Below are 60,570 nucleotides of genomic sequence, written 5' to 3'. Positions count from 1 at the left end.
TTGCATGCAAACTTTTGGCAATGAACACCTACCAAGTTGCTGTGCCAGGCAAGATAATAAAACAAAAAAGCCAAAAATGTTCAAATTTAAGTAAAAGAAAATGTTCAACTTGTTGTCATGGTGACAACACTGCAAAGGGAGGTTGTCCAGTGCGATACAGCCAACCAGCTAACCTATAGCATTGAAATCCCATTGAAACCCATCTTCCCCTCCGTTTGGTCTGCAAACTGGGGTATAGGAGCTGAAAATGATGTTTTGTGGAAAGAGAAAGGCTGTAAAAGGCACTCCAATTTCAAGGAATGGCCTTCCAGGAGCCCCATGTTCAAAAGGACCCGAAATGCTACAACCCTGACGACTTTTGATAAGTGAAACCTATGTTGCAACTTCGGAAGCTGATAAGTGAAACCTATGTTGCAACTTCGGAAGCCGTTTAAAAGTTTTTTTTTTGCCACCTGTGTCGCTTGTTCCAGGGATTTCTTCGTGACCGCTGAGTCTATTTTGATACCGTTTCTTGCATTACATTCTTTGATGAACAGTTCAAGTTAGTGACACTCTTGGTTTTAGATTTGTTTTTTGTGATTTTTTTATTCAAATAATCGTTCACAGTCGACATGCCTGTTGCACATTAACCTCTAAAAAAATGGGAACTAAAAAACATTGTGTAGTAAAAAAAAATTGTAAAACTGTCACGACCTTGTCCATTCATTTGGGAATGCAAAGCACTTCGAACATGTTTTCTATCGTGTTTCATAAGCCGCTCAGGCTCGGTACAAGCGGAACAGAAAGAAAATTTAAGAAATAAAAAGTTATCAAAATATTACCTTGAAATTTTTATGGTGTTATCACAGAAGCATTTCCAATTGCTGTGCCAATTTTCATCAAAATCCACAAAGAAATAAAGTTGATTTTGAAAGCCACGTCCCCCCTTAATTAGGGCCCCCCTAAAGCAAATGGCGGAAGTATATTGGGACACCCTAAAAGACATTTTTATACACCTTAAGCTTGCATTAGAATGAGCTAAATAAGTACAACCCATCATTAAAACGTGACCATAAAACCGGGGCTATTTTTTGTCCAACTTAAACAGGCGTTGAAACATTTTAACTAAGCAGATCGAACATCTTACAATTTTGCAGTGTCTCAAACGCTTCTAGAACATGCTAAGTAAGCATACCAAGTTGTTCAAATGTTGAGTTATAAACACAGGCCGTTTTTTGCCGGAATAGCTTCCGGGAAGTCGACAATAAACATTCTTCTGAGCACTCGAAAATAAAATTTCCCCGAGGGGAAGAATGTGAAAGTGCGAATGCAGGAGTTGAATTTGCGCGGTTCGGTAATGTTCGCGAAAGAGAGATCACACACACACACAACTACAAAGAAAGAAAGATGCATTTATTCACAGACACCTATTTGTGTTGTCGTTGTACTTGATTGCTAGAGCGGATCTCAGCTTTGAAATTTCGTGTCAGTACTCCTTTAAGCGGGTGCATTAGCCCTTCTCACGCCCGATTCCTGGCCAATCGCCCACGTGGGTATGTGCCATGCACATACACCTATTTGTGTTGTCGTTGTACTTGATTGCTAGAGCGGATCTCAGCTTTGAAATTTCGTGTCAGTACTCCTTTAAGCGGGTGCATTAGCCCTTCTCACGCCCGATTCTTGGCCAATCGCCCTAAGTGGGTATGTGCTAAAGAAATTAGGAACTCTTCTTGGCCAATCGCCCTAAGTGGGTATGTGGTGCGGACGGACGGACGGCGGTGGACGCGTGATAAACGTTGCGCGTGATTCAGATTACTTGTCCAATCGCCCTAAGTGGGTATGTGCTAAAGAAATTAGGAACTCTTCTTGGCCAATCGCCCTAAGTGGGTATGTGGTGCGGACGGACGGACGGCGGTGGACGCGTGATTCAGGGTCGCTTAAGAAGTGCATTCGCACTTAAAATCAAAGATCCTAACTAGAGAGAGATAACTTTATTAAAAGAAGGTGCTCCTAGTCCGGGGCTCCGGGTATAGAGCTGAGGGCCAACTCTGCCCATTCTGTCAGCTGTCGCTGGCCTTGAGCGGTTGAGTCGGCCAGCCACTCCTCCCACTTGGAGAAGGTGACGGGAGGTGTGGGCAAGAGAGCGGTATTCAGGGTGCATGTGCAAAGTGTGTGATACATCTCCGGGTATTCCCTGCAATGTGGACATTTTGGGGTACCCTCCATTTTTCGGCATTTGTGAATTGTGGGAAGCGTCCGGGTCTGTATTTGTCGAAGTATAGCTGAGTGCCGTCGGGTTTGTTAGGTGCCGGAAACAGCTGTCTGGAAAGGCGTGCCTCCCTAAGAGCTTCTCTTGTGTCAATGTAGCGCAGAAGTACATAGGGTATAGGGTATAGCAGGAGGTTTATAGTGCAGAAGTACGCAGCCTTGCTGTAAAATGAAGAAGCGGAGGTGTTAGGCTGCGCGGCCAACGTGATTTCTGTAAAATATAACTTTTTACTTGTAGGGGAAAGCTGCTGATACTTTTATAGTGTAAAGTTTGTTGCCGCTTTCCCAACCTTTCGTACACCGCCATTTAAACGCATTTGTGTCACCGATTCTCTCATGCACGTCAGGAAGCAGAAATAGTTATGTTTGACGGCTTTGTTTGCATTCTGGAGACGAGAAACATTGTCTGCTCAGGATCGGCGAGTCGATGCGGTAGCTTTCATTAATTAACGCTTCGTGTAGCGCGCTTAAACGTTGTGGTGTTCATTTACATTGATTTTTTACCACGCTTCTTGATAAGGCACGCTTACGCTGCCGACACGACGGCGGCATGAGGCCGAGGTTTTCATGCGAATCGGAAGACCGCATTGTCTCACGACACCGACGGTAACACAAACATGTCGGCTCATCAAAAGTCCGCGTAGTGTGACTGGCCCGCCCATTGAAAAAGATGACGAAAACGGTCGGCCGGCGGGATGTCCGGAATTGTTCAAAAAGCGAAAAGTCGCCCCGACATTTGTACCACATGTGTAATCAATTCGGCTCTATATTTCATATGGTGTAATCAACATAATAAGGTTAAAGCCCATACAACTTGGCGCTACCGCTATGCAATTCGTATTATGTCTCGCGACGCTTCGGCAAAGCGCGTTAACCACTTCTATGATTATTCGTTTCCCGAGAACTCGAAACAAAATATGCGTGTAGAAAATATAAGGGTAGGTAAGCGCAGAAAAAGAATTACGGACCTTACCTTAAAGGGGCCCTAAATAGGTTCCTGAAGGTCGCCATTTTAATCGCGCAATCGCTAGAGTACCCCTTCACGACAATGCATACCAAATATTACACCTCTGCGTAAAGCAGGGGCCGCACAAACACGCAACAAAGGTGCCTTCTGTCTTCCTTGCTCACCTACCGCTTCCTTGCCGCCACACTGCACCGCTCTGACGTGCGACAGAGCGTTTGTGACGCACCCGTGTGACGCACGAAGCTCTCAACAGTACGGCTGCGCTATTGGTGGGCCCCGTTAAATGCTGTAGCCAATCAGCGTCCCCGTTGATTGGGTACGGGAACGCTGCGTTTCAGCGTTATCCATAACGCTGAAAAACACGGAGCATCTCTGCGGGCACAAACGCCCGCTACACGCGCGACCGCGGCAAGCATCTGCCTGCACGGTAGACAAGCAGCCCACTGTGCGGTGTATGCACGATAGGCATACACCGCGGCAGCAAAAACTTGTCACTGCCCGCCAGAGCGGGACTATTGCTGAAAATCAGTTTGCAAATACGTGAAAGGGGGTGATAGTGCAGTGAAAGATTGCGCGGGGGATAGTCGTCGTCGCGGCCTCGCAAAGCAGTGTCTGGATAACTGCGGCGATGCTAAGCCTTTTCCCCGACCTCGGTGGGACGAGATCACCGCGACAGCGCCGCATGCCGAAACGCTAGCGAGCCGCTATAGTCGTCGGTGGCAATCTTCAATTATTATCGTAAACGAGCATGTTGAGTTTGGAAGCCCCCCATCTTGCCTTTGAACGCTCGTTTCCGCCGACGCGAGCACGGCCAGCGCGAGGAGCCGCGGGCCGGCCACCGACCGACCCCGCTGAGCGGTAGCGGATGTAGTAGGCGGAGCTTGGCCGTCGTCTGCTACAAGAAGCGTGACGTACCGCCGAGCGGAGCCAATGGCTGCGCCCTTCTCGACGCAACCCTGTTTCTCTCACCTACCAGGTCTTGCGCCTAAGGTCCCTGAAAGAACTAAGGTAGCGCCAACTGCTCCCTCCTTCTCCGCTGCCCTCCTCTTTTTTCTCTCCCCTCACCCGCGGCGCCGCCGTCCCTTTAACTCCGCGGCGGGGCCGCCATATTTGTTGGCCACTTGAGAGCAGACGCCCTCGCTACGCTTCAGGGCGCTCGCTGCAGTTTGCTCTTGTTTTCGCGCCGAAATCGCTCTTTGGTAGCATTTATAGGATTTCTAGAGCCCCGTTTTACCAACAGGCACTGAGTGATAGTGTTTTGTTTTATATTTTTGTCTACAAGGGGATATTTTCGGGGCGGATGCCGCTGGCGCATACGCACAGCGCGGTTTTTGTTTACGTGTGCGGCATTCTGTAACACCTCAGCATAGCTCGTGAATGCGAAAGGATCAAGCGTGGACATTTCAAACTGCTCTGTTACGGTAGTTCCGTTCTTGCATTCGCGTGACTGTGGTCGTGCAATCACTGCACAGAGGTCTTGCGCACGGTTCGCGGCAGTATACAGTGCGCTTCATTCGCAAATGCCGTAGTTCGAGCGCTGCGCTGGCGTCCTTGCACTCGCCTTTCTTGCGATAATTGTGTATCCTCAGCGGCGTTCACTCTGCGCCCGCTTTTACTAACGACCTACAGCCTACCTTAATTACGCGCAGTTTAGATTGCTTTGCCGTTTTTGTAGAAATGTTTCCTTCACCTTCATGTCGTTATAGGCTGCTGTGAGTAGACTAAAAACATACACATGCTGTTGTGCGTGTGTGCACGTACAGCGACGTGAAAAGCCCCTGCTTCCCCGACTTCGCAGCCGGATACACTAAACTACACTCGCGGCCGTACGTTCATGTGCGAACCTAGTGAAAAACGCAGACTTGTAATTCTGGGAATACGCGCCAGAGAAGACTGCGATCAATCGATCGGGTAAACTGAAATTACAGTCCCTCTAGGTACAAATTATGTAACTAGTTACTGCAGTTAATTAATCATGCAATACGTTTTTTCACCGGGCGCGGTCGTTCACAGCCGTTATTAATGGAGGCGCCTGGACAGAATTGTTTTGTGCTGGGATATATTCTGGCAGATTTGTACATTGCACTAACACAGGGATACACCCGAAAGAAATTCGAAAGAGGACCAATGTCACGATGATTATCAAGAGAAAACAATAAATCACAAAAATGAATTGGTGCCAGCAAATAGATATTTTATTGGAACAAACGTCCGTAATGACGTCGTGCAGGTGGCTTGTGCTGCTGACGTGGCTTCCCGTGAGAAAAAATGTTGGGAGTGGCATTTGGGTTTAGTTTTTTTAACGCCAAGCTTCTCCAATATCCGCTGCTCAAATTGATCCGTGAAATAATCCTATTGAGAAGGGAAAAGAAATGTCGCCACCGAGTTTGAGATGCGCCACAAACACTCCGCAAATATAGGCAATAATGCATTGCAGAAGGGAGTTAGTGACTGTTCTACCGTAGCATGGTCAAATTCGTGTTCGCGCATCTGCTCAGTGCCGCGTCCGCTCAACTCGCTACACTAAACCCGTTTAGCAAGCGCTTTGCTGGACAAAAATACGTCTGCTGAAAATAATATAGTCGGCCAGTGTGTTTTGGTTCAAATCGCAATGACTGGATACGCTGCGCCATTGACTACTAAGATGAAGTAAGCGCGCACACTGCAAATGTACGGCATCACGTGTAATGCAAACGTAAGTCGTAATTAACGTTCCTCTGTGTATACACGGAAGAAAGGGCGTACAGCCGTTACGGTGCGAATATGCATTTGAAGTGCTCATTCAAACGTGCGCGAATTTAATAAAGCGATAACAGAAATTGCGCATCAAACGTACGTCAACGGCGCGGTCACTATATTAGCTGACCTTAAATTGTTTTACCTAGCCGCAATTTTTTTTTCTCGCAACAGCCTCAATTTGCGCCGCACCGACCAAGCCCACATTACGCAGCAAATCACTCCGATGTCATAACAACGGGATTATAATACCACCCGGGTAGCTAACACACAAAACATGACTTCACGCCAAAAAGAGCGTACACGCACTCGGAACGCACACGATACATGGTCAGACGCAAGCTGCCGTCGGCCAAAACAAGCATGAATTCAGGTGAACAATTCTTGCGTCACGAAACCCTTACGACAACTGACTGAACATGCTACGCCGCTGATATTGATGCTGGAAGTTAAGCGCGCACATGACAAATACACGGCCTCTTATCCAAACCAAAGCTTACGACGGGGCGAACTCGGCGCTGCGCGCAATGCCTACTCAGAACAAAGCGTGGACGACGGTCGCGAAGGGAATACGCATTTCTTCGTAAGTGACCGCTCAAGCTCGCGCAGAATTTAACAGAGCAAGAACAAGCATTCAGAAACTTACCTCGCAAAAGAGTGATGGTAGCGTCGGCCTGAAGTATGCCCGTTCAAATCTATGCAACCAAACTTTTCTCCTTTCTGCGTCGCGTTTCCCGGACGGAATAACGAAGTCTTGTGCCCTGCCTGACGATATTCGCGCTGCCTAAGGCACAACACATCGACACCGAGAAGCAACCTAAAACGACACCGGTGCGACATTTTTTCGAAGCGAGCAGCTAATTCCGGTACTGAAGCACGGTGGCGACGGTGGCTCGGAAGCCAGCAATGGCGTCGCAGCGGCGGCGTTGCGCAATGTCCCAGCCGGCGAGGCATCGGCGACGCGACCCGGCGGCGGAGCAAAAAAAAACAAAACCACGTGACTCTTCCCTTGGCCAATGGCGCGCGGCGTTCGCCGGCGAAAAAGAAAATGGCAAAAAACGAAGTAAGAGAGGAGCGCGGGCGAGGGAGAAAGGCGGCGAGATCTAAAGATGGCGCTACCTTAGTAATTTTAGGGACCTTACTTGCGCCTGGCCGGTGGCGTCTCCGCTTCCACAGTGCTTTGAAAGAGGCAATGCGCCAGGCCTTGTTGCGGGCCCTTTTTAATGAATGATAACTCGGCTAATACTGAACGCTTTCAAACCATTTTTGCGGCAGGACGTTCTTTGTATAGTACTCCAACGATAGCACACATAAAATTTCAACCTTTGGAACCCTGTTTAGGGCCCCTTTAAGTAATGAGGAAGCAGTAGCGGCCAAAATTTTTAGCGTAAAGCGTAAAATGAAAGTACCGCAAGCACTACTATTCCCGCAATATGAAATCGAAGTTGCAGCCGGGCACACATTTGTAATCGCTTGTTCTGCATTGTTCTGCTGGATATAAGATTTGCTGGTGTGTTGAAGGTACATGATTGCGCAACCGGTATTCAAGAACTGCAATGTTCAGTTTACCAGCCAGAAATTGTGATAACCAAATAAAAATATTTGAAGTGACACGAAGGATGGGTCTCTGTCTAGTGTACAGGTTATATCCCCTCACCCACACGGTGTGTCGTGGAGCAGTGTAATAAACCCTCGCGCGCGTTCTCGCGTAATTTGCGAACCCTTAGCGAACATCCCGTTTTTAAACAAGGCGCCTATTTTATGCCCCCCTACCCTCCACGGCGTCCAAGTTAGCCCACCAGCCCCTCGCCTCGCACCCGCGATATAAAGGCCGACGTGGTCGAGCAAATTGAGAGGGGAGAAGGTGAGTGGAAAACTGCCAAGGCCAAGCGATGGAAAGGAAACGGCAAAGAAAGGAGTGGTGTGGCGACGCCGCTTTCAAAGACACTGATAAGAAGAGAGAAGTGAGAGAAGTTGGCGCTTTCCATTGGGCGAACAGGAGCACTTGTAACTGCACCCAAAGTGCTCTCGCGAGTTCTGGCGTCTTCCAGTGGTCGGGCAGGAGCAGGGGCGTTGTGTTTCATTGGTCGATGAGGAGCACTTTTTTGGCGCCGAGAGCAGTTCTCGGTGGTTCTCGGTGCTCCGTCGCCAGCGGCGGGGTAACAGGGAACGCCAAGGAAGTCACATGACCTCTTTTGCGTCACTTCTGGTTTTATGCCCGGGTTGCCCGGGTGGCGGAGGAAAAATGGCGGAATCCAGCAGCCGCGGTAGTCGCTCAGTGCGTACGGCAGCAGCTAAGCGCGGCCGTCTGGACAAGGAATTGCTGCTACTTTTAGATGATGAAAGCACCACAGATTCAAACGCAAGGCTCGATCATCCTCGGACAGCAGCAGCAGCGACGACGACGACGATTTGACATTGCATGAGTTTATGTTCGAGCACCTGTTCACCCCGCCGGAGGAGCGACCGAAGGTAGAGTCGTATCTGGGAAAGACGGTGGACGCTGTTATCGTTCGCAGCAAATTTTTGGGAGACACGATGGTGACCCCTTTATCATGAACATGAACGTCCGCTCGGCTTCTTCATTCGTCGCCATGCGGAAGGCAGACACAAAACCACCGGCACGTATCTGGCAAAACTGGCGAGGAATAACTGCGTGCGGACATCACTGGCGCGCGAAATGCTCCGGGAAGCGAGCGCGGGAAACGTTTGGTCACATGACTCTTGACATCTCGCCCTCCCCCTCTTTTCGCTGCTCCCGGAGCAGCGCGAATGTTTCATTCGCGGAACGAAAGCACACGTACAGCAGCCCGAGCAACCGTAACCCCAATTTGGACTATCTAATCAAATCCTTCCTTACTTCGGCCGGCCGTGGTGCCCGTGTGATGGTGGCGGGGGACTTCAATGCTCACAATGTGGCGTGGGGTTACAAGCGAACGGACGCAAAAGGCAGGAAGCTGGAAGAACTGGCAGCCCGGGAGCATTTCACGTTACTCACCGACCCACTGCAACCTACTAGGACAGGAAATAGCGTCAGCAGGGACTCATGCCCGGACCTGACCTTCGTACGGAATGTTAGGGAGGAGAAATGGGAAAACTTAGGGCAGAGTCTCGGAAGCGACCACTTTATTTTACAGACGAGCATGGACGACGCTTGTGGCAGATGGGAGAGAAGACGTCGAGCTTGCAGACTAACAGACTGGCACAAGTGGAGAGAAGCCAGAGAAAGACGGCTTGGGGAACAGGGGGGACCCAACATAGTGGACATCGAGCTGTGGACCCGAGAGCTATTATTGGACGTGGAACACCACACGCGAAAAATCGAAGCTCCAGATGGCGTGCCAGCTGTCGACTCGCACCTTCTCCATATCTGGGATGCCAGAGAGTCGCTCACCAAGAGATGGCGGAGACAGCCCCTCAACCGCAAGCTACGACGCCGAGTGGCCCAGCTCAGTAAGGAGGCAGAAGATTACGCCATAAAGCTTGTTAATCAAAACTGGAGAAAGTTTTGCGACAGCATGTCGGGCCAGCTAGGCGTGGCGAAGACGTTGAAGGTTCTTAAAGCAATGATGGAGCCGACTGCCACGAGGACTGAGCATGCCAATCGACTTGCTAAGCTGGTGCACCAATACCCCGGGACGGACCAAGAACTTATTGACGACCTCAAGGCCAAGTATCTCCGAACAGACCGCCGGGGTGATTACCCAGATTACGAAGGAGAACCCAACGAAGTCTTGGACGAACCCGTCACTATACACGAAATCAAAACTGAGCTCGCCAACATGAAGAAGACCACAGCCCCGGGACCAGACCAAATCACAGCGAGAGCCCTCTACAACCTAGGTGAAGCAGACATTCAAGCTTTGGTCGACCATTTCAATCGGGAGTACTGGATCCCCGGTTCATTACCGCAACAGTGGAAAACAGCGGAAATTCGGTTTATCCCGAAACCGGGAAAGGACTTGAAGGTAAAGAATCTTAGGCCCATCTCGCTAACATCCTGCCTGGGGAAACTTTTCGAGCGAGTAATCAACACTCGATTGCAACGGTTTCTCGACGGCACAGACCAACTTCCGCACACACAGTTTGGCTTCAGACCACACCTAGGCACTGCCGATGCGCTTTTGCAGGTCTACAGGGACGTATACCTTCACCCAGACCGCATGCAACCGTGCGCGGTGCTAGCCCTTGATTTAAAAGTGGCTTTCGATAACGTCCTGCACTCGGCCATACTACGCACCTTAGCGGAGACTAATTGCGGCTCCAGAACCTACAACTACATCAAGGCGTTCTTGCAAGATCGGAAGGCCAAGCTCTCTATAGGGGGACTCGAGTCAGATCTCGATCGCGGGGTACACCCCAGGGAGCAGTTCTCTCCCCTTTGCTCTTCAACTTGGCGATGAAGGATCTGCCGCCCAGACTGAACCGGGTGCCAGGCATTTGTCACGCACTGTACGCGGACGACGTCACCATATGGTCAAATCAAGGAACTAGGGCCGACATAGAGGACAGCTTCCAACGAGCGATAGAAATCGTGCAGACCTTCGCCCGGTCCCGTGGCCTGGAGTGTGCACCGGATAAGTCGGAACTACTGGTGGTCCAGCCCAAGAAGCCCAAATACCCGAAACAAGACCCCATCAAGCTGCACGTGGATTTCATGCCTATCCCCGCCAGGCAGGAGATCCGTGTCCTCGGCGTGCACTTTTCCAACATGGCACACAATACCACAGCGGTGAGTCGCCTGATAGCGGCGGCCAACCGGGTAGCCAGAATGATCAAGCGAGTGACCTCCAAAAACCACGGAATGAAGAAGACTGAAACCACTAAGCTGGTACAGGCCTTTGTGGTCTCTAGATACACATACGTCGCTCCTTTTCTGAACCTCAAACCCAGAGAGGAGGACAGACTAGACCGGGCTCTTCGTAAGTGCGTCAAACTATCTTTAGGCCTCCCAGTATCTACGTCCAATGAGCGCCTAATGGCTCTGGGGATCCATAACACCACAAAAGAGCTCATAGATGCTCAGAGAATAGCGCAACAGGTGCGCCTCACGAGGACAAAAACAGGCAGAGCCATCCTAAATAGACTGGACATAACCCCTCCGACCACGGTGCAGGATCGATTCGACATCCCTCGAGAAATAAGAGAAGGCATTCACATCCATCCCCTCCCCAGACACATGCAGCCGGAACACGATCAAGTCCGCAGAACACTCCGGGCCCAATACCTCTCCAAAACGTGGGACTCCCACCCTGCTACAATCTACGTGGACGGTGCCGGCCCCACCAATGGGGTCGGCACCGTCTAACCATTGGCTAACCACAGCAGCAGCCTGCTCGTCCAGTGGTAACCCCATTGCAATGGCATCCATCAAAACGACGGATCCGACCCGCGCGGAAGAGGTCGCCATCGCCCTGGCCATCTCTGCCCATCTTCGCGCCATTATACTAACCGATTCCCAAGAGGCTTGCCGAAATTTCCTCAGAGGCAGGATATGTCGCCAGGCCCTTCGCATAATTACGAATCAGCCGCCTGAAGGGGCACAGATCATATGGTTCCCGGGTCATCAGGGACAGACCGGGGGGAATGTCACCGCGCACGCGTTAGCCCGCGATTCCTTATTCCGGGCGTTCACCCCCGCTGGTTGCCCCCCAGGCAAGGGAGCCAGCCGATCACCTTCACCCCCTTCACTGCGTACCGCCTACAGGGAGATACTGCTTGGACAGAGGCTCGGCAGGAGGAGATTTCCAGCCCCTCATCCCTCGCTCACAAGAATGGAGGAGGTGTTACTCCGACAACTTCACACAAACACACTTCCAATTCCCGCAACCCTACACAAATACTATCCGGACATCTACCCAACACCACAGTGCCCGCACTGCGACCAGACGGGAGATTTACTCCACACGATGTGGCACTGCACACAAAACCCCAAAATGAAGAACATCACACCGAACAACAGATCCACAACACAATGGGAGGCCACCCTGCTCAACCCGCATCCAGCTTGCCAGAAATGGCTTGCGGACCGGGCTGAGAGAGCTACTCGTCGACCATTGGCAGCCCCGGATTAGCGGGCCCGACCATGGCTCTGAGCAAATAAAGTTTTCTCTCTCTCTCTCTCTCTCTCTCTCTCTCTCTCTCTCTCTCTCTCTCTCTCTCTCTCTCTCTCTCTCTCTCTCTCTCTCTCTCTCTCTCTCTCTCTCTCTCTCTCTCTCTCTCTCTCTCTCTCTCCCCGTTACTCCCGTGTGCTGCTCCGGCTGCTCGCTCCACTTGCTCCTGTTCGCCCAATGGAATTCGCCATTAAAAGGCCTCCACGGCGTGTGTTTATGCACAACCTCAATATGACTCCATTTTAAGGGCATTCACCAAAGGCCTACGCCATCTACAACCATCGCATAGTAATATTGATTGCAAACATTCCACACTTTGGCCCCCATTGTTAAACACAATAATAGCGAACCATGCTAAAATTCGAGAATTCTCCAGATGTGAAAAGCCAGTAAGCACAGGGGAAAATGACCACATTTGGGGCTACGTGAAAATCTGCAATAATAAGCTTGCTGTTAAAGACAAATTGAGTATATTAACGAACAAAAACCGGTGTCATTTGTTGCTACGTTTGTACCTTTTTCTCAAACTAGGAGTATCGTCTCTTCTCAATTTAGATGAACAACCATTCCTCCACTTTACTTCCAATGTCAATTTTTTGGCTGCTGACAGCGTATTGTTTGAGAAATTGTTCCTGACAAAGTTGCTGCCTTGACTAGAAACTTCACGTTGCAAGCAACTAGTGCGAGAATGGGAAATGAGAGAGCCGCTAAATAAAATATATTCGTGTACCTAGAACCACTATTTCCATCGTGTATTTTTTAAATATTGGGAGTTTAATACATCAAATATTGTAACTAAGATTCACCTAATGTGGAATGTAACCTGGATTCCATTAGATAGCGTCAATCGAATGCTTATTTTTGTGGCTAACAGCAATGTAGAATTTTTACGCCGAAACTTTCCTCTTTGGCGTCTTCTATAAGCCGTTTATATATAGTACTAATCTGCACCAGACTCGGAAACACCCGATAAATTTCGGGTCGCTGTCTTTTAAACGTAGGTCTACAAAGCCTCCGCTTGCAAAATAGCTCAGATTCCTTTACATGTTATATTTTAATGTACTTTACCACCGTTTTTTCAAATGTTATAAAATTTTGACTGGTAATTTTTTTTGTACCGACCATCTAAGCAACCGTATTTGATGACATTGAAAAGTCTAAATCAGTGATAATAATTTCATTTATGCCTGTTATTGAAAAAAAAATACCCCAAGCTTGGGTGTTACGGGAACTTTCGTGAGTATCGAATGAATCGCAGGAATTGCAAACTATTCGGTGTCGGTTCTTGCATCTGAGCGTACCCGCGGGCCGATATGGGGCAGAACAACAATTGTGATACATGCAGTACGCTTTTTTCGGACTCCCCGTGTATCCCCACGTATAAAAGGCTTGCTTGTCCGGACGTAAATACCATCTCTGGTGCATGACAGGCCTTACTAGAGAGGTGCCACTAGGTTAGGAAGGCTTTTTGAGACACAAACAGCACTCTAAAACCGCAGAATGGTGTGGGTACCGGCTGTAGTAGATGGCTCTCCCCTCCCTTCTGTCACGGACTCTACGGCCACCCATCCCGTCCCGCGTAACGCCCACCCCATCCGCGCAGCCTGCATCAACGCCCTCCGGAACAGTAAACGCCCCCACGAAATTGATATTTACACCGACGCAAGCATAGCTCATCCACTAGTTGGCACTGCATAGACATCACCTGATCTCCCCTCCATCCAAGGCAAACGAACCCTTCATATTCCATGTGCTACCATGCTGGAAGCGGAACTCCATGCCATCATTCAAGCCATCAGCTTCCTCATGTTCGACTTTCACTGCTCCGTCCCTTCACAAATATGCATCTTGACGGACTCATCCGAAGCCCTAAAGATTCTACAAAGACCCACATCGACCAATCCCATTGCCAACAAAATCCTGCATCAGATCTCCATCCAAAATCTAGCGGCATCCATCTTCGCATCGACTGTTGCCTGGACACGAGAAGTCATCATCGAAGAGCCAGGCAGCTCACTCGGCTGCACGGGAGTGTATAGCCTCCAGTCCTCCGCTGCTACCCGACTTGGCTCCTCCGCCTCCTGAGTCATTACCGCCATCCATACAGATTCTACTGCACAAAGAAGAAAAAAAAGACCGTCTCAAGACCCTCACTCCAGCCGGCTTTTTATCTCCTCTGCCCCCGCTCCCAAGATCAGCCGACATTTTTATGAACAAATATTTTGCCAATGCTAGCTTAACCCCAAAGACATTCCGTAATTGGTACACCCCATCCCTGCCGCCTCGATGTCCCTTCTGCGCCTTCCTCACACCCGCCAATCTCCAGCACCTAATTTGGCACTGTCCGAAATTTACGCGTTACAGAACCTTCAACCCTTCTCCAAATGCCTCCTCCTCATGCATCGACCCTCCAACACTGGAACCATTCACGCTGACTTTAATTGCGCACTACTATCCAGAAAGCGGTCTAGCGCGAGCAGTTTAGAGACGTGAGCCTGCTCTCCTCACCCCACGTGGCCTCCCAAGCTACGAACATCACACCCTCTACTCCCACTTCCCCCACATGACCTAGCGACTTCCTGATGTAATAGAGGCTATCTCCTCCTCTTCCCAATATTCACCAAGCCAGATTAATTTCGCGTTTTTTTAGTTCTTGTGTTTGTTTTGTTCTTTTTGTACTTTTTGTGACACCAGTGTAACCTCCTTTACCCCATGTAATACCCTCCCCACATGGCCTTTAGGTTTTTATGAAAATAAATAAATAAATACAATAACTCGCGGGCCTTTGTCCCCAGCAGCTGTGGATCACCAGAAGAGGGCGCCGGCCCGGAATCTGATGTTGCAGAAAGTGCTAAAAATGTGGGGATCCTGACAAGCCACATCAAGGACTAGAACTTGGCATTTTTCAATGCAAGAACTCTTTCTAGCAAGGGAACCTTAGCTGTACTATTAGAGGAGCCCTCGGACATTAAACAGGATAATATTCGGCTAAGTAAGGTCAGAAATAAACAGGAGAAGGCTTCATAAAACTGAGTAGCAGACAAATTTCGCGCTACCCAGAAACTAAGAAAAAGAGGGAGCATGTAGTCGGTTTGACAATCAGCAGAGAAACTGTAGAGAACCAATAGAAATACTTCAGCATTAGGAAAACATTCGAACCTAATGTGATCACTCTAAACAAGCCGTACAGCATACGGATAGTAGAATCCCTTACTCCAACCGCTAAATAGGATGATGACACTGTACATAGCTTCTAAGAGGACATGGAATCAGCAATAAAAACCGGAATCTACAGTGCGTGGTTGTAATAGGAGACTTAAAACAAATGTAGGCGAGAACAAAAACGGAGAAGATATGCGGGAAAATTCGAAATAGGCAGTCGCAGCACTCCGGGTGATACACTGGTGGAATTTGCGGATAGAAATACCCTGAGAGTAATGAACGCACTATTCCGCAACGAAGAAAGGAGATGTGGAGAAACATGGGTGAAATTGGTATACAAAAAACAAAATGACTTCATTGAAAATTATAAAAGAAAACATTGTGCACGGCGTAAATGGACTAGGTAAGATTCTCAGCAGCGATTTTAGCATAATTAGGCGTAGAATAAGCATGAATCTTGAAGCTGTGTAATTTGAAAAGTCCACTGCCAGGAAAACATAACGGTGTCCACTTGGGCCTTGTGTTGATCACTAGAACCACTATTCCATTAAAAACTCAACAAAGAGCAAAATACTGGTGTCTTGTTATTTCAACATCGTTTTTTTATTCAAAAGTGTTACTCAACTGGTAAAATATTCTGTTCGCTTCGCCAAAAATAAATGAACTATGAATCGTGGCCAAGAAATTGTTATCAATCGGACCGTATTTTATCCAGGATGGGGAAACGAGCTCCGCTTACAAATCATCGTGTATTCTCCTAGATAAAACAATTTTCTGACGTAAATAAATAGTCGGGTCCGCAGCGCACCCTGCTCTAGTTTTGAAACAACTCACAGGGTTTAGGCGAGCAACCGAACAGGTAAGGATTATGTTGCTGCAGTGGCCGTTGCTCCATGCTCGCGGCAGCCACTTGTGATAGGCAGCTTGGATAGCACTATTGCTATCCGCGTGCTTTACCAACTCTGATCGATGCATGTGGCTACGGGAGTTTCTATGCGTGCTTGGCGGCCAATGGTTGTCTACTGCGCAGTTAATGAAGCTACTAACCACACGTGGCAGCCAATCAGTTTCTTCTTGGCAACACGAGAACATTTCGCGTTGGTGGAGTACTGCACACGTACAAAACTGCAGGTTCAAATACTACTCAGCCTGCATATACTTGATACGCTCACTGCATATACGCTCGAGTTCAATTTAACAAGTAGACAGCCTTGCACTTTTTGAAACCTCCGAAGTTGTAGTACGATCATCTTTCCGCGTCGTACAACCCAGTTGACAGAAAGGTTAGCATGAGCATGACAAAGGCATTATATAGGATAACTTCAGTAAGAGGCGACAGCAACTTAGAGTACAGACACTACCTCTGTACATCTACACCGTTTTTAATGACGTACCCACTTCATTCTCATCAGAGCAGGGCCGTTCAGCTCTAGCAGCGGCGTAGCAAGAGAGTTCTACGGGAATGGTATAAGCCAGCAATCATGTGTGGCCTTTGTCCGTGACGTAGAGATCTCGATACTGCCCTTATAATTCAACATAGCAAGTACCTACTATCGCTAAACACCTACATAGCAAATCCATCTTCCATCTTCACAGGAAGGCCTTGATTTGTTCACCGCATCGGCCGCAAGCAGCATCGGGAGAGCCCAAGCACTGTTTGTGATGCCAAGAGCAATAGCCGCGCTCAAGCACTGCAAGTATCACTGTTTATATAACCCGACACGCTTTGTCATTCTGCGGGGAACGGTACACACTTATGATCTATTCTCTCCAGGAACCTTCCCATCATTCGCGCAACCAGGATTTTTCTTACGAGCGGGGTTTACAGTTTCCCAACAAATGTAAAACATAATAATATATGCATATAACTGTGTAAGAATATATATAAAGAAAATAAGCAATTTAAATATGTATATAAAACTAAATACTTAAATATAAAAAGTATAGAGTAGTCTGGTTTTTCTTATTTTTCCAAGGAAAAAATTAAGCTTCGAAGCATCCGCCCAAACATACGAAATTCGCATGCTGGAAGAGCATTATAATAGACACAACCTTACACAACGACCAAGAATGACAAGAAACAGGCAAAAAAAGCATCGGACCCGAGTTTGGGAGTAGAATGGCCTGAAAGGGATGATATGAGATAAAGATCCTTTTCTGGTGAATTCAAGCAACGCGTAAAGCAGGTGCAGTGGTTTCGTGACCCTTATTTTTTCCTAAATGCAGTTAGAAAAAGAAAAACTTTGCACTACAACTGACTATTGTTCGCTGGTATACAAGATACAAAAAACACCTGTTACCTGTCTACCTACTGTAAAATATGGTTTGCACGGCGAAGCCTGTTTAGAGGAACAAATATAGAGCCAAAACTTCAAAGTACGTCTGCATGCGAAAGCTTACCCAAATTCGACAAACAGGCAAGCGAGCGAAATCTGTGAGCATACCATGGTACAGTTCGCGCTGAGTAGTCAAATTAGCCCATATTTCTCGAAGCCAATGAAGCTCGACATCATTGTTATCCGTGTTCACTGGTTTTCCTAACTATGCACGCAACGTTGGCGCTTCCCTCGCTCGTATATTATAAAAATAAAGTTAAACCGAACCTTTTTTATTCACGGGAGACAGAGAGTTATGTCAGCTTTAACAGTGCTTAGTAATTTAAAAAAATAGTTTTTTTATCTTTGAACTAAAATAAATGTGATCTGATCTTGTTAAATTTCAGTTGACGTCAGAAGAAAAGGTCGATCAAACTGAGTCCCAAGCCATGAGAAATTTCAGTGTCTCTTTTATTAGTGCACGAATAATTCAAATCTCATGACCGCAGCTGCGCTCAAAGGTTCAGAAAGTGGTGTGGTCCTGCAAAATATGTAATGGCGGCTTAAGGTGGGCTATGAGGTGCGCCATAGGGGTAGTTGCTAAGGCCTAATTTAAACCCCCAAAGATTCCTCCGCATTCAGGAGTTTCCTACCAACCGAACTTTTCCTGTCGCTAAGAAATGTTTTCATTCTTTTTCATCAACTACTCCAAGTTATGCACAAGCAGGTCCGCAGTGTCTTGAAAGCACATATTCTTGAAAGCTCGGGCTCTTGTTTTCTTCTTCTATTTTTAGAACCAGTGAAACAATACTCTTTTTCGAGATTTAACTAAGAATATCCAACAATAGAAGCATCGGTGACTACAAACTTCGCTCGGTAAATAAATAAAGCTGTTGGGAAAGTTTGTGCATTATGATTGAAAAATAGAGCGTGACTTGGACAACGACAGTAAAGAAGGACGACGGGAGAGCGCTCACTTGCAATTAACTTTTTTATTGAAGCATCGTCTCATATTTATACACGTATCATTAGGAGCATGCGCACTACGGTACACTGAATGGAAGGCATCAAACAGGACACGATCAATCAAAGTGACGTTTTCAAAAACTCAAACTCGCTGACACGGAAAAGCACAGATGTATCGCTGACCTGCATTTACCCACGCATTGCGAAGATTGCAGGCCTGTCAGTCGTTTGGAAAAATGCAGACCTTTCTTTGAGAAGATTAAAATTCTCGGCAGGAGTGACAATACCGTGGCGAGGGAGCTCTTGGAAGCGTTTTATATTAAGCAATAAGGGAACGAGTGCGTCAGCGACACATGTGTGCTTTTGCGTGCTAGCGAGTTTGAGTTTCTGAAAACGTCACTTCGATCGGGTCCATCTGTTTGATGCTTTCCATTTAGTGTACCCTAGTGCGTATGTTCCTAACGATGCATGTAGAAATATGAGACGATGCTTCAATAAATGTTAGTTGCAAGTGAGCGCTTGTCCCGTCTTCCTTATTTACTGTCGTTGTCCAAGTCGCGCTGTATTCTTCAATCTTCGCTCGGTCGATTTCGGTTGAAGAGGGGTGGGAGGTGTTAGGTCAACGGACATCTGGGGGAGCCACAACTTCTGGGGGCTTACAACCTCTGGGGGCTTACAACCTCCTTTCAACCTCCATTGCCTCCCATTTACAGTGTTTATGATCCATTCTCCGTCATTCGCGGCAAATGATCCATTCACATTAATCACCTCATTCTTGTCGATAGGGGAACTGTTCAGCACAGATGCCTCTTTGAATACGCTGCTCGCACAGCAAATGAGGCGCACGAATGCAAATTTATGGCGGTGCGGCCCCTTTTATACTGTCAGGGCAGCCGCGACGCGGTGATGCCCAAACTGCGTGAGCCCAGCATGGCTGCCCTGGGCAGCTTCACGGCCCTTTTTGCTCTCGCTTCAGCTCTCTTTTCCCGTTCAATCGGCGACTACAGAGACGACCTCTCCGTCCAAGCCCGCTTGACTCCTGTAAGAAAATCTCGATTACAATCAGGATATAGCTAACGCTAATCGGCCCTAAACTGACAATATTTGATAAATTTATAATCTTTTTGTTTTAGTTATGATTTTTAAACCCTATCAAATATTTAAAAAACGCCCTTTGTAAGGGTGTTATTTTGTAAATGACACCCTTTCAAAGGGCGTTGTTCTTTCTGAAGCATAACAGTGTGATCAACTACAAGACCTTTTTAAAGTGTGTATTCCTTCATTTTTTTCCACGTTGTGAGGTGTCAGTTATATAGTATCAAAGTTCCCCATAAACGTTAAATAATTTTCAGCGTAAAATTTACCAGGACATTCTGCCGTAATTCTGCCGGTTCGCAGAAGTTTTCACCCGTATAAAAGGCTATTTCGGTTTATTGCAGAGTAGCCACCTGACGGAAATCCCGAACTGAGCTTCATGTCAGCCAACGTTTTATTTGACATGTTTTGTCTAGTTTTCAGACATGCATTCCTGTAATATATGAGTTGCTAATTTAGGCCTGGTATACGAAATTTGGGTGTCGTTTGTTTCGAGCTCATTATTACTTTTAACCAGCTTCTTTCTTTGGCATGCACATTTAAGGCAAACAATTGCAAGACAAAGAAAGGACCGCTCAACCTCACTGTGGTTCCAACCTATATTGGAAGAAAACTAATTAACGTAACGGGGCTTGACTACAGGAACCATCCGTGACGCTTTTCACTTTGCGTGTTTCTGTACATGCCTGCACTTCCGTAACTCGTTAACCCATTCTTCTTTTGGAATCCATATAACGCATCTACAAGAAATAGTTGTGGACTATTAGCATAGTGTTGAACTCGACGTCCTATACTCTTATATCGCCTGCTGTTTTCACCGAAACATTTCGAGGGGAGGGCGGGAATAAGGAGACTACTACGACACTGTTAAAACGCGTGACCGACAATAAGGTCCTGCAGCGACTGTGTTCATTTTAATGCCAATTTATTCTCCTAATGTGCGATAAACAAATAACGGCATATTTAAAACTCTAAAACAGCATAAAAATGTCTGGATCTATGTTTGTCTAAGTGAGATGTCCTGTCGATGCCCTTTCGGGCCTGTCTCCAATTTTGCAAGCATGCAAAAAGGAAATCACTGAATATGTCAAGTTTATATCTACATCAAACTCTGTCTGTACCATTTTTTTAGATGCAACTCATCTCTTTAACTCGCCTTGTCCCGCGTCGTTATCGCCGCGTATTCCACATCCCTCCCCCATTCTCCTCACCGTGGCAGGTGCGCGCTCCGCCGCTCTCACCGCAGCGCCATCTGTGCATCAGTGCGGTCAGCGCGCAGCTTGCATGCGCTCGGCTGCGCTCGCTCCCGTCGCCGTACCAGCTGTGCGTTAGCGCGCAGCTTGCGCTCGGTTAAAAATTTACACCATCTTCCCGCGAGGGGAAGCATGGGGTAGATGCGACGCATCGGGGGGGGGGGGGAACATGCTGCGTAAATAGGATACACAACAACAGCAATCCACACGCTGACATCGCTAACATAACGGAAACGCAACGGCAACCCCCGATGCGTCGCATCTACCCCATGGTTCCCCTCGCGGGAAGATGGTGTAAATTTTTTTGTAATTCAAGAGCCCTGTGGCTTTTGAATTACGAGAAAATTGGCGCCTTCCGGCGTTCCTTCTATGTTTATCCAATGAGACCCTCGTTCCAACTTCTGGTTAGCTACAGCCCCAGCGAGGGTCTCGGTACTGGCAGCCTTGGTAGCAAAGGTAGCTTAATGGGGCTCTCCCCTAATTCCCAGCTCCAGACGCTGTAGACGCTCGAGTCACGGCCCGGAAGTAAAATACGTCCTCTGCTACCCGAGCTGCCGAAGCGACGCAAGCTAACACCCTCCAGTGACGCATACAGTTACACTGACATAAATAACCAAGAAAGTAGAGGGAAGCAAAAGGGCTCCCCGGCGGTCTAATTGGTATGGACTCACACAGGTATTCTGAAGGACGTGGGTTCCCGTCCTATCCAGGAACCTGAGGACTTCAAAAATTTCAAAAACATATCTGTTCTTCTATACCTTCCTCGGCCTCCTTTTCAGTCGGTGTTTCTTGTGCGCATGCACGAATGTACATGTGCATACATATACATTTAGAGAAAGAAGCACGTATGTATATATGTATAAATGCATACATACATATATTTTTCTCGGTTTCTTTATTTATGAACATAAGAATTATAAAATAAATCACGAAGTGGAAGAAGGCATGCGTTTCGGGTTGGACCAAAGGCAGGATTTCCGGATTGCTTGCCCGATGCCATACCTACTGGCTAGTGGGAAGTCTGTTTCTCCCCCCCTCTTCCCTCCCCCCCCCCCCCCCCCCACACACACACACACTTTCTCGTGTATTGCTGTGATTTAAATGCAACACTTGCGGATGGCAGCCAGAGTAGTTGCAGCCACTCGGGGAGAAGGAGACCTGCTTTTTAACCCGAGCTTTAACTGCAGCGTCTCTACTCGGCTCTGCTGTAATTTAATCTACTCTACTAGGGGGTTTCTCTACTAGAGGGGTGGTCTAACACCGAGGGCTCTTTTTATGCTGCGTACGCATGTAACCGAGATAGTCAGAACCGAGTCTATCGCTCCAGTGTAGCTAATTGAAACTGGGAATGAGGGGCTCGTTGAGTACACAGAGAAAGCAACGCGATTATTCGTCAACATCAAGGACGACATAGGGTAAGGAGTTTGCTATTGTTTTTATGCGGTCCAGAGATGATATCGTGTGCTGCGGTGGAAGCGCCTCTTTCGAGGGGCTATAAAAATACGTTTTGGAAAAGCGGGAAAGCCTAAAAATACATCACAAAACCGACGCAAAGACCTTTCGTTTTTGTCAACGCATTTTTCGCATATAAACTGAGGCAGTCATTGACAACTGTATCATTAAATATCGGATAAAATCGTCAGTCCATGTGCGCTCGCAGAAAGAGAAATTATGCGAAAGTATGACTTCTGGCATAAAAACGTATTTTACAGTTATATGTTGGCTCTTTTCTGGCGGAAGAAGCTAAAGAAGCGGTGGTGTTATCTGAGGGTAATTGGATGAGCGGCCCCAGCGGAGACTTTCGGACAGGCTTAGCGGAGCTTCAGAGGGGCTCTGCAGTTTAGGCTGAGTCATGTGCCCGTACACTGACGGTCGAGGTGGTGATGCTATTGCCTCTCACTGTAATGATGATTCATGTGGAAAGAGGGTAATCGTTGCCGCGTCAAGGTTTATTCCCTTCGCCGCAATAGTGGCGCGGACATCGTGTTAAAGCGAAGCTGTAGTGTCCTCACAGGCGCCATCGTGCGCCAAAACGCCAAGCAGGAAAGCCAACTTTCTCTGATGAATGCCGATAAAGGATCGCCTGTGAAGGAAAAGAAAAAAACGCTTCCAGGGATTGGAATTCAGCCTGGGTCAGTCGCATTATTAGTCCGGCGTCTATCTGCTTGCTCCACTTCTACATGGTACAAGCAAACGCTAAGAGCCCGATTCGCGCTGTACACACCAAACCCAAACGTTAGGCCTACAGAGTGCCACCCGAAAGTTGCTGTACGTATTCCAGCAAAATGGTGCGAACCTCCAGAGAGGAACAAACTCGCAGTGTGGGATTAGCCAAACACATAAACCATCACAAGAAAGCTTCACGTTCCACCATCGTCGTAGTTACACCGCGGGGTGCATGGTTTTTGTCTGCCGGTTGTAACTGTTTCACACCAAATTGAAATGAAGCCAAATTTATTTCAAATTGGGTTTCATGGCTCATATTTGTTCGAAACAACGTTCAAAGAAAGATGCGCTGTTGCAGTGCGAGCTGATACGGTTCTTCGGCTACCCGTGCGAGATCAGCTACGCGACTACTGAAGACAGGTACGTCCTCGAGATGGACAGAGTTCGGCACGGACTCAACGAAAGAACCGGAGGAAATCAAAACAAAACTCGTCGCTACCCGGTCCTGTTCCTGCCTGCATTCGCCGCAGCCTCCGACATGTGGTTCCTCAATTACCCATCGCAGTCTCCAGGCAAGCCCTTGCGAAAAGCATAACGTGGCTGGAGGTCGTAGAATCTGCAAAAAGGGGAACAATTTATTGGTGTTTTTCTGTTAAGGCTACGAGTTTTCCGTTAAAGGACTACAATCGAAATAAATGGCCGGAAGGGAAAATTCGCAAAGTGTATGTAAAGTGCCCCACTTGTAGTTCATTGCCAATCATTCATATTTCGAACAGTTGTGGATTGGAATTCCGTGCCATCTCATATTGCAACTGTGCCTGATACTTTAGGCGCTGATATTGCATTTTTAACTGCACTGAAAAGCGTTTTTATAGATGTTTGTATTCGGAGCTTTGAGTTGCATTATCTGAAGTGTCTTTTTGTTATTCCTCCCCTGCGGCCAACTTCTATTCACTTTTTTTGCGCGAGATCTGCTAGCAACTTTGTTTTGCATTGTTTGCTTTGTAATACCCCCCAGTGAGGATCTTCAGGGATATTAAGTGCGAATGCACTTTATAAGCGACCCTGAATTCTGGCGACCGCCGTCCGTCCACATAGCAACAGCTGCGGGTGCGCGCGCTCCTCGTCTTCCTTGGCAACGGGGGGAGATGGGCGCGCGCTGCCTGGCCGCTGACATGGCACATACCCACGTGGGGGATAGGCCAGGAATCTCCTCGTCTTCCTTGGCAACGGGGGGAGATGGGCGCGCGCTGCCTGGCCGCTGACATGGCACATACCCACGTGGGGGATTGGCCAGGAATCGGGCGTGAGAAGGGCTAATGCACCCGCTTAAAGGAGTACTGACACGAAATTTCAAAGCTAAGATCCGCTCTAGCAATCAAGTACAACGACAACACAAATAGGTGTCTGTGAATAAATGCATCTTTCTTTCTTTGTAGATGTGGGTGTGTGTGTGTGTGTGATCTCTCTTTCGCGAACATTACCGAACCGCGCAAATTCAACTCGTGCATTCGCACTTTCACATTCTTCCCCTCGGGGAAATGCGGGGAAATTTTTTCGAATTCTTTCGTAAATTTCGAGCTACCAAATCTTCAAATCTACAAATCCCAATGAGTAGGCAAAATTTAAAGTGAAAAGTCCGGAAAGGTTACATTGGAACATCAAAACCTTCAGGTCGACAACGTTACCTGCAAAGGATTTGGTGATGGAATGTAACAGTGCAATAAACGACGAGGGACACAGAAGAAAATTCACAAGACGGGCGCTGTCTTGTAAAGGCTTCAAGAATTTGAAGTGAACGCTTCCTTTGAAGTCGTAGAATATGCGTGAAGGACAACATATTGGTGATTCCTTGTTAGGGCTACGCGTTTTCATATAACTGATGGCCAAATAATAAAATGGCCGTAATAACCACGAAATCCTCAAATCCTCACAAAGTAATATATATTAGCGGAAAGCCAGAACGGAGCACTTGCCAATCGGTTGGCATTCGAACATTAAAGCTTCACGTCCACAACGTGACCTCCATGGGATTTCAGTGAAAGCTACGAAAGTGCACAGACAGGCCGGGAATCAAACCTGCGTCCTTGGGCTCAGCTGCACAACGCCTTCCAACCATGTAAAGATGTTTAATTTTTCTTATGGCCGCTGGCACACCCACAGGCCGTATAGTTTGTACTCAATTTCATAATAGGCATCCAACTGCCGTCGACGTTCCTTGAGTTAAGCAAGGTCGACTACAAAGGGCGACCTCCGTGCAAAATTTTAACACAAGTGAACAACTGGTTTGTACACACTTTTTAAAGGTCTGTTTATTGTTGCAACATCCTTTATAATAGTATCGCTCTATTACCAGGACTCAAAGCACCCTGTGTTCCTACGCAGGATTTCTGTTTGCTGACGCTGGTTTCGACGTTTGGTCAATGAATTCGAGGGAGTCCGTGCCTTATTCGTCCCACAAGACACTTTCGAAAAAGAACAGAAGATACTGGCGATGGAGGCAAGTTGGAGGCTTTTCTAATAGCTGCACAAATCTGACGCTGCGCTGGGCATTTGTTTTGACAGGTGTAGTGTTGCTGCCAGTCTGCCTGCGCGTATTTTGTGCGTTAATTTAGAATTCCTGCATGTTTACACATGATTCACATCTCTGCGATGATTAGGCAATAAGCTAAAAACGCCTCAGGTTTAATTAAAGCCTCTAAACTTAGTTATTATCACGGGTGAAAGCAAAGGCTACATACGCAGTGTTGTGTCAAAGTTTGTCTTTACATGAGATTTCACCGCCTGCCGACTAGCTATGTCCACTGGATGATTGCACTTAGCATTTCGCCTGCCGCTTAAGAGGGCGTACATACAGCCCAGCTGGCACGCCATTGACTGTGAGACTGAGGGCCAAGCGGTAGCATTTCGGCTGGCGTATACCCGCAAATTTTCCCGCCAATTTTTCGTGGGGCTACCATAGTTGCCAGACCAGGACTGTCCTCCCCTTTACGAACTGCATTTACGGGCCCCATACGTTTGTAGTACCTCCCGTGGGGACGAAGCGAAAAAATAACAAACCCGGGCTTGAGCCCGAGCCCGCCGCGCGAGCGCGCAGGGGTTTGTAAGCAGAGCGGGCTGACAGATCCTAGGTCTTTACCGGCCACAATACGTTTGTAGTACCCGCGAATGTATGATGCGAGCTAATCAACAGAGGGCACTCCTGGTCTGGCAACCATGGTAGCCCCGCGAAAAAATGGCGGGAAAATTTGTGGGTACGCCAGCCGAAATGCTACCGGCCAAGCGGCGGCGATGCAGCCGTTCAACCTTCGCCTTGTTACGTTGTTCCCTTGCGCTTCAATGCACGTACAGATGGCCCAGCTGATGGTGAGCGATCAAGCACAGGCGAAGCAGCCGTTTCCCTCTCTCCTAGTCACGTGGTAGCGCTGAGGCGTGGCTCCGACCGAGCGGAGGAATAAGAAAGGGGTAGCTGCGTGACGGCAGCCGAACGTTACTTTCGACTCGATGAATTAACTTGAAAATGCAGTGTAGTAGAACATTCGCTTTAAAAGTGTTCATCTTACGCTATAAAAGTGTACTTACTCTCACCTTCTGCGTTCAGCTTCGATGAAATCGGGCGTTACGATGTTGCTGCAGCCATTGACCACGTTCTCAAGTCCACTGGCGCCCCAAAGCTGTCTTTGATGGCCCTGTCGCAAGGCGGTACCATCAGTCTCGTGCTTCTCTCAACACGACCAGAGTACAACGACAAGGTGGGTGCTCGCGGTGACGCGTTTCTTGGTAAACTCTATTTCGACCGAGATCGCACACAGCAGAAGCAGAAAAAAGCCTTTCACTCCGCACTCACTCCACTGCACAGCGGTTTTGTACAAAACGACTGAGACAGCAAACCCGTGGGAACACAAGGACATTACATTTTACTTCAAGCTTCGTCTAATGTTAACCCTGTAGTGACCATACCGTACGCAGCGAGCGGCATTTCATTTTCCTGTTGGTAGAAGCATTACATTTCATTTTCGTTATCCTCTAGGTTCAATGTTGAACCATTTTGAACTAGGTTCAATGGTGAACCATTTTTCCTCGGCGAGGGACAATACGTTTCCCCGTGGGAATAAGCCAAACACTTCCTGTGCGCACCAAGCCCCAACTACTGGTTTCCTAGGAGCAATGTTTCCATTTTTTGAACAAATATTAGAAAGACTCAGCGGGTCGGCCTCAGTAGGCTCCGGGTAAAATCGTGAGTTTGGAGCGGCCGGCCTGGCTGAATGCTGAAGTCCCTTCGAGTATACCGACTATTAGTCTCCTACTGCAATGGTGCTCTCCCAGAATGTCTCAACCAGGGCCTACTCATCTTTCATCCTACCATATTATTCATTAAATCACTGCATTACAAACAGCCGGCTGTAAGGTCCGCATCGAACGGACGGCTGGTCATGAATAAGGTGCCCCTAGAAATAGCAGCTTGCATGGCTGCTTAGAAGGCCATGGTCACAACAGCCTCCGATGGCCCCTCAGCGCCACCCTCTTTGTACCACCCCCGCAATCACTGTCCCGATCACCACCGCCCCCTCGCACCCTCAATTAGACTTGGCAAACGCAAAAAAAAAACCCAAACAACGACTCCAGGATTTAACACGTCCAGACAACCTGACCTCCTTCCCACTGCAACCCTAGAACAAGAAGTGCTCCTGAACCAGTTCTTCACCAACATTTCTTCTGCGCCAGAGGCCATTCGGAAACGGTATCATCCACAGAATCTCCCCCGCGGTCCCCATTTTATAACAGCCAATATCAACCACTTCATCTGGCACTGCCCCAAATTTTATAGTTTTCGCACATTCCTTTCTCCTATACACGACCCCACAACTTACTTTGACCACACATAACTGTCACACGGCACCGTGTGCCACTCTATGATTTGTGCCGACGAAAGTGGTCCAGTACGGGAAATTTAGGCGTGGTCTATATGATTTATAAGTGATCCTTTTTCAAGTCAACCACCATAGCGACTGAACCCCTTCCCTTCTTCAACAGCTGGACACAGACCTTCCTCTCCATTAAAGCTCGCAGCATCGACTCAATCATCTATGTTGGCTTCATCTTTCCCGTTGATCCTTTCCAAACCCCTCATAAGAAAAATGGCAGCATCTCCACTCTGTGGATCATGGCGAGGGTGCGGAGTACGGGTACTCGAAATGACATCCTAGTTGCACCCCGAGTGACATCCGATTTCAGCCGCGAGTAGCACCTTGATTACTCCATAAATGAAACTGCAACTCACGGCTCAAATCGAATTTCGCTTGATTTTCGCTGATGGTGGTGTGCGCAAGGACAGACGCGGACGGATATTGGGAGGTTCTAAGATACTCCGCACAGTTACAGGTGAGGGAGTAAGCCGTTTCGCTCTCAATGACTAACTCACGGTCATAGCCCAATGTTTACAGTGAGGAACCTGATTTCATAGGGTGTCACCGGATACTCCTTCTTTAGGGTTCTCATGAGGACGTCCCAAAAGAAAATGACATCCCAACAGTCTATAAACACATGTTCTGTAGTTTCAGGTTTTTGACAAAGAACGCATAAGTTGTTCCAAGCAACAAAAAGACCTCGCTCTTCCATCCATGTTTTCACAGGGAGTGTGTTGGTGTGCAATTTAAAAAAGAAGGTTTTCACAGAGGCTGGGATTACCATAGCTTTCACCCTGGACAAAACATCCTGTCTTAGGCCTGCAGAGTACACTGCTCGGTACAGAGGTACTGGAAAGAGAATTTCATTCAGATGAAGACGATGTACCGCATGATATGATCATGCTTTTAGGATTGTATAGTATCTGGCGCTCTCGAATGGCGGTGCGCTATGCGGATGTCAATGCGCAAACTGTGAGCGCATATTTCAGGGAAAACGTGAACTATCTGTGCGAGTTGTACGAAGTGGAAAATCCTGACGCGGGAATTTTGTCAGTGCTTCAAAAATTGACATCATTTGATGTTTACAATAGTTTCCGCCAGCCAAAACATGGCAGGCGCTTTTTATTACATCGCTGACTTGTAAAAATGTTAAAAAAAGGAAATAAAGAAAAAAAAACAAACGGTCATAGCCCAATGGGTAAGACGACTGACGCAAACTCTGTCTGGGCTACCAGACACAGGGTCGAATCCGGCCGGTGCCTGTTTGATTTTTTCGCGATTATAAATGCTATCCGAACGGAGGTGGACGGACATTTTGCGGTCCTGCACCTAATATTAAACGTGGTTTTCGCCTCCTTCTGGAGCGAATATTTAAGAGTGATTTTGTTTCATATTATGCCCAAGTGCGCTCACTCGGCGAAAGATGACTTGATAATTTGATATGGTCTTTTCTACTGTAGGTAGACCTTTTCGTGGCATATGCTCCTGTGTCCAATCTGAGTCACACAGGACCCCCGCTTAACCTGGTGTTACCCGTTCTCCCGGCGCTTCTCGTAAGTCTATATTTCATTTCTTCGTTTAGTGCTAGAAATTCCAAAGTCTTATCAGTACCGCACAGATATGTCCCTTTGCCTTCACCACAAAGGCGTAACTCGAGGTCGGAGACCTCTTCAGATTCAGACGTCATAAGGTCGAACTTCACTCTATGAGAGAAGGTTAAAGTAAGGCAAGAGGCTGCGACGTGAGGGTGAGTGCGACAAAAGGTTCTGCCACCATTGTAGGCTCGGTTGCCGTATATTCATATTTTCAGTATGACACTTATTGTGCGTCACAAAATATATCATCCTTAGAAGAAACAGCCTCCAAATTCTTCTCCGGGGTATTCTCATGTTTAGCTACTCTTTCATAGGCCACTCTTTACAAGGCACACTTTTTGCGTGCTTTAAACGTACACTTCAATGTATACTTTTTTGTTCTTTGTTTAGATCGTGTCCTCATTGCAACATGAACAATTTGGCGATGCTTTTTCTAGCTAAACGAGTATTCGGATGTTATTCCTGAACAAGGTGCCGTCCACTGACTTTAAAGCATGAAGCAGCCAACAAAAAAAGCAAGACATGCATGCATAACACCCAGTGTTGCAACTGGACTTTTCATGAAGACTGGCGTCTTCATTGAGTCACTGGCCAGTTTTGCGCGACATTTCGTTCTGTTTCGGCAATAGTCAGCCTCATAGAAACTAAAACTTCTCCTTATTTCTTCACAAGATTCGTGGAATAAAGAGGTTAGAATCAATAGTCTTGCTACAACGATTACCGTGTGAAAACTCTTTTGGACAGCATAACAGAACTTGAGCACTTTCAGCGCGCAGGGAAAATGTGCTGAACGTTTACGATTTGCAACTACGGCCGCGAACACTGAGCCTTCGCATTTCTTTCGGGCCTTGCCTGTGCCCTTTTTGGTAAAGATGCCAGTGCTTTGGCCGTTTGTTTGGTAGGGAGGAGAGTGCACGTATTATCGTGGTCATTTTGTCGCCCTAAGAGTCACAAGGTAAAGGCTTTTGCCTATTTAGGGGCCCTACTCGTCCTTATGGGGTGTGTGGGCGTGTGTAGGTGAGCGGGTGGGTGGTTGTGTGCGGTGTGCGCGTGTAGGGAGGGGGTTAAACCCTACTGAGCATTCACTTATGCAAACAATGCAAAGCTGTGCAAACAAGGCAAGGCAATGGAGCTTACAACGTGCGCGTTTTTTAAATTCTGTTTAAGAATGGAACATGCCGCAACTGTATACCTAGCCTGCAACATTATTTATTTTATTTATTTATTTAAGACATACTGCAGTCCGAAGACCAAGCAGGTGGGCAGGGATTAATTTCATAAAAAAGCATCAATCCGCATGGTAAATTCCTTACTTTCCTTACGACTGCGACGTGTAAGGAAGTAAGCGTTGTCACACTTTGTTTCCATTCAATCGGATACAGTTTTAAAGCAAAAGCCTTTTATCACCCATCGTTGAAAGAGGCCTGATGTTATGAACCTATGTCAGACATTCTCAGCCCAGATGTTTCGCGGAATATCTCCGCCTGGATGCTATACAGCAAAGCACCACACGTCCTCTTTGACGTAGTTGCTACAACTGGTATAATTTGTGTAGGTGTACTTCCCTCTTGAACCAACGCATCCATTTCTGCCCAATGACTGGTCGCCGAAAGTGGTTCCAAAACCCCGGATGCCTAAATATGCTTGACTATAATACAGTTCACTTGGGAAAACAAGACGAGGACAAATAAAGATGCTCAGAGGACACATGCGAGCGTCCTGCGTGTGTCTTTCATAATTCCCGTTTTGGTTTCGCTCAGGTGCAGCTTTCAGGCTCATCGCAATTTTTTCAAGTGTGCTTATTTTGGATGCAGTTAGTGTAATGCAAAATATTTTCACACTGATAATGCTGAGCGCCAAAGCTTGCTTTCTATTTGTAAGCTCATTTTGATCTTTGGTGTACTTCGTTGCAGAACCACGGAAACAATGCATTTTAAATGTACGGGAAGCAACGTTTGACAATAAATACCACAAAAACTACCTAAACTCATGTAATGTATTTTTACAACGATCATATCTGAGTCAACTCGCTGCTCTATCAACGTACCACTTTCCTGCAGTGCATCCACTATGTTCCTGTGGTAGAATTTTTCAGCGAGAAAGCTATGGATGAGGGAAGTGTACTCAAGAAATAACCAATTCCAGATTACTTTACTGGAGTTGGAGGCTCCCAAAACGACTTGAAAGGAAACCGATCGGCCACACGGGCTAGGAAACAAGAATGCTGAGGGTTTACACTGAGCGATAAGAAAATAGCTGCCTTAATTAGGTAACACACTCAGGTGTAGACACTCTAGCTCAAATTAAGCGAAGAAAATGGGCATGGGCGGGTCACGTCGTCTGCATAAGGGACAACAGGTGGACCATCTTTTTTGGCGGAATGGCTTCCGATAGACGGTAAACGCAATAGGGGTCGGTGAAGGCCTCGATAGAGCAATGAGCTGAGAAAATGTGGGGGAAAGGATGGACTCAGCTACCACTCAATAGATGTGGCTTGCGATCTTTGGGAGAGGCATTTGTCCAGGCTTGTGGTGATGATGAGCCACCAACAAGCCAAACTTTCTGCCTTAAAGGCTTGACTTTGTAGCAGATGTACTAGCGGTGTCAAATGAAACGCGAACACGAAAATATGAACCTGAACACACCAATAGCGCTATTTCTCCCCATGCAAGCCAAACTGACGCGGGGCTTAGTTAGAAAAGCAAAGTTGGGAAAAGTGGATTTCCAGACATACCAATAGCACGCCATTATATGAACCCTACGAACAGTATTTATTTAATTTTGCATGTTGTGGTTCATATTTTGTGTTCACGTTTCATTTGACGCCGATAGTACATTTACAGCCTAAGTAGCATGGCGCAAGAAACTTTGTGTAAGCTTTTGCCGTCTTTCACAGTCGCTTCTAGATCCCTTTTCCATTGGAGGCTACATCGCACTGCCAGGCGGACTGCAGCGAGTTCTCACACCACTGTGCAAGCTCACCAAAGGGAAGATTTGCTCCCTCTCACTCACGTTAACCATGTTTAGCAGCCCGCTTCAGCTAAACAAGGTAGGTGCCAGGATGTCCCACAGGAGAGAGAGAGGGAATTCTTCACTAGGGCTGAAGAGGTCAGCCATTCACAAAGCCAGGCTCGACCATTCAGATGATTGGTCAATGTATAATGATGGTCAAATGCTAAGAAATAGTATTAATGAAAAAATTCACGCATCTCCACGAAGTGAATCCTGACGAGTGGGCGAAACACTGTGGATCGTTCTTACCGTAAATCAGCCGTGAGAGTGCTTACTGCTGCTAAAACGATTTCCAATCCAATCCAATCCAATACAATACAATCCAATACAATTCAATTTAATCCAACCCAATTTATTTCAATCCGATCCAATCCAATCCACATCCAATTCAATGCAATTCAATCCCATGCTCCTCGCGCCTGCACAGCACCGCTCTCCAGGCGCTCTCTCTCTCTCTCTCTCTCTCTAGCTTTTTGAGGACCTTTTATTTTGTTCTTGTTAACCTTTTGTGAACCTTCTGTGCACAGGTGGTTCGATTTACACGGTGCTGTGCGCCTGTCTCTCTCTGTCCCTCCCTCTTTTTGTCTCTCTAACCTTTTGTGAACATTTTATTTTGTTGTTAACGTTTTGTGAACCTTTTGTTCACAGATGTTTTGATTTACATGGTGCTGTGCCGTGAGCACGGGCGCCGCACAAGCCTTTGCCTTAAGGTGCTTCGACCCTAAAACTGGGCGTACCTTGCTCTAGTGGTGTAAGGCTATAACAGAGCGGAGCTGGCCGGATCTCCGAAAATCGTAGTTTCGCTTAGAAGCGCGATCAGATTACCCGCAAGCGGCTGCCTCAACGCGCGAGTGTGGATCCTCTTCGGCCTTCCCCATCGCTATAGTGTACTAGTGATGTGTCGTGCCAGGTAGAAACCACTGAGGAGCACGGGTTCCTTTTGCGATGAAAAAATGGTATGGGAAGCAGGCGTTCCCCAGAGAACTCCTGTTGCAGCTAGCTCCACCTAAAAGTCTTAAACCAAACTAAACAGGCATTTGAGGGCTTTATAAAACTCTATACCATTGTAATGGAGAAAGACGACTGCTTAAAGCAATAAGTGAGGATTAATTTTACAAACCAAACATGAAGCCAGCTGGTAAATCAACGGCCGCCAGGGGCGCTGGTTACAACAGGAGCTCCCCAGGAGAAATTTTGATCAGTCACCGGCCAGCCCCGGATGACACACCTCTTTCTCCTAGTACACAATACCATCGCTAAGTCAATGAGACGCCGCTGTACATGAGCCTTTATACAACGCACTGGGCAGTGACGTCACGGCTTCACGGGCGCCGGTGAACCTTGGCGAAGCCATGCTTAGGTTCGCGAAGCGGCGCGAAGCTGCGTACCGCTGCGCCAGTGGTTGCTAGGCAACGCGAATTGGCGTCGTCGCTCCGCGAGGGTTTTTTTTGTGCGACGGACGGATAACGCTCTGCTAAAACAGCTCCGCTGTAAAAATCGAAAGCTTCATCCCAAACACACGCATTTAGGCATGCATGCTGACAGAGGGTTCGTTCCAATTTACCCTCTAGACGGCTACGTTGCCGTCTTCGTGGACAGTCTGCCATGTTATGCAACGTTCAAATTCGAACGACGCAGTCAACGAAGACTGCTTCGAAGTGACAGCATCGAAGTCAGCAACGATGCAGGCTACCTTCCTGTGTGAACCACTAAGGGAAGGCAGCGCCACCTTTTTGTGTAATAATGTTGTGACGAATTAGGTGGTTATGTTATTGAAATATTTTATATAGTTTACTGGTGACGGCGGCACCTTTGTTTAGTTCTTAAATTACGTTATGTTTGTAATAATAATGGTTATAACATTTACAAAACCTGCGGCTTGCGCTACTCAACACGTCTGCTACAAAGTTGTCGTCTGCGTTGGTGACCGCTCCGCCGTTCCAATTCTGCTTCCTTAAGACGTCTAATTTGACTGCTTCGTAACCTGTCTACCAAGCTGTCCGCGAATTGGAACGCAGCTAGAGAGACCGAGAGAGAGACAGGAAGCTGTTGTCACAAGTTGTTGTCTAGTCCGGAGTCTTTCAGGAACTCCACAGCAGCTTAGAACCCTGTACCGCACAGTCGCGGCTGTCCGAAGGGACTAAAACGACTTTTATCCTGACATTTCTCGCTCGTAGTATACTTCGCGTCGTTATCCGCGCTGAGGTGACACGTGGAGAAAAGCAAAACACGCGTTCAGTGCCCTCTCTAACACCGTGAACAAGACAGAGAGGCGATGTAACCTGCAGATATTGTAAAAATTAAGGGAAGCTTGCACCCACGCGGAAGTCTTGAATGGCGCAGCTGTTGCAGGTGAGCATTAAAGGACACATGTATCGTTTTCAGTATCATTGTTTATTTGCATAGTTGCGGTGCTAGTAATCGCCGTCTTAAGGCCGACCTACATGCAGCGAAGTTTCTCGGCGAACTTGGCGCGGCGGACGCCGCGGTTTGACGCGCCGCTCAGTTTTCGTCCACCCCAACCTCCATGAAACGTCATGCCAGGTGATGCGGCGAACGCCGCCGATGGAAGACAGGACAGGAAGTACAAGGCTGTGATTGGCTGCGGCCTCAAAATGCAGTTTTCCGCTTCCGGTCGCGTTCGCCGCCGCACTTTCGACGTCTAGCTCGCGTAGATCCCCGGCGAACAGCCGTATTTTCGACGCCTAGCGACGTTCGCCGCCTTTTCGCCCACATTTCTCTGCATAGAGGTCGGCCTTTAGTCGTCGTCGTCTTGGCAGGGAGTTGCAACCGCTTGTCCTCCTCAGCATTGTAGACTTCCTCCAACTCTTTGCCATAGACTCGAGGCACGGGTGGCGGAATCTGCATCTCGTCCCGGGAAGGATTGGCACACTGGTGGGCATGTCTCCAAATATCAATAATGTCTTCGATACAAAGCAAAGGCTGTGGTGCCTCTCCCAATCAGGGTTTCTTTTCATTATATAGCATTTGCGCTGTAGTTTTTATTTACATACGCGGCACTGCTTGACGACAGTGTTGGAGAGTTTTTTTTTTGGTAAGGCCACTGCGCTCACGCGCGCTCGCAATTTTTTCGCCTCTCGGGTTTTTGCCAGTTTTTCTTTTCTAAAGCCACCCCGGGCGCAGAGGATGCTCGGCGGTCACCGCGAGGCACGCGCTCATGAGACCGTAGCATTTTTTGGTATTTTGTTTTCTGCATCGACGATTGAACGGCCGCTAACAACAGTTCCACGCAAAGAGTTTCGGGTGCACGCTATATCGAAGCTCAGGCATGTATACACGGAGCCAAGAGTTTACATTACCCAGTTTCAACACTCCAAGTTCCTTTCAACCTGGCCTAGCGGCTACTATCTTGATACACATATGGTGATAACGCTCCTCAGCGTGATGTTTCCCTTACGAGCACAAATCAAGCGCTCAGGTTTTATACGATAGAGAGGTTAACTTGGAACGCCGTCAAGCGTCCTGAAAAGTTTTGTGCCCAGGCGTAATTTCATAAACCACACGCTTCATCCCGAATGAGGGTCGCGCTTACAGATAAATACGATAACCCTCTCTGTCAACATCAAGTGCTTGGGAGATTCCGCTGAACCTGTTTCTCGTCTAGCACAGTTTTCGTCGCTCGACAGATTCCGTTAGTGATGCTTGAGATCTTCAAGTATTCAGGCCGTTAACCATAATTGAGAATTCTGACACAAATCTACTGCGACTTCTGCGGCCATCGATGGAAACTCTCGAATATGTACAGATGAAATTTTGGGGGGATACAGCAATGGTCAAGGCAGAGCGCATTTGCATAGTACCGTCGATAGTATACCGGAATGAAGAGTTTATAAGTGATGGGTCTCTTTTCCAGACAAGAGTGCCGATGTACGTGGGCCACTACCCCAAAGGCACATCATATCAGAATTGGAGGCACTATTACCAGGTACGAAGTTTGCATTTTGCGATCTACTGCAGCAGCTGAAAGGCAACGTTTGCACACGCAGCGGGAAATGCGAAAAGGCTAACAAATAAGCTCGAAAACAGTTAAAACCACTGAGGCAATTTCAATAACCTCCTTCATTGTCCAAATATGATAGCGCTATGAGTTGACAAATCATAAGGACCCACGTTTTGAGTTGCAATGTCATGCGACGGCGAGACTGCTTACATCTGCTTCTGTGGATGCGGAACGATTCAGGCAACGGGAATTGTTAGCGCGGTAATGGGCCTCCTACGGCAGTTGTCGACTTCTCTGGTCAATCCTCCAGAATAAGTATGTGGGCATTAGGGGGGAGGGGGGGTAAGTCCACGTCGCAGTGAAATAAGAATATCGGCCGTTACCAAGAGAGAGAGAGAGAGAGAGAGAGAGAGAGAGAGAGAGTGGGTGGCTGACATGGGTGGGTGGCTGAGACTTCCCAAAGCGTTTCTATGGTATGCTTGTCGACATCTTCAACAACGTTTTCGGCTGGCCTAATAAAGTACTACTCATGTTGGCTATTGTTTTGAGATTCGTGTGCACCGCCTCTTCTACAGTAAATTGAGGAAGTGCGGGAATTCTCTGCAGGTATATCGTGCCAAGGAGTTTGTCATGTACGACCACGGAAGAGTCGGGAACCGTCACCGCTACGGCCAGGTGAGGGACATGTAGGGTTCTTTCGTATAAGCTGACAGTATGACCCATGAACATTCCGAGATCGTTTACAGCCGACACTGCACTTCTACATTACTCTGCGAAGTGATTTAAGGTTCTTTCACAACACTAAAAAGAAAAAAAAAACATTCCCCGCATTTCCCCGAGGGGAAGAATGTGAAAGTGCGAATGCACGAGTTGAATTTGCGCGGTTCGGTAATGTTCGCGAAAGAGAGATCACACACACACACACAACTACAAAGAAAGAAAGATGCATTTATTCACAGACACCTATTTGTGTTGTCGTTGTACTTGATTGCTAGAGCGGATCTCAGCTTTGAAATTTCGTGTCAGTACTCCTTTAAGCGGGTGCATTAGCCCCTCTCACGCCCGATTCCTGGCCAATCCCCCACGTGGGTATGTGCCATGTCAGCGGCCAGGCAGCGCGCGCCCATCTCCCCCCGTTGCCGAGGAAGACGAGGAGATTCCTGGCCAATCCCCCACGTGGGTATGTGCCATGTCAGCGGCCAGGCAGCGCGCGCCCATCTCCCCCCGTTGCCAAGGAAGACGAGGAGCGCGCGCACCCGCAGCTGTTGCAATGCGGACGGCGGCGGACGCTTCAGGCTCGCTTAAGAAGTGCATTCGCACTTAAAACAGCGCAAAAGACTGGACAAAGGAAGGAACCACGACCAAAAGGCGCTGTGGTTTGTGGTTTCGCACTCTTTCCAGTCTTTTGCGCTGTTTTCCTCCGTAGTACAATGTACCCACTGGCCCTTCAGCAAACCCTTCACAGTAACTGCTCGTAATGTTGCCATTCCCACGCCATTCACCCTAAGATGTGGCACTGTTACCTGCGGAGCATCGCAAACCTAAAATAGCTGAGGGGAATCCCTTTCATTATATTTTATTTACTTAGCTCTTAGGGAGGTTTTAGCGTTACAGAGAGGGGTGGGATGAAAAAGTACCCAATTATAACGCTGTCCCAGTCCACGCTGGTTTACGGGACGAATAAATAAAATGAGACGACTGAGACGAATGAGACCCTGTGAACTTAGCACAGCTATTTTTAAATGATAGTCAAGACGGGAAAAGAGGTGTGGAGGGGTGGCTAAAAAGAAATTGTTATAGCATTTTGCAGTTGGGGAGAAATTGTGAAAAAGGCGCCACCGTGGGATTTGCGTTGGATAGAAAACGGAGAATAAATTTTTTTATCATGAGATCCCCCTTGGGTGACAATACGTTTCAGGCAACAGTAATCAGCATGTGCAAGTGGCACGTTTTTCCAAGTACCGTTTTTGCACTTATGTGACAGAGTATTCACAATTGTTAATTTGTGGTTATTCATATTAAAAGTTCAAGTTCATTGAAAGGGGGCTACATGAATTGGCTTTATTTCAATCGAAGAACTGGCGAAAACAAGCAGAGCAGTCTTTAGGGGATATCTATAACTTCATTTGAACGTACCCTTGCTCGCATGAACAGTATTGCTTAATTACCACAGAGTAGGCGCTGAGCCGGCATTGCGACCTTAGTCTGTCCGGCATTTTTTTTATGCAGGAAAGGGCATCGCTTTTATGTTAAATTTACAGCGCAATAAAGACGCACACAAAGACAAGTAAGGGACATACGCAGCGCTGACTTCCAACTGAGACTTTATTGACACGGGAAACATTTATACGTGCAAGATATAGCGACACTACAGCGTAAAAGCAGATAAACAAGATATTAAATGCACTACACTTTATCTGCCCGTCGTTGCCGTCCAGTGCCAACACGTGCTTCGTGTAAGTTAGCCATTTCCTTTGCAGTTAGTGAGATTGAAGGGGCACTGATGCAATCGTCCCCCAACCGTACAATCTCTTCTGCTTCGATTATCTCCCTTGTGGTCTGATTGCCACTTCTGCTGAACACCGTACACTCCTAAAACTTTGGTACGCACTTGTGATTCCGACAATGCGCTGCCAAGTGCCCTGTCAGCCCCCCTTTCACATGATCACCGATTGATATGGCGTCTTACGTCACCATATTTGTCGAGAAAGCACCATGTTTCACGAAAACATTATATTCTCCATGAACAAAACAATCCAGGTTTAAATACGCTCACAAACAAACCAAAGGCAGAAAAGGGCTTGCCGCTTTGTGGTGGCACAATCTAGATTGACTTACAGTAAGCAAGTCTCCGTCCCACACCAAGTTTTGCTGAAAGACCTCTTCTTATGATGTCATTGCGAACGTCGTTCAAACACACGTTTTTGGAGCGAGAATAATAGCCTAAATTGAGTAATTTCGCAGTAAATAAAGCATCGTTTGCTTCCGGACAAGCGCTGGGGGCACTATAGAACACGAAATCTTTCCAATAAAACAAACTTGTATTTTGTGTTCATGGCCCCTTCGAGCACAGTTGACAACGCAAGTACGGCCATAACGCGGAGGTACAGGGGGCGTACAGTGCCAGTGGAAGCCGTAATGCAATAAGCTTTGACGCTGGGCTGACCGGTAATGCCCTAGTGTGGGCTACTTGGTTACTTCAACTGTAAAACATATTTAAAATCAGCAGAGTTTGGACTGACTAAAGGCAGAGGGCCGACAGTACGAGCGGCTATATCGGCGTACACACATTTCTGAACGCAGTGCTTTAAATTGGCAGGAGACGAACTAACGAAAATCCAGCGTACAAACGACTAGCGCGCAGAATGGTGGGAAAAAGGTTGCTATGCGGATATTCTTTCGTTATTAGTATTAACATCAGGTTGTTCGCCCCCCTTCACTCGTTCTGCAGGCTGACTTTTTGTGTTTGTCCGTTGTAAATTTGAAGCGCTCTTGGTTCAAAATGTGCTTTAACGCTTTTCGGCTCGAGCCAAATGAGCAGATTTAAATGAGTCAGGGATTTTGTTCTGGGTTTTTTTTAGATTTCTGCGTATGAGCATATACACCCACGTTCACTTGGCCAATAAAGACGTCTAGTAGCGTGATGAAACTTGTTACTTGCCCGAATGCTCTTTCTTACTCCAGTTACTCATTTAGGGCTCAGAGCATTTCTTTAACAGGTTTCTAGCTCAGAAGCCAGAACAAAGTCAACAACCCAACTGTAAAGGGGTCGAGTATACAAGCTGTGCTCGTGTTCAACTTGCGTGCTACTCTTGCACTCCGCATGTCCGCGGTTTAATCCCACACATATGTAAGTTTATCTGCTTTTTCCACCGTTTTTTTATGTTTTTAGGCATGGGACTTTTGTTGCGTCATCTGTCAACTCTTTTGCGTACCTCTCATCAAGTAGAAACGCTACCCTTTGAATTCATGCGCATTATATTCCTCCTCATGCAAATCGATAAATTTCCGTTACGAAAGGGAGTAGATACTGGCTATCCAAATCTATTGCGGGGATAAATTGGTCACAGTTGGCACATGACCGAGGTAATTGGAGAATGATGGGAGAGGCGTTTGCCCTGCAGCGGGCGTAGATAGGCTGATGATGACGATGGTGATGATGATGATCCAAATCTATGCCCAGCAAGTCTCGAAAGGCACTGAGAAAGCTCGACAGGGAAAACACAGGATTAAGCAAAACGGGGAATACTTGAACCATTTGATGTTTGCGGACGACATATATGACCGTATTCTGACTGCCTCCTCCACTTCATTTGCTCCCTTCACTCGGCTCAGTGAAGGATTCCGTAATGCTTATGCACGGTGAAATCGATTTCGAAAATCTCCTCCACTGGACGATCGAGTGGAGGAAGCCTTCAGAATACCAGGGAAAGTCTTGAGGAGTGAGACTGCAGAACAACTGCAAAGAATGCTTGAGGAACTACTATCTGAAAGCCCGGCCGTGGGCCTAAGGGAAATGTAAATAAAGCTAATGTGATCAGGAATATGCCTACCGAAAGCGTTCTCTTCTGCTTACAAAGCGAAACGCTGGAAGTAAAATAATATATCTACCTTGGACAAATGGTTAGCGCTGACGTTAGCGACGAGCGAGAAATCCGGCGCAGAGTAGGTATGGGTTGAACAGCATTTGGCAACAACTCCCAAATAATGAAGTAAGGTACCTCTTTCGCTCAAAAGAAAAATATAAAGCCAGTGCAAACTTATGTTGGTGGCATTATGACCTGAAACTTCTTCACCTCACTAAACAACTAGAAAGCAAAGGTAGGTGGACACAACCGGCCATAGAACGAATAATTATAGGAGAAACACTTAGGGACAAGAAACGGCTTCCTGTATCACGGAACAAACCAGAGTAGGTGATATCGCAGTTCAAATAGGAAAAAATTACACCTTGTTCCAGTGGGGAACCCTGATGAGGATGCGAAGCATCATTGGGGTTACGTGTCGTTCCATTGTGTTGCCGTTATGTTGAGCGATCTGGTGTTTAGTAGCAGCAGAGTGAATTCCGCGTCCGGGTCCACAACGGTGGCAAAGGCACGCAAGTAGTGTTGTGTGATGGTGAGTTGGCGGTGGTTCTCGAGGCGCCGAAACTCGTCCACCATGTTCTTGTCGATGTTGTCGTCTCTATGGTAGAAGTGGCAGTCTCCGTCAGCGTTGGTGAGGTAAAGGGTGTTGACATTGGTGCACCGGCTGAGAGAAACGTACACGCCCTCCTCTTCTAAGCTTTGTCTTCTTCTCCTTCTTCTTCTTCAGCGGTTCCCCTACGGGAAGATGACGACGGTGGTTGAACGCGAACCTATCTCGTGATGGATTCTTTGGTTGGCCAATCCCTAGGGGCATCCTGCCACAATCAGCATCAGCGGTGCCTGGCCAGGCATGCGCAGTGGGGGTGCGGACGGCGGACAACAACGACAACGACGAGGGAGGGAGGGACACAGCCCCGAGCATGAAATGCTCCGCATCTAAAAATGGGCTGAGGCTGGTTATCTAATGAGGCGAACCGACAACCCTTGGACAATTATGGTAGCAGGGTGGATAGTATATGAGATGGGTCAAAGAAGGGGGAAGATTTTTAACCCAATGGAGGGATGAAATTAAGAAATTTGGGAATGAACAATGGACTCGAGCAGCGCAGGACAGGATCGGTTGGAGGTCCATGGGAGAGGCATTCGCCCTGCAGAAGACCTGCGTAGGTTCTTGACGATGATTCTTTAATGTAGAACTGTATGCCTGTAACACGTAACATTTAAAGAACCAAATAAAATAATTCAACACAACTGGGAGGCGTGGACGAAGTAAAGACTGACACACATGGAGCACCAACTTGCCCAATTTTGCTACTCTTATTAGGAACATTTAGAGGTTCGTTATTGAGGGCGTGAAAGGGCCAGTTTAACCATTCTCTGTTCAGCCAAAAAAACAAACACACTCCAGTAAACCTATCGCGAAATGCGACAATTTATTGGAACACTGCTTCGTGTTTTCTCAGAAGGGGTAAACTGCACTAAGGAAGACGCCACACAGAGATAGGTACACAAAGACAGGCGCAATATTTGTGTACCTCTCGCCTGTCTTTGTGTCTGCGCCTGTCTTTGTGTACCTCTCTCTGTGTGGCGTCTTCCTTGAGTCAGTTTACCCCTTCTGAGAAAATGCACCAACTCGCCCAACAAGTTCTACACTGCTCCGCGTCTTTGTAAGCCGATTCCCTGATAACGTCTGTCCTGGATTCGCCCTGAAACTGGACCTGAGTAGGCTGCTGCTGCCGCGGCTGATGATATGATGGTGATGATAAAACTGATGAGTCTCGATTAGAAAAAAGCAGAGCAACAGGTTTTTCCCAAACAGCAGTGGGCCTGGATAGAATACCAAAGCAGTTTCTAACCCGGCTTGGACAAAAACGTAAGGTATTAATGATCACGCCAATAGATAAGGTGATACAAACCAAGCAAATACCGGATGATTGGCTTCAGGGTAAGACAAAGCTAATACTTAAACGCAGAGGGCGTTTAAGTATTAAGAGGGCGTTTAAGCGTCAGTAGTGTATAGATTCGTACTGCTCGCAACAAAATCAGAAATTCGAGCATGTAGGGAAGAAAATGAATCCTTGGGGAACTGCAGAATGCATTTAGACAAGACAGGCGCTCGGATGATAATTCGTTTGTGGTAACACAGTGCATTGAAATTGGGGAAGCTCAGAATAGACCATTATGTATTAGATTCTTGGACATTAAAGGAGCATCGGACGACATAAACACAGAACTGCTGTGAATGGCGCTGAAACTCTAGGGCTTAGACGACGTAGTAATACAGTTCTTTTGAGCAATATATAAAGATAATAGAGCTTTCCTGACATAGGAAGGGAGTAAATGTTAACAGCAGGTCACCAGCCATCGTGGACTGCTACAGGGATGCCCTTTTAGCCCACTACTGTTTATGCTTTACAAAGAAGGGTTAAAAGAACCTGGTCGAAAATCATATAGGCTTCAACTTAAAACACATATGCAAAGGCGAAGTGTTGGAAGAGCATATTTCGGAAATGTTATATGCAGACAACACTTTTTTTAAGATGCAAACAGAGCTACAGAGCTATTTACTACAGGTAATAAATATTAGTGGCCAGGCCGTCACAGACAACGGGTTCAATTTTCCAACTGAGAAATCGAGAATAACGGTTTTCAATGACATTAGAGCTGCCGAAGTGTCAATCGAGAATGGCCAATTACCCAGAGTTGAGGAATATAAATATTTGGGAGTGTAGATAAACAACGGAGGCAACTACTTAAGAACTCATGAGGAACAACATAAGAACACAGGTAAGCGAAGCGCTGCATTAATGAAGCATAGATCTCGGGAGGGGGGGGGGGGGGAGGGCGAGGCGGGGGGTATAAGCATATGAAGTAGTGAGACGAATTTTGAAAGGAGTAAAGGTCCTGGGCTTCACATTTGTGAATGCAGTACTCTGTGTAAAATCAGACGGTCTATCACGCCTTGAAGTGAACTAGATAACGGTAGGACGTTTGACCTGAGGAGAACATGGTAAAACAGGAAACGGAGCAGTGCAGGGAGAAATGGGTTGGGCGTGACTTCAACTTCGACAATCTTAGAGTAAAATAAGTTTTAAGAGGAGATTGAGAGCAATGAATTCATGTAGGTGGAGAGCTAAAGCTTTCCGAGACTTATACGCGAAAAGCGTAGACACGCAATGGCTAAGGAAGACTAGAAGACTAGTGATGAAATATGAAGAGAACAATGGAGACTCAAAGACAGCCAAGGTAACCAAAAATGAATCAAGGCAGATAGAAACAGATAAGTGGAGAGAAAAATGAATGTTAAAACGGAGTTAGACATGTGCAGGACAGAGAAATTAAACATACGGAAGGTGATTTTCTACGGTAATTCGAAGGGAAGCTGCGGCGTTCCTTTTTGAGGCTAAAGCAGGTCACTTGATAACTAAGAGCTTTGTGGATGTGATGAATGACCACGTGAGGGATTGGCCGCGAAAGTGAGCCAGCAGAACGACAGCGACGATGACGAGGAAGAGGCCGCGGGTGAGTGATCGCGGAACTTAACCATCCTCTGTTGATTGGCCGATCCCCTGATTGGGTATGTGCCATCCCTAAAGGCGCAACAACAACAACAACAACAACAACTGGAACGGAAACAGCTGGAAGCCAAGAGGCGGAACAGGGCGCGGTCCGTGGAAACTACCCCCTGAGGTGCCTGGGCCACCTTAAACGGGACCGTCGCTACCCTCCACCAAGGTTCGAGAGCTCGTCTGGGCGCCGTCATTGAGGTGCTGGTGCGCCGACTGCTGACGCTCCATTCTGGCTGTTGGGTGCTGCCGTTCGTTCCTGCAGTTGAAGCGGCTAGAAGCGCGTCGCGATCGACTGAACGTGACCTGACTTGGCTATTAGGCATTGCTCTCGGACCTTCCCAACTGCCAGACTATTTTGTGTACCTCGTAACTGTTGGCTGTGCGTCCGTGTGATCCAAGCCCGTCCTGTCTATAACGTGCCACCGTCTACTGTCCTGTGCGTGTCCTCCATCCTGTTGAATATAGTCTTCGACGTGTGAACCAGTGTTGGACTCTCTGCCTGCGGGGTCCTTGGCCCATTAATAACAGTGGAGACGTGCAAGGGTTAAGGCTTGGGCGAGTTGGTGCATGATTACAAAAGGGGAACAGCGCAAACTCAGACAAAACACAAGAAGAAGGAGGTGACAAACACGAGTGCTGACTTACAACTGAGGTTTATTCCTTGGCTTTTCACATATATATGCCAATAGTCAAAAGCACAAGAAAAAACCGAAAATTTCACGATAGAGGGAGATACGAAGCCGCTCGTCACGCTTCACCGACGCCATGTGCCACACACACTTGCTCTACTATTGAGGGACAGATAATTAATTTCTTTCTGCGAGAGGGACAAGGAAGGAACGCTAACACATTTATCTTTCCTGCGCAATATTTCTGCGCAACAAGAGAAATAATTGAAGCCGCAGAAATATTGCATAGAGCTGCGTAGAGCTGCGTTAAAATTTCCCGGTGTTTTTTTTGTTTTTGTGATGCATGAAACAGCTAATGCCGATGTATGTGATCTTGTGTCTTTATTTAACTCGCCTATCGGCTACGCAGTTTTAATCTGCTTGTTCTTTTTTTTCATTTGCAATCGTAAAAACCAAATCAAGGTGTATTACTACACACAATTAATGGTAGGCCCGGTTGCGCACTGTCACGTGATGTCCCTCCAGACACAGAGAACATGCGAGGGAGAGTAGTTAAAGGATTGAACAAAATCCACGTTCAACTTCAAACTAAGAACTCCAAACTAAGCCACACATACGAATAATATAACCTGGAAACTAACAATGTTAAACCCCCTACACAAGCCTCACTAAGACAAGCAAAATCAAAGCAAAAAGTAGCTACAATAACGACTCAAAACAGTCAATTCTACGAAACGTTTAAACGCGAAGATCGAATAACCAGTCCTCAATAGAATCTTAACAATGGCCTTGGCGACAAACCTCTTGGCCTTGGAATACGTGTCCCTTTTTGAGTGGCCTACCCTTGACCGGCGCTGACGTAGCGTAGACGTTGAGGATTCGACGGGGTGGTAGCCGTATTCGTATGGTGTGGTGGTGGTGCTGCTGCCGCCGTCGTAGCGCGGCGTATTGGTTGAGCTGTAAAACAGCAGAGCAGTTGTCACTGGCCGTAAGTTCGGTTATGCAGAAAAAAACCAAGAAAATACCGAGCGTTGGTGGGCGCTTGCCTCGTGGCGACCATCCTGCGTCCCCGGCACGCGCAGCGGCTTTAGCATAAAATTAGAAAAAATCCAGCATTCGCCGTAATCGTGGCAACACTTGCTCGGGACACGAAAGACATGTTATACCGTACACACCTCGTTCGTTCGGTCTCGTATCGCCCTGCGCATTCGCTCAGTACCGTAGGACAGCCCTCGCGCGCGCCGCAGCGTCTAAACGACGCCCTTTTTGAGAGTGTTCACCGGGGCCGCCGCGTTGTCTAGCAGCCCATATGGATAATTGCAGACATGGCTACGGCTGTGCCAATCCTTCCCGAGAGGTCTTGCAGATCCCGCTCGCGCTGCCTCGAGATGATGACAGAGTAGCAGAAAGTCCCCAATTCTGTGGATGACTTTGCATCCACCACTCACCGCGAAGACGACGACGACCTCTTCGATTAATAAGATAATTACTAGAATCGAAACTGAAAATAAACAATGATACTGCACATTAACTATATATGTGTCCGGCAATGCCCACCTACGACAGCTTTGCTTCGAGTCTTGCGCATGAGCGCAAGCTTCCCTGAACTCTTTCTTTTTAAATTCGCCATTCGCACTCAGTCCCCCGCGTATGAGCGCTATTGGGCGCTACCTCCCGTCTATTTGTCAGGGATTCCGCAGGTTATTATGGTAGCCAACGGTACAGTTCCCTGATTTACCTTGCTGCCTTTCCTTCACCGTTCTTTCGCCCATTGATCCACTTCTTGGAGGTGGTGGTGGTGGTGGTAAAACATTTATTTGAGCTTTAGGGGAGAGGGAAGGGGAAGTGGCCAGCCTCCCATGTCCAGGAGGCCGCGAGCCCGCGCCGATTCCAGAGCTTGTTTCACCAGGGCGAGCTGCTGCTCCGGTGACGAGCTGGTCAGAGCGGACTCCCACTGCTCAAGGGTGGGGGAGTGAAGGGGGGTTAGGTGCTGCGGGCAGGAGAAGACTAGGTGGAAGGTGGTAAGAGGAAGGTCACACGCTTGGCAGTTACGGGGTAATAGGGATGGGGAGATGTGTGAGAGAATCGTGTGATTATAGAAAGTTTCCGTCTGAAGGGTTTCCGTCTGAAAGTTTCCGTCTGTGATAAATTGGTCACAGTTGGCACAGGACCGAGGTAATTGGAGAATAATGGGAGAGGCCTTTGCCCTGCAGTGGGCGTAGATAGGCTGGTGATGATGATGATGATTATGATGATGAGGGATGGGGAGATGTGTGAGAGAATCGTGTGATTATAGAAAGTTTCCGTCTGTAGGCGGCGATAGACATAGGCTTCATGTTGGGTAAGGGATGGGTGGGGAGGAGGGTACCTTTTCTGTTGTTTGTGTAGTGGGAAAGGATGGAGCTATAGGTAGAGTCCAGCGGTGTTAAGGTGGTGCTTGCGGAATCTGGACGTCCTGTGGGTTCTAGCCTTGCAGAGGGGAGTGCCCGGTTGTGGAGAGCGCGGGCTGCGGCATGGGCCGCTTGATTCCCAGCAAGACCAGAATGGCCAGGGGTCCAAACTATTGTTATCTCTATTTCTTTGGGGAGACAGTGAAAGATGGGAAGAGCTTGAGGGGGTGCCAGGCCAGCTTGATACCACCGGCATGCTTGCTGAGAATCGGTGATGATGGTTAGGTAGGGCTGTTTTTGGTGGGTGGTGGTCGCATGAGCGACGGCGAGTGCCTCTGCTGTGGGAACTGGTAGCTGCTTGTAGGTGGCTGCAGTGGCGAGATGGCCGGTAGAGTCCAGGATGACGAGGGTGGTGTGTGAACCGTTGGGAGTATGGGCGATATCCGTGTAGCGCGTTTGGGCGTCGGTTTCATACCGCCTTGTGAGCGTTCTGACACGAGCTTCTCGCCTTCCCCAATTGAACGTCGGATGCATATGTTTCGGGATTGGGGCGACCCTAAGCCGCTGGCGAATGTGACGAGGGATGCGTTGAAGTTCGTGAGTTGCAGACGTGGTGGACCGGCCAATGGTGCGAGGCACGTTCCTGCCAGTGGGAGTAAGGGCCAACCGTTGTAGCTGTGAGGTTCGTTGGGCTTCCAGAATTTCACTGAGGGTATTATGCAGCCCAAGTTGGAGTAGACGCTCAGTAGAGGTAAATGTAGGGAGGCCCAAGGCAGCTTTGGAAGTTTTGCGGATTAGGGCATCCAGCTTGGTGGTTTCTTGGGGTCTGAGATTCACAAACGGGGTTCCGTAGGTGAGACGACTGACCATGAGGGCTTGGACAAGACGGCAAGTGTCTGGCTCTTTTAGACCGTATGCCGATCCCCGGATTCGGCGTATAAGGTGGATGAGCTGGGATACTGTTCGGTGCAGTTGGGGGAGTAGGGCAGAGCCTGAACCATCCCAGTGGAAGGGAACGCCTAATATCCTGAGCGTGGGAACTTGGGGGATAAAAGAGCCATTTATGGTGACCTGTAGGTCAGGGGTGGGCGCAGCCGGGCGGCCTCTTGTGCGGGCGCGGAGGACCAGTAGGGCGGACTTAGATGGCTCGCAGGTCAATCCCCTGGGCTGAAGGTAAGCAATAGTGGTGTCGACTGCTTGCTGAAGGATGTCCTGTTGTGCACCGCTAGAGCCTTGGGTGGTCCAGAGAGTGAGATCATCAGCGTAGAATGCGTGGCGTAGGCCGGGAATGGCTAGCAGTTTGTCAGGGAGGTGAAGCAGAACTATATTAAAGAGAAGAGGCGAAATAACCGATCCTTGTGGTGTGCCCTTTGCCGGGATGTGGAAAGTAGGCAAGAGTAGAGGGCCGAGTCGGAGTGTAGCTGTTCTTTTCTCAAGGAAGGCTTTTACAAAGCGAAAGGTATTTACGCCGCAGTTCGTGGTACTCAGGTTTTCCAGTATGGCTTCGTGGGTGACGTTGTCAAATGCACCCTTGACGTCGAGCGTTAAGATTGTTTTGGGAGAGGTGCGGGTCAGGTGGTCCACCACCTGTTCCTTGAGCTGCAGGAGGACGTCTTGAGTGGATAGGTGTTGCCGAAAACCAAACATTGTGAAAGGGTAGAGGTTGTGGTCTTCCAGGTATGCGGTGAGGCGCTGATGTACTAGGTGTTCGAAGAGTTTACCGATGCATGAGGTCAGGGAGATTGGTCGAAGAGTAGTCGGCGTCAGTGGCTTGTTGGGTTTTGGGATCAGTATGATGTCCGAGTGTCGCCACTGCTCAGGCAGAGTTCCCCCCTGCCAGTGATAATTGTAAAGTTCGAGGAGATCTTGGAGTGTGTCCTCGTCGAGATTGCGGAGAGTGCGGTAGGTAATATGGTCCTTTCCTGGGGTGGTGTTGCGGGTGAGGCGGGCCAGGACAGCTTGAAGTTCAGTGAAGGTAAAGGGGGCGTCTAGTGCTTCGTTAGCTAGGCCCGTATAGCATGCGTTGGGGATGGGTGGGTAGGTAGTAGGGTCGCCAAAAAGATGGTCACGGATCGACTTGAGGAGTTCTTGAGAGGGGAGAGCGCTGTTGCGGGTTAGTTGATGGATTCTATGGTTTGTGTATCTCTTAGTATTGGTGTTGTCGAGAAGGGAACGGAGGAGTTGCCACGTTTTCTTTGTGTGGAGAGTGCCTTGGAGCTGATTGCAGAAAGAGTGCGAACTTTGTCTCTGGAGATCGGCGGCATATGCTTGCGCTTGCTGGGTTAGGAGGGCTATGCGCTTTTTAAGTTTACGGTTATGCTTCTGCCGTTTCCAGCGTTTAGTAAGACTACGACGCGCGTCCCAAATGTGCATAAGGTGGGGGTCGACTGCCGGAGTGTTGTCGGTAAGTGCGATTCCTTGGGTGTGCTTTTTAACCCGGTGTTCGAGGGCGTGGGTCCAGTCACTTAAATTTTGGCTTATTGCAGGGAGAGGGGTTGGATCTTCACGGAAGGCGGACCAGTTAGTCAGGCGTGCGGTGCCCGTCCGGGTCGTTTTCTTTTTGGTTGGGAAGCGAAGAGAGAGGAGATGATGGTCATTGCCGAGTGTTTCGTCGAGTCGGGACCATTGGATCCTGGAGATGTTTTTAGTGAATGATAAATCAGGTGTGGTGTCTCTGGTGACACTGTTGCCGGTGCGGGTTGGAAAGGTGAGGTCGTTTTGGAGGATCAACTGGTGATTCTGGGTGGCGCGTAAGAGGGCCGTGCCTTTCTTGGAGGCAAAATGGTAGCCCCATGCAGGATGTGGGGCGTTGAAATCTACGAGAAGTAAAGGGGCGTCCTTGGACAGGGATGCGGCTTCGTAAATCAGTGCCTCAATGTTGTGGAGGTTATCAGATGGGGGACTGTAGATATTCAGGATGAAGATGCTGGAGCCAGTCGGCCTTGAGGAGATGAGCTCTACAAAGGTATGAGGTACGGTTTGATTAAGACAATGTGATTGGGCCGGATGGGAGTTATGTACGAAAGTGGCGGTGCGATGGTGGGGGTCTTGCGTGAAGGCGGTGTAATGCGGTAGGAGGGGGGTAGGAGGGTTGGTCTCTTGCAGGGCAATGACATCTGGAGGATCTTGTTTGGTAAACAAGTCTAGCTGGTGTCGCTTGTTGTTGAGAGGACGGCAGTTCCACTGGAGTACGACGAGGTCGGTATCCGGGGGATTAGTCATGGTAAGGGTGATGTTTGAGTTTCTTGGGTTGGTGAGTCGAAGCCAGGGCGTTCTGTATGCTTTGGATGGTCTGCTCTAATTTGTTTTGTCGTTCAGTTATTGCCTGGATGCCACTACATATGGGGGCCAGAGTCTCGGTTTGTGATGCTATCAGTTCTTTTATGGCTTTCACTATTTTCGTGTCAATGAGTGCATGAATCTGTTCAGGAAGGGGTGCTGGGAGGGGGGAGGCTAATAGGGCGTCAATTTTGGCAGTTAGAGAGGCGAGTTGTGCCTGGAAACGTTGCTGCTGCTGTTTAAGTTCAGCAATAGCAGCGGAGTACGAAGGGTGGATTGGTGGTTGGGGTTTTTTGGGGGGGGGAGGGGGGAGGGAGGGTGAAGTTAGAGCAGTGGGAGTAGAGCGGAGAGCATCTGACCAGCTCACCTGCGGTTGGATGGCGTTCCGGTCTTCAGGGTGGGCAGTCGAGGATTGGGCTTGTAGGGCTGGAAAGTCCTGGTCGTGGTAGGCCAGCGAGGTCTGGCCTGGCAAATTTCCATTTGTTCCTCTTGTTCTTCCTCATCTTTGCTTTTTAAATACCGCGTAATCACAATCCCCTTGGGGATTGCTCCGAATGGATTGTGATCACACACCTCTGGGCCATCACACGTGCATGTACTATGGCTAAACATAGATGAGGGTTCCTTTATGCGGAATAATGTGATTATGTATAGGACGCGGCAGCAGTTATTTTGCCTGGAATAAAGCAGCTGATACCAGGCCATTGTTTTGCCTGAGCGGCAGTCTCTGGTGCCACCGGGCTAAAAGAAGCGGCTGTGTCTGTCTATCTGTCACTCGAACTGTCTCATTCAAGTGACAGACAGACGAACAAAGAAATTGTGATTTATTACTTAGGAATGACTACCGACGTTAACAAACTTGCAGAAGTCATTATGCTTGTTGTCAATGGTTCTAAGCACAATGTATGAATTGAGCGGTGTCATCAACAAAAAAGTCACATTTTGTGTCTCTCGTCAATTACGTCATAGCGTTTGCTTTTTCAATTTCAGTGGTGTTGAGAACGCTTGCAAATTCCCAACCCTTCTTCCCTTTGAAGAGCCCAGAGAAGCTGGCGTCTGGCGGGATTAGTTCTGTTGGGGCTTAGCCATATTGGGGATTTCTCATCGCTACAGAGAGCTTCCCCGTAAAACTTATTCAGTTTGACTAGCTATGAAAGAGGTCATTTTTTTTTCATTCTGCTGTTATCTTTTCCCGCAAACACGTTCAGAGCACACCACCGCCATACCCCGTCGAGCGTATCACGGCACGCGTGGCTGTGTTCTACTCGGAGGGAGACCAGCTGGCCGTCGCACGTGACGAGGAAGACTTGATCGCCAGACTTGGCGACGCGGTGGTCTTCCATCGAAAGGTTCCGCAGAAGACCTTCCGTCACATGGACTTTTCCCTGGGCTATAGGGCTAACGATTTCCTGCACAATGTCGCCATCGACCTCGTCCGAAAGTACGCCACCCGGAGCTAATAAAACATGCAGATTTTATTAAAGACGATAGTCTTTCTTGGGCTACTTAAACCCGGAAATTTTGGTCTGTCTGTATGTCTCTCTGTCTGTCCGCCTGTCGGTCTGTGACTCGATTCAGCCACCCGGCCAAAGTAAAATGCATACTGCGCAATAGTCTTATATACTCACAGCCAAATGTGAGCGTCTAAGCCGGTTTATATGTTCATACTTGTCAATTTTGTTGAACAAGAACAAGACATTACGCAAATATAAGACAGAAAAGTACTACACAAGGGATATTTACAGTGTTCCTTTATTTAAAATTCCTGGATGCTTGGTTTTTCGATAGCAAATGATATTATACTTCTACTGCAGAAAACCGCCGCCTCCTGGCGGCATATGAAAAATCACGCGGCAACAGCAACGACAGGTTCCACTAGCTAGGTTCCACGTTCTTCCTGGAACGCACGTGGAGCACGGCCACGCGGTTCTATAAACCTTGTAGTCGGCCGCCTCCATTCATGCGCGTCTCCGCCGTGCTGCAGCGCTGGCACCGAGGAACCTGGCCTGTGGCAGTAGAACGCGGTAAATTCAAATCGCCTTGCGCAATCCTTTAGTGTGTTTACCTTGGGATGAGCGCGACAGAACAGGAACAGCATGAGAGGTGAGCGGGAAAGCAAAGGGGGGCATTTCCTTGGAAAACGACTACAAAGACTTTTGACGACATTTTCAACGAAAGGAGCAGATACGTGGCCAATTTTCGCTCTGAGAGCAGTCGTATGCACAAGCGTATTATTTTCTAGCGTTTTGTTTATTTATTTATTCATTTTCATACCTTAAGGGCCACCAAGGAGGAAGCATTGCAGGAGGGGTGGTACAAGTGGCAGACTAGTACAGAAAACAAGAGGGGGTGGGGTGTTCTAGCTACATAAATATATACAAGACCGATACAAGGATGAATGAGCGAAAAAGCATACAACACATGGTCGGACACACTACACACTATACATTAGAACCTAACCACTGTTTAGACTGCTTGATGAGCTGTGCATCGCAGCAGTACAATGGTGCAGACGTACATACAAGTCAGATGTAAAAAACGGCAAAAAGCTATGCGACTATACATTGAGTAGAAAAAGAAAAAAAATAGATAATATAATGTGTGAATGTAACACTGCAGTACTTCGGTTGCACTGAAAACACTGAAGACAAGAAGAACGGGAACTGCGGGAACCATGAAAGAAGCGGCAAAAAAGGAGAAAGAGAAACGATGAAAGGAATAAAACAAAAAAAAAAGAAAAGGAAAAACCTATACCGACAGCACGTGTACGGTCCAAGATAGATTGTTGGTGATATGGACGCCTGAGTGCCTGTACACTCTTTGGGGAATAGCGGGCACAACCGTTCCGGCGAAAATACGCTTTACTTCCTTTTCCTTAGTTCTAAAACAGCCTGTTTTTATTTTCCACTTACATAAATGCACACTATTGTTCGCGTTTTTGTGGCACTTTGTTTAAATTTGCGGTCACTAAAACGTTTCAATCCAAGCCAATGATGAAACTAAGGCGAGCGCGATGTATAATGGCGGCCCATGACGACACAGATGACCTTGATGTGAGCCGCATAGACGCTAGCGCCAGATTCCTCTCTAGTGTATATTGTAAGAAACTCTATGGCCTGGTTGTGCCCACGGCCACTGCAGGACGAACGAAGGCCTCTTCCAAAGATCTGCGGCCGCTTATATCTGCTGTAAGGGAAACAACCCTTTCCCCCTTTTTTTCTACGAAGTTCATTGTGAGTGTTTTCTGCTTGTGAGTTGTATAACAGCCTCTGTTCCCAAAGATTCGCCTAGTTAAAGGCCATGAGTGTTAAGGCGTACTTAAGGTTTACTCGTTTATCCTACAAAAAGTAATCAAATGCGCCAGTCGTTTCTTTGCTGGAAAATGATTAAAAAACTGTGGTTGATTCCTCTGTCATAGGAATCGGCCAAACACGAAAGTTAAATGTGCTGCGAAATCTGCAGCTGAGCATGATTTGAGGGTAGGCGGGTGCCTTGTGGGTGTGCTTAGCGAGTGACGTCCTGCTGCCGGGTCGCTTCGGCAAAGGTGTACTGGCGTCATTTCCGTGACCGATATCACGTCCGTGAAATCTTAGTGTATCCCGGCATAAAACACTGTCGTGTTAAATTATAAAACCCCATAACGCACAACCCTGAGTATAACGTACTCTTTAGTACTAAAGGTGACTTCCCCGCAAGAAGACCCTGTGTGCAGGGGTGCACGCTATACAGGCCGCTTGCTTCGTTGTACTAGCGTCACTTCCGTGACGAATATGTCGTCAGTGAAATCTTGGTGAATCCGGGAATTTTAACACTTTCGTGTTAAAAAAGAACGACACTCTTTCTTTGTGAGCGGCGAAAGCTGCATATACTTGTTCCTGGGAAAGCGTCCAAGAGGCTGTTTCGATCATTCTGACTGACGGACCAAACTTATTCGCATGGCCTTCGCGGTTACAGGTAGTGGGACTGCTGAATTATGACTAGCGAACCCACAGGTTGTACACTGCAGGCAGCTGCTTTCAGTATTCGCCGATGAATAGGCAAATAAAATAGCGCTAGTTTGTGCTAACAAAGCCTCCTTTTTATGAAGCAGCCGCGGCAGCATCGCAGGGTCACTCTGGCCCAAACTTCCCACGAATTCGGACGTCGCCGACACTGCACAGCCACACACAAAATCTAGCTCCTTAAAGTTGGGAACGCCGGCCCTCCCAAGGTGAGAGCTCTAACAGAAATATATTTTTTGGTTAGGTAAGGCGATTGGACCCATTCATTTAAATCGCCGTGTATTACAGCTTTATTCCACCTTTTCTACCAATTGCACTCTGTGATTATTTGTTACGGTAAAGAAAATGGCTTAAAAATACAGTCGGCAAAATCCTTGTCTATAACGCTCAAGCGGCGTGCTCCGGAATGCGTGGAAGACACCTAGTTATAACGCCTGGTTTGAGATAGGAAGAATGTGAGCATGCGCGGCCCGTATCAGTGCGATGGCTGCGTTCCTCCTCACTGTGCCCGTCGCCTTGGCTTCCACACCTTCTCTGACCGTAATAAGCGCTTCATGCCCGCGCTGCCGGGCCGGGAAACAAAAGTGGAAATTACCCGCCTTAGGTCGCGCTGTGCGAGTTTTTCGTCTGCATTAACTTTGGCGCACAAGTGTTCATTGCGTCATGGTTCTGCAAATGCGCTGCATGAGTACCGCGTGCCATAGAGTTTCTTAGTAAGTATACTAGAGTGGAAACTGCGCCTCGTAAGCCATGTCGTCGTGGGGGTCATGGGAAGACCCCCCTTTTTGGCTTGGGCTTGGTATGGCAACTGGATTCTTAAGCGGTTTTTGGGATTTGCTTTCATCACTATGCATTAACCCGTTTACGAGCTACAAGGAGGCCGAAATCCTCCCGTTTCTGTGGTAGCCGTGTTCAGTGAAACAGCAGGCAATGCGTGATCGCACCTGACGTTGCTCATGCTGCCGTCGAAGGACGTACGACTGAGCGGGTAATATGCCGCCGCGAAATTTGTAGCCGACGAAAAGAAGAAACAAAACGTACTTCGACGAAGACAAGATACGGCAGATACGGGCGCTTGTATGCGTCCTATCTTGGCATCGTCCACGACGGTTTAACGCCACGTTTTCTTTCTTGTTAAATTAACTGGCGGTCGGTGCACCGGTTCTTCACCAAGGCAACGTTTTCATAGGCAGGCTCAAAAAACTTTCGAAACTCTTCAAACAACTTATTATTTGAAATAATGGTAAAATTAATAAAATCACAGTCTCTAATGAGTTACGCCCCAAATATTAGCATTGTTCGTAACTACAACCTTGGCCTGCGGAATAGCAGGCAAAACCGTTCCGGCAAAAATACGCTTTACTTCCTTTTTCCTTAGTTTTAAAATAGACTGTTTTTATTTTCCACTTACGTAATTGCACACTATTCTTCGCGCTTTTGTGGCACTTTGTTTAAATTTGCGGTCACTAAAACGTTTCAATCCAAGCCAATGATGAAACTAAGGCGAGCGCGATGTATAATGGAGGTCCATGACGACACAGACGACCTTGATGTGAGCCGCATACACGCTGGCGGCAGAAACTCTGTGCCGCGTGCACCACTATCCGGTTTCTGCGCTCGGCTTTGCACGTCACTGCTAACGGGCTAACGAAGCGATGCATTTTCGGCGATCGTTGTTCGCATAAAAAAAACTGTCTAAACTGTGTAGGGCACCACAAAAATTCACGTTGCACATAGTTAAACGCAGCCAACGCTGTAGTAACAATCTCTAATCTCCACTATTGTTTCACGACCCAGCAGCGCAGGCAGCGCTTCTCACGGCGAAATAGAGTGCGGAAGCCAAGGCGTCACCTGCAGCGACAAGGGAAACAGCCATCTAGTTGATTCTACCGGTCTCAAACCCGGCGTTATTCCTGGATTTCTCCCGCGCAGTCCGGAGCACGCCTCTCGTTCGTTATAGACAAGCGTTTTGCCGATGGTACATAGTACGAGAAGAACTATAACCGAAACTTCTCAGCGAGCCAGATATACAAGCTCTTGAAAAACCTCAAGACAAAAAGCTGTCTGCTGCAGAATAAATATCAGAATATCCGCTTCCATGCGTCTTCTAACCATCGCCCATACAGGTGGTCTAACACGAGTCATCATGGGTGCAGCTTCTCCGACGCTAAACACAGGCATGACTTTCTCTGGAATTTTTAGATAGGTGTATAAAGGTGCGCAAAAGTAATATTGGTCGCATTGGGCTTGGAAACTTTAGAGAAAAGTGATGCCACGTAGGTGATTGTGTGTAGTGGAAAAGTCAATAACAGAGCAGCTACAAAACGTTTGAGTTAGAAGCCAAAATTATTTTTGCCGCAGCTCCGGAACAACGCTTGTAAAAAAAGTTCAAAAACTGCGACGTCTCAAGGATCGAATGCGGCTATGAATGCAGAACGGCTTCACTCGTGACGACAAATTTTGTTCTATCAAGAGTGCCAAATGCTCCTTTTGGTTCGTGCTTCGTGCTTCACTTCAAGCATGAAACTTCCCAACCCCTGCGTCGCCTACACAGGTTTTTTCCAGAGTAGATTATACCAGGATTTTCGCTCAGAGTACGTATAAATATACGTCATGCTGTGTCAAGTTTCTGAAGACAAAATATTTAATCTCGTGTTAAAAATCTTTGAAGGACTGAGTAACAATGTTTTCAGCCCCGTTTCACAAAAAAAGAATTTAAGGTGTGCTACCATGTGCACGCACCTAAGCGCTATGGATCAACGGCACTCCAACGCTTCAATTTTGAAGCAGGCTTAGTACTTGATGATAATTTCAAACATAAAGATCACCTAATAAATAACAAGTTAAGCTTCGAAAAGATATAGTATTTTAGAAATGCGTCCCGCCAGACAGAAACGGCTCAACCAACACCGCTCCGGCTACATAACACGTATTCACCCCACCACTACTACTTAGCTTTGAAGCAGGCTTAGTACTTGATGATAATTTCAAATATAAAATTCACTTTATAACTCACAAGTTGAGCTTTGAGATGATAGTATTTTAAAAATGCTTCCCGCTAGACAAAAAAGGCTCAACCAAGACCGCTCCAGCTCAATAGCACGTATTCACACCCAGCCCTACACAGACATACTTAGTTAGCACAGGCGAACACGTTACACGACCTTCATAATTAGGACGCCAAGACTCCAGCGAAACCACCGTTTTTTTTTTTGCTTACGCAAGTTTACAAATGGCAGCAGTAATAATGATCGGGCTTAAGCCCATATTTTACTCTACTAGATGTGACGAGGGGGTTGCAGTTGTAAACTTTATCACATTTTCCCCGGTTCGCCCTTCAACAATAACGTATCTGAGCAAAAGACTAACCGTTGCATTAGCCAAGGACGAATGGGCAGGCAATGAAATAAGAATTTCAGTATCGTTTCATAACTATCCAAAAGCGCGCATTCTGCTCTTCATTTTTAGGCCTGTATTTTCGTCGGCAAAAAATTCAGCGAAATAAATTAGTCTGGGAAGTTAGAGGCTCCGAGACGTGGACGGAATTCCTTGTTAAAATTCTTGTATGTTGCTTGGTTGTTTAAAGTACAAATTTTCCATCCACATCTGTGTACTTTAAGTATCTGCTGTCGCCTATTTGGGGCACGTGTGAAGATTTCAATGGCGCACAACCATGTTCCATGCGCCCGCTTACAAAATATTCCGAAATATACACACTGATTTCGGCTTCAATTTCAACGTTGTGTCGCTTTTACTTCACCTTTCTTCACTAAACTCGAGACGCTTAGACGAGAAGGGTTTGTGGAGTTGCAAACATTCGTAGAAAAATTCAAAGCACGGAGCCGTGATATGATGATGGAGTGCCCAGCAAAACACTTTCAGATTCATTTGGCTGAATTCCTCTACAAAAAAAAATGGCTACCATCCCCGCTGTGAAAATGGTTGGAAAGCAGAGCTGTCAACGAACCCCACACCAATTCCACAAGTGACGCCTCTTGAATTGAGACACGTGGCTCTAGAAAGAGTGAAACCAGAGATTCTGCCAGCCGTTACCTGGGATTCGCGAAGGCGCCGTCCCGAACGCAGCAGCATCGGCCACGGCTGCGCTCGAGCGGCGGACGCCGCCGCTGTAGCCCGGCCGTGCGTCGGAAGGAAGAAAACAGAGAGCAGCGTGTTTCGAAGGGTGAGACAGCGGAACCTAGCCATGCTAAGTCGGGGCTACACCACCGCGCGACACAAGCACAGACACCGAAACAATCTGGCATGTGAACTTAGTGATACCAATTTACACAGATTTAAACTAAATAGTTTCTGCGAAGGAAAGTTTGACATCCACCTAAATGCAGCCATACAGCTACAAAGGAAAGCTCTACAGCTTTCTCAAGCTGTGGAGCTACAGCTTGAGAAAGCTTTAGCTCTACAGCTGTAGCTCAAGCTGTACAGAAAGCTACAGCTTTCTCAAGCTGTAGCTTTCTGGACCAGGACGAAGTTTTCTTCAACTGCGAAGTTTCCTGAGAAAGCCGTAGAGCTTTCCTTTGTAGCCGTATGGCTGCATTTATGTGGATGTCAACTCCTTCGCAGAAACTTACTCCACCTTGGGGATTTCCCCTAAATCTGGTCGATTAAACTAAATAGTTTCGTAAGTTTTACAATTGCGACAAAGCGGACAGAACTTCCATAATCGCTATTTAGCACAATTGGTCTATTCGTCTTTTGTAATACCTGTTAAAACACAGCCAAATTGGTATTCAGCAATTTAGAAAACGCAGTACCATTCATGACCAGCAGTGCGCAAAAGGTGGCGTTTCTCTAGCGGCCAGATGTCTGCATACAAGTGGTCTCTACATTTTGTTTTCCCGCCCTGCAAACCAATCCTTAACGTATCTTCGCCTTGCGGCCACTTTATTCCGTCGGGTCGGGGTTACCTGGTGTCGATCAAGGTATTCATGCCGTGTGAAATAAGCGCGCAATGAACCCGAAGCCGCGCCCAAACAGGCCCAACATCGTCGCTAAAGCAGACGACAAAGCCGGCGGAAGGGTCTCGCCGACGCGCCCACCGCAGCGACAACGGGGAACGCAGGGTAATAGCGCCCTATCGCCGCGTCATGTACACTGCGCTCCGTGAGTGAAAAGAGCCCTCCGCCTCCACAGCAGCGTTGGGAGATTCTTGTCCCGCTCGCCACGAAAGAACCGTTGGCTAAGAAAGGTAGAAAGCTACGCTTAAAAAAAAAAAACGAAGGCCGCTTGAGGCGCTTTGATTTTTGTTGCGCCTTTACGCTTAAAAATGCCTTTCATTTGTCTCTTGCACGTTTCGCCGATGCTTAACCGTTCTTGCCGCTATGGGATTGGAGTTTTGACGGCAGTGAGGAATTTTTCTGCTTCTCTGTTCGCTAATATTCGCTTTCCTCTACTCCCTGCATCTGTTGTCGACTGTCGTAGACGGCCACCTCTTGCTACCTCAGAGTATAGGTTCGCACCATGGAACGACAAGTACTATGGAACGGCTGGTGGAACAGCGCGCTCTCATTTCATATAACGGTTTCGGTTGCCGGACATTTTGTGGTTCTGATACACTCCCTGATAATGCGCGCCTGGGGTGCATACAAAGACGGAGGATAGGT

The 60,570-nt window shown here is 47.7% G+C and overlaps 1 protein-coding gene across 1 annotated transcript; it reads left to right on the top strand.

Moving 5' to 3' along the window:
* Positions 1-10,349: 10,349 nt before the first annotated feature.
* On the top strand, positions 10,350-52,456 carry LOC144142961 (gastric triacylglycerol lipase-like). The gene is made up of 10 exons (XM_077674789.1): positions 10,350-10,682; positions 19,395-19,547; positions 23,379-23,592; positions 25,406-25,520; positions 26,622-26,772; positions 29,388-29,480; positions 32,419-32,571; positions 36,409-36,480; positions 37,102-37,170; positions 52,157-52,456. The coding sequence occupies exons 1-10, from the start codon at positions 10,350-10,352 to the stop codon at positions 52,406-52,408; spliced, it is 1,605 nt and encodes a 534-aa protein (XP_077530915.1). The 3' UTR covers positions 52,409-52,456.
* The last annotated feature ends 8,114 nt before the right edge of the window (positions 52,457-60,570 follow it).

This window comes from Haemaphysalis longicornis, unplaced genomic scaffold, assembly GCF_048455015.1.
Source record: "Haemaphysalis longicornis isolate Haplotype H1 unplaced genomic scaffold, Haemaphysalis longicornis Haplotype H1 scaffold_6, whole genome shotgun sequence".
Lineage (NCBI taxonomy): Eukaryota > Metazoa > Arthropoda > Arachnida > Ixodida > Ixodidae > Haemaphysalis > Haemaphysalis longicornis.
The sequence above is the reverse complement of the archived record's forward strand: the minus strand, read 5'-3'. Positions and strand labels throughout refer to the sequence as shown.

Excerpts from the sequence above, each read along its gene's own strand:
- LOC144142961 (XM_077674789.1), top strand. The coding sequence starts at position 10,350 with ATGAAGGATCTGCCGCCCAGACTGAACCGGGTGCCAGGCATTTGTCAC. Across the intron at positions 25,521-26,621 it reads AGAAGATACTGGCGATGGAG|CTTCGATGAAATCGGGCGTT; the intron begins GCAAGTTGGAGG and ends TTCTGCGTTCAG. Across the intron at positions 37,171-52,156 it reads ACCGTCACCGCTACGGCCAG|AGCACACCACCGCCATACCC; the intron begins GTGAGGGACATG and ends AAACACGTTCAG.